This window comes from Schistocerca americana, chromosome 6, assembly GCF_021461395.2.
Source record: "Schistocerca americana isolate TAMUIC-IGC-003095 chromosome 6, iqSchAmer2.1, whole genome shotgun sequence".
NCBI classification, from domain to species: domain Eukaryota; kingdom Metazoa; phylum Arthropoda; class Insecta; order Orthoptera; family Acrididae; genus Schistocerca; species Schistocerca americana.
The window spans coordinates 221,227,784-221,299,872 of NC_060124.1; positions in this window are offsets into that span (position 1 = coordinate 221,227,784).

Below are 72,089 nucleotides of genomic sequence, written 5' to 3' on the forward strand. Positions count from 1 at the left end.
TCTGTAGGCCTGAGTAACTGACGTATTTTACACTACATTTTGTTTTATGCATAATCACAGAACATGATAACTTTCATCATCGGTTTTTGTCACACGTTAGCCGTCTCCACTATCCGTACATCACAAATGGTATTTAGCGAACAAGGAATCCACGGCACACATTTTCATGCGTTGCTGCCTATGACATATGATTTTTCGAGATTGCCGATATACAGAGCGTGTTTCCGTAAGAGCATGCAAAAATGTAACAGGACATAGAGAATGCTCCACCGAGAAGTCTAAGGTAGGGCACCTGGGGTCGGAGAAACCAACTTAAGGAGACATGGAACTAAACTTGTCTACCGCTTTATCTGCCATTACTGTTTTCCAGTTTATTTATAACTAACATGCGTACAACTTTACACGTGCTGTTTATTTAAATGCACATTCTCAGTTGGCTCCAAGGAAACGAGGACGACGAGCCTGATTACTACGAAATATTTCCTGGTCGCTGGACTGGAAAGAGAGGTCCTATTCCACGGCCCGTGAGTCCACCTGACTTGAATTCGCTTGATTACTTCCTATGGGGATACCTAGAGTCACTTGCGTGTGAGACCGCAATGGATAAGGAGTGGAATTAGTCCCAGAATTGTAGCTGCCTGTGATGTGATTCCAAACACCAGGGATATTTGCCAGGTTGCCTCAGAATCTCCGCCGATGACATGACTGCATTGAGGTTGATGGCCGTCAGTTTCAGCACATTTTGTAAGCTACAGGAAAAATGGTACATTCATTGCGTCAATGATGGCATTCACTGTTAACTGAAAATAATCTAAATAAAAAGTACGCTGTACTGTGGTTTTATTCCAATTATCTTCTTAAGCTGGCTCCTCCGACTCCAGTTTAAATTGTTCTGTGGAGCAACCTCTATGTCGTCCTGTTAAATTTTTGCACGCTCTTACGGAAACATCCTGTGTAACGAACCTGCTAATGATGTTAATAATATCCTGCGGTTGTGTCTCATATAAAATGTTTAATCCAATGCTTCATCTCCATCTACATCGTTACTCTGCAACTCACAATTAAGCGCGTGGCTGAGGGTTTATTGAGCCACTTTTAAGCCATTTCTATACCGTTGCACTTTCGAAGAGCGAAGGAAAAACGAACACTTAAATCTTTCAGTGCGAGCTCTAATTATTCTTATTTTATTATGACTATCATTTTTCCCTGTATAGGTGGGCGCCAATAAAATATTTTCACAATGTTAAGAGAAGGTTGGTGATTGATATCTCACGAGAAAGTCCTGCCGCAGCGAAAAAAGTCTTTGTTTTAGTGACTGCCACCCCAGTTCGTGTCATATCCGTGGCACTCTCCCCCTGTTTCGCGATAACACAAAACGAGCAGCTCTTCTTTGAACTTTTTCGATGTCCTCCGTCGATCATGTCTGACTCGGATCCCACACCGCATAGCAATATTACAGAAGATGGCGCACAAGCATAGTGTAAGCAATCTCTTTAGTAAAACTGTTACATTTTCTAAGTGTTCTACCAATAAATCACGGTCTTGGTTTACTTTCCCCACAGCATTATCCATGTGATCGCTTCCATTTAAGTTACTCGTGATTGTAATCCCTAAGTATTTAGTTAAGTTTACAGCCTTTAGATGTGTGTGATTCAACGTGTAACTGAATTTTAATAGATTCTTTTTAATGTTCGTGTGGATGATTTCACACTTTTCGTGATTTATATCAATTTCCACTTTTTGTACCTTACAGATACCTTCTCGAAATCACTTACGATGGTAAATGACGGCATCATCTGCAAACAGTCGAAGAGGACTGCTGAGATCGATCAGGTACAACTGACGATCTATAGTACTTCCTTGCGGACGCCATATTTCTGTTGTATTCGATGGCTTTCCGTTTGTTGTTACGAACTATGACCTTTCTGACAAGAAATCACACATCCAGTCACAAAACTGAGACAACACTCCACTGGCAGGCAATATAAATAGAAATCGCTTGTGAGAAACTGTGTCGAAAGCCTTCCGTAAATCTAAAAATATGGAATCAATTTGACGTCCCTGGTCGATATGACTCATTACTTCGTTACAATAAATAGCTAGTTGTGTTTCACAAGAACGATATTCTCTGAATCCGTGTTGGCTATTTGTCAACAGACCGTTTACCTTCGAGGTGATTCATAATGTTCGAGCACAGAATAAGTTCCAAAATTCTACTGCAAATCCTACGTTAGTGATATGGGTCTGTGATTCAGCGGATTACTTCTATTGCCTGTCTTGAGTATTGGTGTGACTTGTACAACTTCCCGGTCACTGAGTACAGATCATTTGGCGAGCGAGCGGTTGTATATGATTACTAAGTATGGAGCTAATGTATCAGCATACTCTCAAAGGAACATGGCTGGCATACAATCTGGACCGTAGCCTTGCCTTTCTTAAGTGTTTTAAGCTGCTTCGCTACACCAGAGACATCTGCCTCCAAGTTACTCATGTTGACAGTACCTTTTGATTCGAATTCTGTGAAATTTACTGCGTCTTCTTTTGTGAAGGAATTTCGATGAACCGCGTCTAATAACTCTGCTTTAGTGGCACTGTCTTCAACAACAACAATATTATTATCGCGCAGTGAAGGTATTGATTGCGCCTCGCCGCTGGTGTTCTTTACATACGAACGGAATCTCTATGGGTTTTCTGCCAGATTATTTCACAGAGAAAATTATTAAAAACATCTCTCATTGACGTTTGCGTTAAATTTCGAGCTTCTATGAAACTTAGCCGATCTCGGGGATTCTGTGTTCTTTTAAATTTGGCTAGCTTTTCTCGTTGCTTCTGCAATAGTGTTCTGAACTGGGATCAGTACCACCTCTTGATAATTTATTTGGTGTATATCTTTCGATTGTCGTCGATACTATTTCTCTGAACTTAAACCACATCTGGTCTACGCTTACATAGACCGGAAGGAGTGGAAGACTATCTCTTAGCAAGGTGTCAAGTGAAATTTTATCTGCTTTTTTCAATAGTTGTATTTCATTTATACGATTTCGGACGAAGTTTTATGCCTACCACCGACTTAAAAATTAATTTTCGCCAGCATCTAGAGGGTAGATTGAAGTCACCACCTACCATAATTCTTCGGTTACTATTATAGCGACTCTCAATGAACTGTGCTTCCCAGCGAAAGAGCCTCCATTGTTTATACGTGATGTCAGAGAAATAAGTCTTGTTAAATTTTTTGTTTTATGTTTGCTCTTATCGGAGCATACAGAGTAATTAGATATTTCGGGACGATTTCAAGAGGATGTATTTTTAACAACATCGAACGCTGATCACAAAACTTGCCGTTAACTCAAACGGAGAAATGCGGATTTCTTCTCGTACTGGAATGACTGACATGTGAACAGATACGCAAGTGATAGCAATATTCTTACCACGTCTCTAAAAATATATGATTTGTTTTACGGTATCGTTTGAGGATTCCGCTTTTGTCCAAGACAACTTACATGTCTTGACAGTGTTATATGTCTGACTTGTTTTCATTTGTCACCGATGGAGGGAAGAAAACCAAAATGCTCACTTTGTCTTCTTGTTCTGGTAGCGGCGTATCAATTAAGTGCAAGATACGCACGTGCTCGCTTTTGTATTTCATTTTACTCAGTATAGTAGCCTGTTGGTAAAAATTGTGTTGTTGACATCATTTCAAAATGGTTCAGATGGCTCTAAGCACTATCGGACTTAACATCTGAGGTCATCAGTCCCCTAGACTTAGAACTACGTAAACCTAACTAACCTATGGACATCACACACATCCATGCCCAAGGCAGGATTCGAACCTGCGACCGTAGCAGCCACGTGGTTCCGGACTGAAGCGCCTAGAGCCGCTCGACCACTTCATTTCAAGCAGAACCTTTTTAATAATACCTACTTTCAATATTCAGAAAGCAGAAACAAAGTGTTGAGATTACAAATTCGAAAAGACGAATATTTGAAATTTTGAAAGAATAATAGAACAGATGTTTCTGATTATGATAACCTATGACCTATCTAAAAGTCCTCTGCCTCGCTTGGTGCGGCCCGCACCAATTCCTCTTGTCGTACAACCACTTCATCTCTCACCTCAGAGTAGCACTCGGTCCCTAGCCTTCAGTTATTTCTTGGATATATTCTATTCTCTGCCTTTCTCTAAAGTTTCTTTCTCTCCACAGCTCCATCTAGTACCAAGGAAGTTATTCAATGATGTCGTAAAGTATGTCAAATCATCCTGTGCCTTGTCATTGTTCCCCATATATTCTTTTCTTCGCTCATTTTGGGAAGAACCTCCTAATTCCTTATCAGTCCCCCTAATTTTCAACTTTCTTCTGGAACTTCACAACTCCAACGATTAAACTCCACCGAGCCCTGTGGCGCAGTGACTATCACACTAGACTCATATTCGGAAAAGTGATCGTTCAAATTCGCTTCCGACAATCCAGAATCAGGTTTTTTGTGATTTCTGTAAATTTCTCCAGGCAAATGCCGGGATGGTTCCTGTGAAAGGGCGCGGCCGATTTCGTTTCTGTTCCTTGAAATAATCCGACCTTGTGCTCCGTCTCTAAGGCCTCGTTGTCGACGTGACGATGAACCCTTCTTCCTTTTGCTTGGAGTCTATTCTTTTCCGGTTTTCCTACGGTCCATGATACACTAACACACAACCCTGTGCTACAGATGTACATTTTCAGAAATTTCTTCCTCAGTTGAGGTCTGTGTTTGACACTAACAGACGTCTTTTGGCCTGGAACGCTCCCGTTTCCTGTGCCAGCCTGCTTATTATGTCCTCGTTTATTCCATCATGGGTTATTTTGTTTATTAGGCAGCAGAATTTCTTAACTTCGTGTACACTGAGATCACCAATTTTGATGTCAAGTTTCTCGCTATTCTTAGTCTTGGCACTTCTCATTTGTTTCGTCTTTCTTCAGTTTAATCTCAATCCACTTTCTGATTGTTGATTCTATTCTACATGTCCTGTGACTCATTTTCACTGAGAGAAGCAGCTTCGTCAGCGATTCTTATCATTACTATCCCTTCAACTTGCGTTTTACTCTCGCCCTAGAACCTTTCTTTTATTTCCTTCTTTGCACATTCGATGTGTAGAGCGAATAGTGGGGGGCGAAAAGCTGCATCCCTGCCTTGCATCCTTTTTAATCGGAGCACTATGGGCTTGATTTTTCAGTCGCATTGTTCCCTCTTGGTTCTTGTACATACTGTATATTAATTTTATAAGTTCCAACAGAGTTTTATCAGTCCCGTCTGCCTTATTTAATCTCAAAACTGTTTCAGATTCTGACTATAAGACTGGATCCCATAACTCTTCCACATCTATCCACAACTATCTCCACTTACTGGCCCGGATGGGCCATTCAATAACGACCATTCGCCGTGACGTATCCTACCAATGATGTCGTTCGGATGGAGGGGAGTGGGATCAGCACACGCTCTCTTAGCCGTTGTCAGCTTCCCAGACTCTAGACTCGTTACTCCCACTCAATCAGATGCTCTGTTGGCTTCTTGACGCTGAGTGCACTCCGTTCCAGTCCTCCGACCAAGGGAATATCTCTGGCAGTACCGGGAACTGATCCTGGGTCCTCCGCTTAATAGCCATACACGTTAACTACTACACTCCCGAGGCGGACATGCTATCCATCACCATTACTCCGTCAGATCTCGGGTGACATTTCCTTTGGACTGCATATTTTGGTAACGTTGCTGGATGTAGAAAGAAGTAATGTTTGTGCTAAATTAAACCCAGCAGGAAAATTCACACACAGATGTCTGAATTACGGAATAGCCACATGAACATTCAGAAACACTGAAAGTTGCGTATCCATAAGGAAGAACTTTTCAGATAAGCATGGGAACCAACACATAAATGACCAAGTGAGCTTGCCCATAGACCCTGCAGTAGTGCTGCAATCGGGCAAGGGACCCTATTAAAATGGCGTATAGTGGACAAGTCACACATGTGACGATCACATCCCGACTCGAGGAGGACGTGAGGAGGCGCGGAATGCCAGGTAGCCGCGTTAGACGACATTTCTCACAGCTGAGTGGGTTTGAGAGGGGCCTAATCATCGGCATGAAAAGCGCAGTCTGGCCAATATGCAGCGTGGCTCGCCAGGTCGATAGCTCTGAGTGTTCCGTCAGGCAACGTTGGGAGAAGCGAACACGAAACGTCACAGACGTGCGGCGTACAGGGTCTGGAGCGACCAGGAAGACGACGAAGCAAGAGGAAACGATCAATGCTCCTGTGCTGACTCGCTCCACGATTCAAGTGGACGAACGGGTGCCAATTTTTCCACAAACGATTTCTAGATGCCTTGAGGATGCGAATTTGCAATCCATGTGTACGTGTCGTGTATTGCCTTTAACACCGAGATACTGGCGACTCCGCCTACAGTGGTGCCAAGCCAGAACGAGGTGGACAGTCACAGAGTGGCGAAACGTGGAGTTTGGTGCTGAATGCCGGTTCGCTTTGGGGGCAGCCTGGTGAACGGTACAGCTCCACCCACACTGTCACGAGTCACATCGCTCGCACAGCGTGGGTAATGGTTTAGGGGCCATAGCCTACGATAGCCGGCACCCTCTAACCATGGTACGTGGAACCTTAACGTGCCAAAGTTGTTGTTCGGCCCCATGTGGGACCTCTCCTACATGGTCTACCAGGATCATGGTCACGGTCTTCCATAGCCTGCCTGCTCCCCAGACTTGTCCCCTGTAGAATGTATTTGGGACCAGATACACCAGAAGCCGCCGTGTCACCATGTACATGAATTGGAGGTGGCTATTAAGGATTTAGGACAGTCCACCTCAGGACAGCATGAGACGACTCATAAAATCCATGCAGGATCGTGTAGTTGCATTTGTTGCAGCAAAGGGTGGCGTGGAGGGGGGGGGGGGGGGGGTCTAACGGTCCAACGTGTTGGTGATGATGTAATGTTTTTGTCTACTTGTATTCGATGTATTTGTTTACTTGCCTTGATTTTGGTATCAAGTTAATCTCTCATCTGTATCATTGTGTGTAATAAATTTCGTTTCGATCCGATGTTCCCCTCTTTTCTGCTATTTTCAATGTTCATGAGTGTGTACGATGTTTTTAGGCCTAATGCCAGAGTATTCCACCGTAATGGTAGCTATCGGTTTAGGTATTCCTTGCCGTTTGTGTATATTGTTATAAAATTACTCTCACATCTTGCCCTTCACCTTGAATTGAGGCATTTACCACCACCTTGACATCTTCATTGACATGTAGCGTGTCAGTTCTCTCGGCGAAGGAAATCGTGTCAAATAACATTCGTTTTGGAATGGAGAGTGAAAGTATTTGTATGTCCATCCTTTCGACTGGAGGTCTCAACTATTGTGAGAAAATTAAACACCTAAAGCCATCATTATGATCTTATTTATTGTATAGCTGCCAGTTTCGGCGATTCAATGCACCATCTTCATGACTTAGTTGATGTTGAAGGGGTTATCACGATCCATATATACGATGCATCAGTGGCCAACATAAATGTGTGATAACAGTTGTGTGGTTGAAGAGGCGAAATCACAGTTACAGATAGTCTGTGTAAATTAGTTATGTTGGCCAGTGATGCATCGTACATATGAATCTTGATAACCTGTTCAGCATCAACTAAGGCCTGAAGATGCGGCAATTACTCGCCAAAACTGGTAGCTACACAGCAAATAACATCGTAAGGACAGCTGATGGCATTGACCGTATTTTCAATCCCTTTAATCAACTTCATGAGAAAATATCTTTCACCATCGAACTCGAAAATGAGGCTCGCCAAGTAAACTTTCTTGAATTGACGCTTACAGTAGAAGAAAATAAAATCTCATTCAATGTTTTACTTAAAGAAACATTCACTGATCAGATCGTACCTGCGTCTTCCATGCACCCGCAATCTCATAAAAGTTCTTCCTTTCACTCTGCCATTCATAGAGCTACTTCTATTCCACTCTCGAAAGACAAACTCAATGAAGAAATTAATTTACTCAAAACAATAGCAGTTAAAAACGAGTATGAACCTGGCATAGTGGATGACATCCTTCAAAAGAAAACTTTTAAAAGAGTTACTACGTTCGTCACCTCTAACCCAAAAAGTATTTTTCTATTACTTTCTTGGAGCCCATCTCTTATCAGATTCAACTGCTTCTGCGTAATAAATACAACTGTAACGTTGCCTTTTACACCAATAATAATTTTAAAAAAAACTTCATTCATAATTTAAAACGACTCGTTCCCCTTTGGAAAACTCTGGCGTCTGTAAGATTTTCTGCGACACCTGCTTTTCCTACTACATAGGTCAAACAGGATGCGTCTTTACAACCAGATATAAAGAACATATTTTAAGAAAAAATGGCACTAGCTCCCAAAATTCGTCTTATTCCGACCACCTTCTGGTTACAGGTCACGCGCCTAACCCAGTTCACGATATCAACATTTTTACATCGAGAAGAAAGGGCGTAGATTAGGTATTTTCGAAGAATTAGAAATTTTTAAACATCTTTCTCGAAATGATAGCCTCATTCTCAATGAGCAGCTACAATTACCTAATAAAAACTTCCTCAACGGTATGAAATCGTTACTTGATATTTGATTTCGTGTTTCCTCGTGCAGTTATCGAAACGCTTTTTTTTTTTTTTTTCTTCACCTATGCCAACACATAATTTTTCGTTTATTAAATGGTTTATACTGGCTGCATTTGATGTTATATCGTTTTTAGAGAGGCTCCGTCATTCAGGCCTCTTTATATTTTCTCCGATGGTGTTCTCATCCTTTGAACTGTATTTACAAGCTCTGATGTAGACAAAATATTACCTTATCTGCTTCTGTCAAACGTAATACTGCCCTTTACGTCATGTACTGAATAACGTTCATCATAATATTCGTCTGTCTTTATTTAAATGTTAAGTAGCCAGTTTGTACTTGCGGCTACTAGATGGCACTCTTGGTGCAATGTTCCCTGCCCGTAGTCGTTAACGCGGGTACCCTAGGCTGATGCTAGCTGTGGCTCGACTCATGCAAGCAGCCCGTAGTGGCTCGCATTTTGCTTTAAAGCTTTGTCTCTTGATATTTATTTTATACGTAACATGTAAGTACTGTTTCTTTTTGTACTGTTAATCAGTTTTCAGTCTTCAAACTGTACTTCAAAGCTTTTACATAAACAAAAAGTTGGCTTGTCTGCTGCAGTTAAATAAAAACTTTGCCTGTTAGTTCATGTACTAAATACTATTCATGTTAACTTTCATGTGTCTATGTTTTAAATGTTAAGTAGCCTTCTTACATTTGCGGCTACTAGATGCCACTATTGGTGTGATGTTCACCTGTGCGCTGTTGCTAACGCGGGCGCCTCAGTCTGTTGCTACATGTGGCTTTACATGTATGTGCAGACCATAGTGGCTCGCCTTTTTAAATTTTTGTGACTAAAGCTTTATCGCTTGATATTTATCTTATACGTGACATGTAAGTACTGTTTCCTTCTTGTACTGTTATTCAATACTTACACTTTTATATAAACAAATTTCCCATAATTTTGTACTGATGTTATAGGCCAATTTGAATATTTAATTGCTGATGAAGGCACTCATAGAAGTGTCGAAACCTGGTCAAAAGAATTAAATTTTGTGACCGAGGGCTACAATTGCTTTAATTTTAATTTGTAAACGGTCGTTATCTACGCAGACATGTTTAAAAGTTTTTAAAAAGAAAAAAAAAGAGTTAAAGCGTTGCACATCTTGTCCTTCGTTGCTTTTTATGGACTTTCGTTAGGCGGCGAGGTACCCAGGAGTCACGCACCTTTTAGATACAGGCTCCCTGGTAGATGCTATTTTCCTTAACTTCTGGAAGGCGTTTGATACAGTTCCGCACTGTCGCCTGATAAACAAAGTAAGAGCCTACGGAATATCAGACCATCTGTGTGGCTGGATTGAAGAGTTTTTAACAAACAGGACACAGCATGTTGTTCTCAACGGAGAGACGTCTACAGACGTTAAAGTAACCTCTGGCGTGCCACAGGGGAGTGTTATGGGACCATTGCTTTTCACAATATATATATAAATGACCTAGTAGATAGTGTCGGAAGTTCCATGCGGCTTTTCGCGGATGATGCTGTAGTATACAGAGAAGTTGCAGCATTAGAAAATTTCAGCGAAATGCAGGAAGATCTGCAGCGCACAGGCACTTGGTGCAGGGAGTGGCAACTGACCCTTAACATAGACAAATTTAATGTTTTTGCGAATACATAGAAAGAAGGATCTTTTATTGTATGATTATATGATAGCAGAACAAACACTGGTAGATGTTACTTCTGTAAAATATCTGGGAGTATGCATATGGAACGATTTGAAGTGGAATAATCATATAAAATTAATTGTTGGTAAGGCGGGTGCCAGGTTGAGATTCATTGGGAGAGTCCTTAGAAAATGTAGTCCATCAACAAAGGAGGTGGCTTACAAAACACTCGTTCGACCTATACTTCAGTATTACTCATCAGTGTGGCATCCGTACCAGGTCCGGTTGACAGAGGAGATAGAGAAGATCCAAAGAAGAGCGGCGCGTTTCGTCACAGGGTTATTTGGTAAGCGTGATAGCGTTACGGAAATGTTTAGCAAACTCAAGTGGCAGACTCTGCAAGAGAGGCGCTCTGCATCGCGGTGTAGCTTGCTGTCCAGGTTTCGAGAGTGTGCGTTTCTGGATGATTCATCGAATATATTGCTTCCCCCTACTTACACCTCCCGAGGAGATCACGAATGTAAAATTAGAGAGATTCGAGCGCGCACGGAGGCTTTCCGGCAGTCGTTCTTCCCACGAACCATGCGCGACTGGAACATGAAAGGGAGGTAATGACAGTGGCACTTAAAGTGCCTTCCGCCACTCACCGATGGGTGGCTTGCGGAGTATAAATGTAGATGTAGATGTAAGTACCTCACGTGGTGGACAAGTGAGTCAGCACTACCAACAGAGACGTCCAGTTGTGAAGCGAGACGTTTGATTGCGATCACTTCGGATGAGAGTGTCCACACGTTCCAGTACTGCAGGAGCCACAGCTATGTGCGGCTTGCTGGCACGCGGGAGGTCAGACGTGTTTATGCGACGTTGTTTTGATGATAGACGTCTTGCCCAACGAATCATCGTGCTTTTATTCACTTCCAGGTCTCCATAGACGTTCTACGAGCGCCAATGTATATCTGCAATGCTATGGTGTTCCGCTAAAAGAAACGCAATGACAGCTGTCTGCTTGCAACGTATCTCTGTCAAAGACGCCATTTTGACGGCTGTGTATAGAGCCACCACTTATTGGAACTTCATGAAACTTTAGGGACTCAAGCGGGAATATTCCACTATGTCCCACACAAAATTCCGCGTTTTATCAACCGAAACGGTCCTATACAAAAATCTGTCGGATTACATATTGAGGGCCTCTCTTATCACGAGGCTGAATGCCCTCCCCTCACCCTCCCCCCCTCTTCCAGTCCGCCCTACAACCCTACAAGGGAAAATATTCCTGGTAGTACAGGAAATTGAACCCGGGTTCTCTGCGTAAAAGTAAGACGCACTGACAACTTTTTTTCTCCTTCTTTCTGTCCGTTTCTTCCCCGTTTTTCTTCTGCAGTTCTGTGATAATTTCGCGTAATGTCTCAGATTAAAGATGAACAGTCCCCTAACCGAACACGCTGATTTACCACGCTGGCTCCACACCGTTACGGAGACGGATTTTAGTACACATGTAAAGTTGAATAATGGAAAGAAAGGAAACGAAATGCAAATACTCTCTAACCTGAGACAGCAGTTTCTTTATAGGAAAATACTCAGAAAATATCCCTGAACAACCTCCGATATTTTGTCTCTAGAGTTCGGGTTTACATTGTAGTCTATAATATAGACCCTAATGTCTGGGACACCCCACAGAATGACGTACTTTTTAAACAGTCTTCGCTTGACGTTAAGGAAACTCACTGAATAGCTAAATGGCTGGACGAAGGTTTGGATGTAGTCGTTTACAAATACCAGACCAGTACCAGAAACCACTGCGCGACTTCGTTCGCCAGCCGCTGTTTGCGCAGCGAAGAAAAATAGAGCATTACGGCGGTCGAGATAAGCTGCTCGGGAATGGCTGTATGTTTACCTGCAGAAACTTCTGACAGTAAGACGTGATTTACCGGACAGATCGGAAATAGAACGTCTGCTCGTATCAGTGACATCTGAAAAATGACAAGACGTAAATTTAGTCTGTAAGTACAACGAATACTATAAAATGAATTAGGACGCTCTGTCTTGTATGAAAGAATAAGCAAACTGGAGAGACCATAAGGAAGAACTAAGAATATTTACAGTAAATTGTTCCTATCGAGAAATGGGAAAATAACGCATTACAAGATGGCGGTGAAACTGGAATTCCTCTCTGAAAGGCAATGTCTAGCACTGAACTATGTTATAGGTAAACCAGAAGTATGAGAAAAGTATCATGAACGAAATTTCAAGTACCGTAGGAACCATACCCCCCCCATAAACCATGCACCTTGCCGTTGGTGGGGAGGCTTGCGTGCCTCAACGATACAGATAGCCGTACCGTGGGTGGAACCACAACGGAGGGGTATCTGTTGAGAGGCCAGACAATCGTGTGGTTCCTGAAGAGGGGCAGCAGCCTTTTCAGTAGTTGCAGGGGCAACAGTCTGGATGATTGACTGATCTGGCCCTGTAACTAACCAAAACGGCCTTGCTGTTGTGGTATTGCGAACGGTTGAAAGCAAGGGGAAACAACAGCCGTAATTTTTCCCGAGGGCATGCAGCGTTACTTTATGATTAAATGATGCTGGCGTCCTCTTGGGTAAAATATTCCGGACGTAAAATAGTCCTCCATTCGGATCTCCGGGCTGGGACTACTCAAGAGGTCGTCGTTATCGGGAGAAAGAAAACTGGCGTTCTACGTATCGGAGCGTGGAATGTAAGATTCCTTAATCGGCCAGGTAGTTTAGAAAATATAAAAAGGGAAATGGATAGGTCAAAGTTAGATACAGTGAGAATTAGTGAAGTTCAGTGGCAGGAGGAACTAGACTTTTGGTCAGGTGAATACAGGTTTATAAATACAAAATCAAATACGGGTAATGCGAGAGTAGGTTTAATAATGAATAAAAAAATAGGAGTGCGGGTAAGCTACTACAAACAGCATAGTGAACGCATAATTGTGGCCAAGATAGACACGAACCCACGCCTAGTACAGTAGTACAAGTTTATATGCCAACTAGCTCTGCAGATGATGAAGAAATTGATGAAATTTATGATGAGATAAAAGAAATTATTCAGGTAGCGAAGGGAGACGAAAATTTAATAGTCATGGGTGAATGGAATTCGACAGTAGGAAAAGGAAGAGAAGGAAATGTAGTAGGTGAATACGGATTGGGGCTGAGAAATGAAAGAGGAAGACGCCTGGTAGAATTTTGCACAGAGCATAACTTAATCGTAGCTAACACTTGGTTCAAGAATCACGAAAGAAGGTTGTACACATGGAAGAACCCTGGAGATACTATGTGGTTTCTGATAGATTATATAATGGTAAGACAGAGATTTAGGAACCAGATTTTAAATTGTAAGACATTTCCAGGGGCAGATGTGCACTCTGACCACAATCTATTGGTTATGAACTGTAGATATAAAACTAAAGAACCGCAAAAAGGTAGGAATTTAAGGAGATGGGACCAGGATGAACTGAAAGAACCAGAGGTTGTACAGAGTTTCAGAGAGAGCATAATGGAACAATTGACAGGGATGGGGGAAACAAATACAGTAGAACAAGAATGGGTAGCTTTGAGGGATGAAGTAGTGAAGGCAGCAGAGCATCAAGTAGGTAAAAAGACGAGGGATAGTAGAAATCCTTGGGTAACAGAAGAGATACTGAATTTAATTCATGAAAGGAGAAAATACAAAAATGCAGTAAGTGAAGCAGGCAAAAAGGAATACAAACGTCTCAAAAATGAGATCGACAGTAAGTGCAAAATGGCTAAGCAGGGATGGCTAAAGGACAAATGTATGTAGATGCTTATCTCAAGAGGGGTAAGATAGATACTGGCTACAGGAAAATTAAAGAGACCTTTCGAGAAAAGAGAACCATTTGCATGAATATCAAGAGCTCAGATGGAAACCCAGTTCTAAGCATAGAAGCTAAAGCAAAAAGGTGGAAGGAGTACATAGAAGGTCTATACAAGAGCGATGTTCTTGAGGACAATATTACGGAAATGGAAGTGGATGTAGATGACGATGAAGATGAAATGGGAGATATGATACAGCGTGAAGAGTTTGACAGAGCACTGAAAGACCTAAGTCGAAACAAGGCCCCAGGAGTAGACAACATTCCATTAGAACTACTGACAGCCTTAGGAGAGTCAGTCCTCACAAAAATCTACCATCTGGTGAGCAAGATGTATGAGACAGGCGAAATTCCCTCAGACTTCAAGAAGAATATAATAATTCCAATCCCAAAGAAAGCAGGTGTTGACAGATGTGAAAATTACCTAACTATCAGTTTAATACGTCACAGCTGCAAAATACTAACGCTTATTCTTTACAGACGAATGGAGAAACTGGTAGAAGCTGACCTCAGGGAGATCAGTTTGGATTCCGTAGAAATGTTGGAACACGTGAGGCAGTACTGACCCTACGACTTATCTCAGAAGAAAGATTAAGGAAAGGCAAACCTACGTTTCTAGCATTTGTAGACTTATAGAAAGCCTTTGACAATGTTGACTGGAATACTCTTCCAAATTCTGAAGGTGGCAGGGGTAAAATACAGGGAGGGAAAGGCTATTTACAATTTGTACAAAAAGCAGATGGTAGTTATGACAGTGGAGGGCCATGAAAGGGAAGCAGTGGTTGGGAAGGGAGTGAGACAGGGTTGTAGCCTCTCCCCGTCGCTATTCAATCTCTATATTGAGCAAGCAGTAAAGTAAACAAAAGAAAAGTTTGGAGTAGGTATTAAAATCGATGGAGAAGAAATAAAAACTTTGACGTTCGCCGATGACATTGTAATTCTGTCAGAGACAGCAAAGGACTTGGAAGAGTAGTTGAACGGAATGCACAGTGTCTTGAAAGGAGGGTATAAGATGAACATCAAAAAAAGCAAAATGAGGATAATGGAATTTAGTCGAATTAAGTCGGGTGATGCTGAGGGAACTAGATTAGAAAATGAGACACTTAAAGTAGTAAATGAGTTTTGCTATTTTGGGAGCAAAATAACTGACGATGGTTGAGGTAGAGAGGATATAAAATGTAGACTGGCAATGGCAAGGAAAGCGTTCCTGAAGAAGAGAATTTGTTAACATCGAGTATTGATTTAAGTGTCAGGAAGTCGTTTCTGAAAGTATTTGTATGGAGTGTAGCCATGTATGGAAGTGAAACAAGGACGATAAATAGTTTGGACAAGAAGAGAATAGAAGCTTTCGAAATGTGGTGCTACAGAAGAATGCTGAAGATTAGATGGGTAGATCACATAACTAATGAGGAGGTATTGAATAGAATTGGGGAGAAGAGGAGTTTGTGACACAACTTGACTGGAAGAAGGGATTGGTTGGCAGGACATGTTCTGAGGCATCAAGGGAGCACCAATTTAGTACTGGAGGGCAGCGTGGAGGGTGAAAATCGTAGAGGGAGACCAAGAGATGAATACACTAAGCAGATTCAGAAGGATGTATGCTGCAGTAGGTACTGGGAGATGAAGAAGCTTGCACAGGATAAAGTAGCATGGAGAGCTGCATCAAACCAGTCTCAGGACTGAAGACCACAACAACAACAGGAATCATAGAAGACTGAAAAGTAATTAATGATTATGAAGTACGTAATAACAAAGAAAAATGTATGGTGCAGTAAAGCTATATACCTTTGGCATTTTTACAAAATTTGTGAGAATGGACTAACGACAGAGATCTTCGTGTATCTCTTCGACAACAAAAGAACAACAAAGTGGATCAGAATATTTTAAACACAACACAAAAGAAGAAGAACGAGCAGAAAGAAATATTTTGGAAATGAAAGTATTGGCTCTGAAATTCTGGCCACCGAAATCTCCTGATCTTGCGGGCTTTCAAGTTATGATGAAATGAAAGATATGAAATGATGTTGGTGTGGCACCCCACTCCGACTCAGAGTTGAAATATTAAAAGTTTAGGCTGGTTTCGTTTCTAGTGGCTGGGATACGTAGTTGCCGCATTACAGGCCAAATACTGCTGATTCTACAGTATACGATAAGAGTACACACATGAATGGCATGGTCGAGCATTTCTATCACTCGGCAATTGCGAATTATGACTGTAAAATATAAATTTATAAATGAAAGATTGCAATTAAATAAAATCTGCAGGTACTATCTAAACGACTTTAAATGATGAGTACGATAGTAGAAGTACTTTTGAGAATGCGGTATATTTCTGCAAAACACATATTGGTGTCGATTGTGCAGCAATTAAATAAAATATAGGTTGAATAACTGGGAAACAATAGATTCCTACTCCACGTAATTAGTTATGAACAACAACATAGCTCGCGAGATATTCACTTCTAAACGCACACTACGTCTTCACTGTAAAAGCCACGGAAATCTCACAAGTGGATAAGTCAGCACTACGAAATATTTCTACCTGCCGCGACCACGCGTAAACCACTCCACACTTTCCAAGTCTCTCTCGCGCCGTCGCGTCCAGCACCTCCCGCGTCCTGCCCGTACTGTCCAGAACTCCCGCACTTCTCAAAACTACCTCGTGTCCTCCCCCGATCGCTGTGATTGGCTAGAGCGCTCCCACCCTGTCTTCAAGCCAACGCCCACGCACAAACGTAATGAAACATACGAAATACTGGAGTTACATTTAAACAACATGAAATTAAATAAACATTCCAACGGCTAGACCATAAACACGCTCTAACACACATTATTAGATACATAAACGAATTAAATAAACATATGTCAAAGGAATAGAACAAAACGTAGGCCAGTAGCGTAATGTCTCTGTGCTTTCTAAAACATAGTAAATATTTAACCAATTTCTTCATGAATAGTATATATCGGATATAAACAAAGCGTAGACGAAAAAATATATTTACAAGCATGCTGCTACCGTGTTTTTATGTAACTGTGGAGTACTTATGGCCTGACGCGATCAATAGTAATCGGCCACTTTGACCTCCAATAACTCATGTACTATTCAAGTTACATGCTTGTAATTTATACCAATTTAGGTTAACACTAATGTCTGTCTGTAGCAAGTAAGAGGCAGCAGCTGTAGCTTGTTAGTACAAAACTGTTATGCTGAAATTTGAATGGAGAAAAAAGGGCAGTCATCTTTATATTAAAATTGTTTTATAGTATGTTGGAAGATCATTCGTTTGGGCTGGGTATATTCTGTATCAATCAAATTTAGGTATCACACAGCAGGCAGAAATGGCTGTTGAGCTCGTAATAGACTGTATGTGTGAATCAATTCGTGTAGTTTTGTGAGTGATGTGTTAAATTGTTTATTTGTAAGTTGTTTTGAAGATCTGCGTTTTTGGTGTTTTCACCTTATGTTGAACCAAAACAGTATTCTTGTGGTCTTGATGACTGCACGTGATGTATAATATGCCTTTCACTAACAGTACCTTTATGCAATGTTTCGAGTGGGGCTGCACGTTCTTCTGGAGAATGTTTCTTTTTTTTTTAAAAAAAAAGGATTTTTCTATTGCTAAAATTTCCTTTAAACTGTTCATTGTATTAGATTAGATTGGATTAGATTAATACTTGTTCCACAGATCATGAATATGACACTTCGTAATGACGTGGAACGTGTCAGGTTAATAAAAGATGTCTGTACAAGATATTACATTACACAAAATATTGCATGACACTAATGTTTAAGTTGTTGTTTCCCCCCTCCCCCCCTTAATTTATATCTAAAAATTCAGCCAATTAGTAGAAGGAGTTGTCATCTAGAAATTCTTTTAATTTATTTTTAAATATTAGTTCGCTATCTGTCAGGGTTTTGATACTGTTTGGTAGGTGACCAAAGACTTTTGTGGCAGCATAATTTACCCCTTTCTGTGCCAAAGTCAGATTTAACCCTGCATAGTGAAGATCATCCTTTCTCCTGGTGTTATAGCTATGCACACTGCTATTACTTTTGAACTGGGTAGGATTATTAACAACAAATTTCATAAGTGAATATATATAGTGTGAGGTTACTGTGAGGATCCCTAGATCCTTAAATAGATGTCTGCAGGATGACTGTGGGTGGGCTCCAGCAACTATTCTGATTACACGTTTTTGAGCAATGAATACTTTTCTACTCAACGATGAATTACCCCAGAATATGATGCCATACGAAAGAAGTGAATGAAAGTAGGCATAGTAAGCTAATTTATTGAGATTCTTATTACCAAAATTTGCAATAACCCTAATAACATACGTAGCTGAACTCAGGCGTTTCAGCAGACCATCAATGTGTTGCTTCCAGTTTAATCTCTCATCAATGGACACACCTAAAAATTTTGAAAATTCTACCTTAGCTACAGACTTGTGTTCAAAGTCTACATTTAGTACTGGATTTGTGCCATTTACTGTACGGAAATGTATGTACTGTGTTTTATCAAAATTTAAAGAGAGTCCATTTGCTGAGAATCACTTAATAATTTTGTGAAAAACATCATTTACAATTACATCACTTAGTTCTTGGTTTTTCGATGTTATTACTATACTTGTACCATCAGCAAAAAGAACTAACTTTGCATCTTCATCAATGTGGAATGGTAAGTCATTAATGTATATCAAGAACAGTAAAGGACCTAAGACCGAACCCTGTGGGTCCCCGTACTTGATAGACCCCCCCCCTCCCCCCAATTTGAGGGATCAGCTGTTGTTTTAACATCACATGAACCACTTATTTCAACTTTCTGCATTCTTCCAGTTAAGTATGAATTAAACCATTTATGAACTGCCCCCCTCAAACCATAATATTTTAGCTTATCTAAAAGAATTCCGTGATTTACACAGTCAAAGGCCTTTGAGAGATCACAAAAAATACCAACGGGTGAGGTCCGGTTATTCAGAGCATTTAATATTTGATCAGTGAAAGCGTATATAGCATTTTCTGTTGAAAACCCTTTCTGAAAACCAAACTGACATTTTGTTAGTACTTTATTTTTACAAATATGGGAGGCTACTCTTGAATACATTACTTTCTCAAAATTTTTTGATAGGGCTGTCAGAAGAGAGATTGGGCGGTAGTTGTTGACATCCGACGTATCCCCCTTTTTATGCAATGGTTTTACAATGGCATATTTCAGTCTATCGGAGAAAACACCTGCTCCAAAGAGCTATTACATACGTGGCTGAGAATCCTACTTATCTGTGGGGAACAAGCTTTAAGTAACTTGCTGGAAATGCCATCAATTCCGTAAGAGCTTTTACTTTTCAGTGAGTTTGTTATTTTACTGATTTCAGAGGGAGAGGTTGGATGTATAACCAATTATTGTTAAATAATAAATGTGTGTCAACAAGGCTTGGACCAAATAGATGTGCCTACACCTTCCCCATCCTGGCTCTGCTACTGTCTGTACATCGCAGCACTGAAGGTACTTAACATGTGTACCCAGCGAGCGCAGGCCGACAGCACAGCGGTAGCAGGTGGCGCGGCAGAGGCGGCGTCCCGCCTCGCAGGCGGCAGCCGCGTGCAGATGCCTGCAGAGTGCGGTGGAGGTCCCAGCAGCCGCAGGTGGAGGCGCTGACGACGTCCTCCCCAACAGCGCCAGCGCGGTCTGCGGCCCAGCTGCGACCTGGGGACCTGGTCGCATAATCCAATAGCGGTCCCGAATCAAACGTTAGCTCGTTGCGCTAACGGCAATCCAATTACGGCTCGTACAGCGGAGCCTGGCCACCGGAGACCGCCGCTACTACATCGGCGACGACCGCGAAAGCTGACGCCCGCTGGGTACACACCGGCTGCCGCGGTACATTTCTGTTAAGCACCCTGTGTGAATTACGACTCTATTGCTTTGTGCTCCCCGGGGAATGTCAGAAACGGCACTGCGTAGCTGCGGAACGCGAGCAGCCGGTAAATTGGAAAAGAGCTACTGGAAGAAATTTAAATGTGGCGTAACGGAAAAGTGACAGAGCGAAAAATGGACGAGTCACTTGCGTGAATAAGTGCTCCGTGCGACTGCTCATGGATGACGCTGCTGTACTGTGTATAGAGAAGTCACAACCCTAGAAAATTTTAGGCAGTTCACGAAGACCTGCATAGAATTGACGCTCGGTGGGGGACACTGACAGCTGATCCTCAGAATAAACACGTGTAACATATTGCGTATAAAAAAAGGGCGTACGACCCATTATTGTGTAATTACACAGAGACCGAACCATCACTGGAAACAGTCACAGTCAGTTGGGTGCGTGGGATAAAATGGAATGACTCCATAAAAATTATCCTTGGGAAGGCAGATGCCACGCAGATTCATCATAAGAATCCTCAGGAGGTCCACCCACGAAGAAAGTAGCTTACGAAAACCTCGTTCGATCGATACTTGATCCAAAGAAGAGCAACCTGTTTCGTCGCAAATAGCGGTAAAGTGTTCTGGAGATGGGAATCCAACTGCTGTGACGGACGCTACAAAGGGAAGCGTTGTGCATCACGCTGGGGTTCGCTATTAAAATTCCGAGAACGTTAAGTTTGTAGTTGTTTACCAACACAGTGCTTCCTCCCACGTATATTTCACGAAACGTCACGATGATAAGAAGAGAGGTTCGAGCTCACACGGAGGATTAGCAAAATTTTCTTTTTCCCGCTCACCACTCGCGACTGGGACGGGAAAGGGGTGGAAATGACAGTCATACGAAATGAACCCTCTCCCTTGCACCATAAGACAGACTGGAGGGTTTATATTCATGTGTAGATGAGGAAAATAAATTCAGACTAGAATAGCTAGTAGAAACTATAGTTCCACGAATGTAGAGATGAGTTGGACATGCCCTATAGAATCCTGCGTTGGTGAAAATGGCTATTAGAAACACGGGTGTGTCTGTCTGCAGGAATGACGAAGAGGTCAAATTGAGTGAGGAAGACAGAGAGAGAGGGTGAATAGGGTTCAGCACGTATTACGGTACCACCACAGCACACAAAGAAACGGTAAGTGGTCTCAGATAGGTCTAAAGAATGATGAGATTCAACGAGAGATAAGAAATTCTTGAGAAAATTTACAAGTATCTGTCTTGAAATGAGCTTAGGTGACGACCGTTGCTGTGTGATTATCAAACAGTGATAAACAGAATTATGAACCTCTGCAGCGTGCCTCAGTTTGTTCGCTACACTACTCTAGAGTCTCCCATGAATCACAAGAAATAAACAACCGAACAATTAATTGGTTGTTCTTTTGTGAACAATGAGACGGAAATTACATTTGCTGTGAGATGAGAGCAATTTAATTCGTATTAACTGCGTTGGTTTAGGACGTATCCGGTACATAGCGATATTATAACAAAGTGCACACGTTTGACATCTATGAAATAGAAATGGAAAAGCCTCACAAATAATACTGAACTTTGAGTTGAGAGTACAGTCCAGCGAGTATATCTATACGTTCTTGCATTAATTAACAATTTGTGAATTGATTTAAAGTAATAGGTAATAAAACATTTTTTTTCTAAAAGCTGGTTCATTTTATTCTCTGTTCCAATACAATATATTATTCCTCACTCTTTTGGGTACAAAACACTGCTTTACGACGTAAACTCCTTTCAATGTGACGGCCTTACCCCACCTTACTCCGAGGGCCTGCATGCCCGCATGGTATCACTCCACGGGTCGTCCCAAATGAATACAGACTCATTTACAGATATTTTTCTCTTATTACGAGTATACAAAGCATAGCAGAAGGCGACATATAAGCAGATTTACCAAAGTCTTTATTTACAAGTTCTGCCATATGGTAGGTACGATAGGCGATAATGTCTCTATCAACAAAACTTTCAAGTCCGGGTACGTATGGAACTCCAGTACCTCCACGTACAATGGCTACAGTGAGCCAACCATTACTACAACCACAGAAAACACAAGGCCCGTCGACAAGTGCAGTAGCAGCAAAACTCTTAACTGGTATGCGGTTCTTCTTGTCCCCAGCTGTTGTGGCGAACTCGATATTCTCGATCGTTTTATAAACTGTCTGTTTAGAACGGCGACGAATTCCCTTGCTACATCAATAACCTCCCCATCATCCAGGTACTAGGTCCTGCAGAGTGCATCCTTTCTTGGACCAAACAATTGAAAATTGGAAGGTGCGAGATGTGAGATATAAGGTGGATGCGGAAGACGTACCTCGACTGGTGGACGAGTGTGTCAACACTACCAACAGAGACGTCCAGTTAAGCATCAAGGTATTTCATTCTGATTCGTTTGTCACCTCGAGTGAGAGTGTCTGCACGTTCCAACATTGCACGAGTCAAAACTGTGAGCGGCCCGTCGGCATGTGGAAGATCGGACAGGCTTGGGCGATCCCGTTGCGATGATACAGACGCCTCGCTCAACGACTTGCCATGGTTTTGTTCACTGCCAGGTCTCCGTAGACATTCTTCGAGTGCCTATGAATACTTACTATGCTCTGTTTTCCATTAAAGACTCCATTTTGAACGCTTCATGTAGCGCCACCACCTATTGGCACTTCTTGAAACTCTAGGTGTTGAAGCGAGAATACTCCACGATGCCCTGCAACAAAATCCGCCTTTTTTTCCAACCGAAATAGGCTGAAAAAATGCATTACTTATTGAATGCCCCTCGTATTAACGTCTGCAAATCTTGACCGAAGTAGCTTTTGATGTTCACGTTAGTAGCCATACATAAACAAGGTTTAAATATGGTACCGAGCGGTCTAGGGCGCTGCATTCATAGACTGTGCGGCTGGTCCCGGCGAAGGTTCGAGTCCTCCTTCGGGCATGGGTGTGTGTATTCGTCCTTAGGATAATTTAGGTTAAGTAGTGTGTAAGCTTAGGGACTGATGACCTTAGCAGTTAAGTCCTATGAGATTTCACATACATTTGAACACATTAAATACGTTAAAATTTTAATTTGAGGGTTGAGTGGACAGCCATCCGATTGCATTGTGCCGTCTTTCATTTATCACGTACTAGTGTACGAAATATTATAGCAAGATGGTGGTCCTGTATTATATATTGTGAGATGTTAAGAGATTGCCGTAAAAGAGTTCTTATGTGCTTTGAAATATGGTATTGCGCCCAAAACGTTTTATAACTGCGTAGATGAAAGTGAATTTTGAGTGACACACGGCCGACAGAGTTCGTAAATACCTTACAGAAACATTATTCAAATCCGTTGAACGGTCCACTCTCTCAGTTACATCAAAATCATTTCAACTGGAAACACATTTCTATTGTACTATATCCAGTTCCACTGTAAAAAATGTTGAAGTTTTGCTGGGTGAAAAGTAAGTACTTGAAAGTGTGGCTTAGGAACTCCGGTGACTGGAGGGAACCATAACATAATTTGAAGAAGAGTGGTGCTCGTGACACCTAACTTTTCATATACATTACACTTAATCTTTTGCTCCATTTCAAAACTTCAGCTATTATGTTTTTCGAAACAACACTGTCGCCCTCCTACAAGCAATAACTAGTGGTGCAGTGCGTTGATAAATATGAGCATCATCTTCCTGATGACTGATTAAAAATTAAATGCAAATTATTACTTTTTAAGTTATAATTGAAATGATCTTTGGAAAAGTCTCACAGTAATGTAGGTTCGTAAACATAATTAGATGAATAATCTAAAAATGAGTGATCAACTTATCAATGATTTTATCGTCAGATAGGGCATACAAAAAGCACACCACACATGTACGTTCAAAGGATTTCATTTCACAGAATAACAAACTACATTAATATTAATTCAATCAGCTCATTGAAATAATAATAATAACGTTAATTCTCCGTTTGACCTATCAAGTCACGGTCCAGTCACATTAATCTGGCCACCTCCTATGTTCGACGTAAGCGTTCGCAGACAGCAAAAATGGCTCTGAGTACTATGGGATTTAACATCTGAGGTCATCAGTCCCCTAGACTTAGAACTGCTTAAACCTACCTAACCTAAGGACATCACCCACATCCATGCCCGAATCAGGATTCGAACCTGCGACCGTAGCAGCAGCGCGGATCCGGACTGAAGCGTCTAGAACCGCTCGGTCAGAAGGGCTGGTTGATTTGGTTTATCATCAGATGTTGTAGTTGTGGTCTTCAATCCAGAGACCGATGCATCTCTCCGTGTTGCTCTATCCTGTGCAAGCTTCTTCACCTCCCAATAACTTCTGCACCCTGCATCCTTCTGAATCTGCTTAGTGTGAATCTCTTGGTCTACGATTTTTACCATCCGCACTTCCCTCCAGTTCTAAACTGGTGATCCTTTGATGCCTCAGAACTTGTCGTGTCAACTGATCCCTTCTTCTAGTCAAGTTGTGCCACAAATTCCCCTTCTCCCCAGTTCTGATCAGTACCTCCTCATTAGTGACGTGATCTACCCATATAATCTTCAGCATTCTTCTGTAGCACCATATTTCTAAAGCTTCAGTTCTCTTCTTCTCTAAACTATTTATCATCCATGTTTCCCTTCAATACATGCCACACTCCATAAAAATACTTTCAGAAAGGATTTCCTGACACTTAACTCTATAATCGGCGACAACAAATTTCTCTTCTTCAGGAACGCTTTCTTTGCCATAGCCAGTCTACATTTTATATCCTCACTACTTCGACCATCATCAGTTATTTTGCTCTCCAAATAGCAGAACTCATCTACTACTTTAAGTGTCTCATTTGCTAGTCTAATTCTCTCAGCATCACCTGATTTAATTCGACGACATTCCATTATCCTCGTTTTACTCTTGTTGGTGTTCATTTTGTATCCTCCTTTTAAGACACTGTCCATTCCGTTCAACTGCTCTTCCAGATCCTTTGTTGTCTGACAGAATTACAATGACGTCGGCAAATCTCAAAGCTTTTATTTCCTCTCCATGGATTTTTATTTCTACTCCAAATTTTTCTTTCGTTTCGTTCACTGCCTGCTCAATATACAGATTGAACGACATCGGGGATGTGCTGCAACCCTGTCTCACCCGCTTCTCAAACACTGCTTCCCTTTCAAGCCCCTAGACTCTTATAACTGTCATCTGGTTTCTGTACAATTTGTAAATAGCCTTTCGCTCCCTGTATTTGACCCCAGCCGCCTACAGACTTTGAAACAGAATATTTCAATCAACATTGTCAAAAGCTTTCTTTAAGTCTACGAATGCTAGAAACGTAGGTTTGCCTTTCCTTAATGCCATAGGGTCAGTACGGCCTCGCGTATTCCAGAATTTCTACAGAAACCAAACCGATCTTCCCTGAGGTAGGCTTCTACCAGTTTTTTGATTCGTCTGTAAAGAATTCGTGTTAGTATTTTGCATACGTGGTTTATTAAACTGATAGTTCCGTAATTTTCACAATTGTCAACACCTGCTTTCTTTGGGATTGGAATTATTATAGTCTTATTGAAATCTGAGGATATTTCATAACTTTCATACATCTTGCTCACCAGATGGAAGAATTTCGTCATGGCTGGCTCTCCTAAAATGAGTAGTTCTAACGAAATGTTGTCTACTACCGGTGCCTTATTTCCGTCCTCTGTTAAATTCGTAACACAGTATCATACGTCCCCTCTATATACTCCTTCCGCATTTCTGCCTTCCCTTCTTTCCTTAGGACTGATTTTCTGTTTGAGCTCTTGATGTTCATGCATTGGTTTCCTTTTCTCCAAAGGTCTCTTTAATTCTCCTGTAGGCAGTATCCATCCTACCCCTAGTGATATATGCCTCTACACCCCTGCATTTGTCCTCTACTTATCCCCGCCTAGCCGTTTTACACTTTCTGTCAATCTCATTTTTGAGACGTTTGTATTCTTTTTCGTCTGCTTCATTTGCTGATTTTTTATAGTTTCTCCTTTCATCAGTTAAATTCACTACTTTATCCTCAGATAGAGCACACAAATATCACTCCACATATGTACTTTCAAAGTATTCCATGTAATAGAAAAACAAAATATATTAATATTGGTTGAATTAGATCAGTGAAATATAAGAATTTTAGTTAGGTCTGTCTGACCAATCAATACAAACGCTGATTTATGCAACGAACATTACAATATGATGTATTCAGGTTGCAACGTACTGGGGGTTTAAGGTAACTTATAATTATTGTGAGATTAATTGGCGAATGTAATCAACTTGTGGCAACCTAACCACTGGTAGGCAAATACACAACCACAAATCGTTTTAGTGGCTCATCTGCTTGTATCGTGATATGGTTGTGCACTGTTTTACTTACCCTTATGAAATCCCCTAAGTATAATAAGCCCATCCTTATGAACAATTAGTTAATAATATTCAATACAGACGATAAATATGACTTATTAAATAAAGGAGATACAAAAATACTCCCTCAGGACAAAAATCTACTGTGAGCCCTTAAAAGTCACTCTCAGTTATTTATTTAACTCAGAGACGAATTATACCGAATGGTGGCCTTACACAGCCTAATATCATTCACAATGAAACTAATACTAAAAAACTGACCAAACTGAGCAATCAGGCCGTTTTCGGGCAATGACTAATGTAAGCCAAAGGAGTTGTGCAGTGCACAAAAGTCACATAAACTGAATAAATTCCTAATGTTCAACAAGTTCATCGAGGTCTATATAGAATAACCAGTTCACCATAGCAAAATTGCAGTCGCTGACAGCTGTACTGACACACACTGTTCAGATTAGCTATACTGAAAGAATTACTCTCGAACAGGTGCACATCGTAATAAATAATCTGTAGTGACACTAGCTTCTGAGTTAAAGACCACCATTCAAATAATCTCCTAGATTTCTTACATACATTCGTTTTAAAGATATATTGTACACAATTACAATTCATTTACATCCTGATACTGCATCATTTAATGATATTCATACCAGAAATAATTTTTAGGTGAATGCTGCATACTACAAACAGCAACCGTAAGACCCTACGCAAGTTCACCTCTTTTTTTCGTCATGGCCATCTGGAACCACTCCATTCAAAAGACCAACTTACAACTTTGTATTACCATAACTGCTTATGAATGCTCGTAAATATATTAGGATAACAGGACAAACTGTTCATACTCTTTACCTTTTCACAGTGTTTATGATTGTTAAATTCGTTCATAAAAAATTGTATATCTGTTAAACAATGTCATAAACAGAGTCATTTTATGTTTGGCATCACACAGCGTCACCACACCTAAACCGCATGACACAGCGCTCGTGTCCCAGGCGACGTAAATGAGAAGATCCTGCCCCAGTTGTGGGCAAGACAAATATTGACAGTCCGTCGGGTTCTCATATTAAAATTTTACCCAGTATCAGACCGTGGGAGGGCTTGTACAATGACGCTACCCGCAGGAAACCACTTTGTATGGATACTGAGAAAAAGTGGTAAATAAGTAGTAAATAAAAGCTTTAGAAAATATTGCAAATAATAGAACAGAACAAGATATTCTTACATGAGGGTAACTCTCACTGGCATAAAAACATTCACAAAACGACTGAATTTTCTCAATTTGATAATACCGAAGGAGTGATCTGTTTTACTTACTAAAACAATCAACACCCTAGGTCGCATTAATATTTCTTTACTTAAGACAAATGTTTTCGTCAGACTCTGCTGTCACCTTCAGGTCTTAAAAATCATTTGTTGTGAAACGTGTTCATTTTATGTTGGATCTCACACTAAGTTATCATGTGGACACATGTGCTGATTTTTATACACATGACCACTTGGCGTGAGGTTCAACGCAAAACGGACTCGTTTCACAACAAAAGGATCTTCAAGACCTAAAGATTACAGCAAAGTCGAAACCGGTTATCTTAAACAAAGAAATGTTTATACGATCTAGGCTGTTACATGTTTTTAGTTATTCACAAAACGGCTTACAGAAAGATCATTGACCTACAGCTACACACGCTTAACTGAGAACACTTCGGGGAGAGTGTACTGAAGCATGAGAGCTGGGCCTAGGCTAGAAAAGGGGTAGAAGGGTCGGCGGGGAAGTGGGGGGGTGGTATACTTTGATGAAACTTACCGTATAGCTGGCGCTGTTTGCTCTGCCGTTGCTAAGCGAAATACTCGTGGCTGCCAAACGATCGAAACGGCGGCAGATTCCGAGCGCCATTAATAAACTGTGCCCGAAGTGAAGAACAGTTAACCTTTACTGCGGGAATGGCGGAGCGTGCCTACAGCAGAGACGCGGCCGTTGGCAGGGCGGCAGCTGGTGGTTCTTCCAAGAAGATGCTGCAAAATGTCGTGGAGCCAAGGTGCTCAGGAGTTTTTCGGCTGGCTGGCACGTCAAACTTGTGAACCTACGGCTGAAAGAAGTGGTTGTGATGCCAACTTTCTGGCTGCTCAAACGCCCAACTCCCGCTTACTGGGCCATAGAATTGTAGTGGCCTCTTCCATTTGGTCCCAGATATTTTCTAACCTGAGGCAGTCTCAGCCGCCGTAACGACAAGTGTTTCTGTGTATGTGCGCCTCCCAGACCAAAAAGACATTGAGCCGTGCGTGGCTCGTGTTCGTGCCATTTCTTATTTTACATCTTGTTTTTACCGTACTACCATCTCGTTTTGTTAATTTTCAGTTACTGGTGTTACTGAGTTTCTGCCTTGCCTGTCCGTGAGTGGCGCCTATCGATATAGGCCCTGCCGTACTATCTTTGCTAGACTGCTATTACTTCCAAAAAATGGCTCTGAGCACTATGGGACTCAACTGCTGTGGTCATAAGTCCCCTAGAACTTAGAACTACTTAAACCTAACTAACCTAAGGACAGCACACAACACCCAGCCATCACGAGGCAGAGAAAATCCCTGACCCCGCCGGGAATGGAACCCGGGAACCCGGGCGTGGGAAGCGAGAACGCTACCGCACGACCACGAGATGCGGGCCCACGAGATGCGGGCTATTACTTCCAGGTTGTGGCGTGTCGTCCGAGGGTTGGAACGCGCCAACAGTGCAGTTCGGACCGGGCAATGAATTCAGTTGGAACGTGCCAGCAATTGGTTCGGACCTGGCAGTGTTTGAGTTGGCACGCGGCACAAGTTCAGTCGGGGCGCGGCAACAGTGAGGTCCAGACCGTCATGACTCGCCGACGGTTGCTGAGACACATGATTGGAGTGGGAACGACTTTGGTTGGTCATCGGTCGGTCGTATTGCTGGACGACGTGTATTTGGCCGGCGATCGCTTATGGGTTGGCTGTGTGTGCCGACTCGTGATTCGTCCCTGTTATTGTACAGTCACTGCCATTAGTATCATCTAGTTCCTCGAACAAGTGTTCGTGAAACTGTGTGTAGTTTGTGTAATTTTGACTGAGGAGTTATTTTAAATGTTGTCGGCGTACTGGCGCTTAGCAGTCGGTCGGCTGGCGTGGAGCAGCGCGGAAGTCTCCGTGGAGCGTAGTTTGCCCGGGGCTCACTGGCGGTCTCTACGCGGTGTCCGAGAGTGTGACGCTGTTCCCCTTGCTGCGAAGTCCGTGGCTCACCGACCTTGGACGCGAAAGTTGAGTTTTGATTTAACCTACCAGCAAGTCAAGACTGTTCACATTGTGTCGTTTGGAGTTCGTTGTCAGCTGTTGGGATATTCCCGCGAGCAACATCGTGGTTTTCAAGTTGGAAAAATCTAGCCACCCTCTGGTGAAGTTTCACTGTACTTGGTTAATTAAATTGAAGGATACCAGCGGAATCTTCTGCCTTGTGGCCGTTAATGTTCCGTTTACCTGCCCTGGGCGTTGACGTAAATTTCAGGCAGTGTAGTTTCCTCATCGTGTTGTTGCTGTCCAGCACGGTGAGTAGTTTGGTAGCTCCGTATATGATTAGTTGTGGGCGCCAATATTTTCTACGTTGTTCCGTTGAACTCCCTGTTGTGAACTGTTCGGGTGAAGTGGACGTTATCTTGTCGGTGTGTCCGCTGACTGTGTGTCGGTTGGGTTGTCGTCGGATCGTGAATGGTTGGCCCAACTGCCTGTCTCACCTAAGCGAGCGTTAGTGTTCGAATTACAGGCCGACCCTCGAACATCTGAGCGCCTTTGTGTGTACTGCCCTATTTTTCTAAATTTGTTTTTGTTGTTTGTAACTGTATGGCTTCTAGCCGATATATATATATTAATTAGAGTTCTTTTGCTCTTAGGGCCTTCAGCCTAGTTTAAAGTACAGTTTCACGTAAGACCTTGGCGTTTTAAAGGTTTTAATGTTGTTGAAATTTAAGTGTTGAACTTCAGCCGATTATGAGTTTGAGTTGTGTTTTTAATGCCTTCAGCCTAGTCCAAAGAAATGTTTCTCGTAAGGCCTTTGGTATTTAAGAAAATTAATGTTATGGAGTTTTAAATGTCAGACCTTCAGCCGATTTGAATTTAACTTGTTTACTTCAGCCTAAATAACGAACTGTTTTAAGATGAGGCCTGCCTTTCAAATTTCTGATTATGCTTGCGTTTTAAGTTATTGGCCTTAAGCCGTTTTTAATTTAAAGTGGCTTTCAGCCGGTAATTTAGTCCCAAATATTAAATCTGTGTGTTTAAAAAAAAATTTGCGCTTTTGTAACGTTTGATCAATATAATAAAGTTGTATGATCGAGTGCCATTGACAGCCCCTTATTTTGGTCACTTTCCACAATTTCTATTATCTGTCCTGTCCTGTGGGTTAAGCAGAGCATTTCAGACACTGTTTAAACTTGAACCCTTTTAAAGGCCGCCGCCGTATTGAGCAAATTATTACATACTCTCAGAATAACAGCTGCCGAAATCTGTGTAAAGATATCGGGTCTTCTGTATGCAGCAAATTATTAAAGGTTTCTTTCCTTTCTTTAATTACGTTCATGATTTAGTTCGCGGATGAATTTTTGGGTCTTCGAAATAAAATTGATACATAAATTATGAATGCAGTAGGATATTTCTGCCCATGAAAATGCCCCAGAGCTGCCGCTGATTTCATATTCGTTAATTATTTCTCGACTTATCCTTTGTTTCCATCTTTGCGCATCCACCCACGTGCTCATCATGGTACGTGGCGTTCTTGGGAGGGTTCGTAATAACACATTCCATCTAGGAGAGACGTATGCATCTATAGTGTGTAAGTTTTGTTATCGTTGTTATAAACAATTATATATAACTTTCCTAATATCTGTCGTATATAGTCATACATATCATAAACACTTAAGTTTATACGTCTAAGCGTGTTCAACATCTCCTGCTAAACTACTGAACCGATTACAACTGAACTTGGTACACATTTCGCTTACTGTCAGGCAACAGTCGCTATGGGGGTAAGAGCCACCTGCCTATAATAGTTGAAGAGATATGACTTCATAGACAATGAGATGCGTGAAAATCTGCTGTATTATGCACTGGAGGAAGGAAGCTTGGGTTTAACGTCCCGTCGACATCGAGACGGAGTTCAAGCTCGTACTGTATGAAGGAAGGGGGAGGAAATCGGCGAGCTCTAAGGAAGGAACCATCCCCCATTTACCTGGACCAACTTAGAGAAATCACGGGAAGCCTAAATCTGGCTGGCCGGACGCGGGTTTGAACCATCGTCCTCCCGAATGCGAGTCTAGTGTGTTAACCACTGCGTTACCTCGCTCAGTCATCAGTCATTACTTTTGTGCTGCTACCTCTATTCGCAACACATCTTGCACAGAGTATTCTCATATGGAGCTGTATGCACCTACAAAATTAGATCATCGTGTCCCACATAAATCAGGAGATATGACGTCATTAACACTGAATTGCATGACGAACTGCTGTATCATGCATGGCGCTTAGATTTATTACTTCTTTGCTAGTAACTCTATTCACAGCATATCCACATATGCCGCTGAATGTACCTATAGAAGTAACGTACGGCGCGTATTTCAAGAGATATGGTGTCATAAACAGAGAGATACGTGAAAAGTGCGAAATCATGCGTGAAGTGTTGGCACATCTTTTCTTATACCTAAGACATTCCTATAGTCCAGAAAGCCCGTGACACTGGCAGCACATTTGACAGCTTTCAACTGCAAAGCGCAAACATCTATAGGAGAAAGCAATAGCCGTCTACAAAGCTATGAAGATGCGTTGCCATACAGACGTTTACCGAATCGAGATGTAGACAAGCGAAGTAGCTGCTCGCAGCGTACGGAATCTATCCAGGATCATCTCACAGCGAATCTACTGCAGGACTACACATAAGGTTTCGTTTCCAGCAGAAAATTAGAAAATAAATACCCATGCAGCGCCGTGTATGTCTGTTAGTGAGGTAATAAACTTCAACCATCTCATCTGATTTTTTGTAGCTTGCCTGTCAGTGATTCTTGTGTTTGTTGATTATATTTGAAGCTTTAATTCTAACACAGTCAAAATCTGGCTGTACGGCTTGCGCGTCCACAGTTACATGGTTAGCCTCGACGCTGCTTGATTTCCAGGACATTTCCGCTGACTGGCTCGCTGTGTGCCTACTCCATGCCTTTGCTGGTGTCGCTACATCGACTCAGACTTCTGGACAGCGCCCGTTTACAGTCACGGTTCGGTCACTACATCGCAACTTGTTAACCACATATCACTCAGATATACCACCCGTTATTTCTATAATATGCACGTAGTGGGCGGAATGGTCGCAATGTTAGAAGACGCCAAGCACGCGTACATCTAGCCTTCCGAACTCTCCGAGAAAAAAAAGGGGCACACTGGTTCTTTTTCACTAATTAATTATGTTTTCATAATGGCACGAGGAAAGAAGAAAGATGAAAAAATTCTAAACTCGCGTGCAGTGCGTCTATGGATTCTTATGACTGGTACAGCAGAGATTATAGCTACTCCAGATACTAAATCTGAGGACGAGATTAATGTTTCTACGTCAGTCGATAACGAGGTCAATGGAGCTAAAGCTGGGTTAGGGAAGGACGGAGAAGGAAAGCAGCCCTGCCCTTTCGAAGGAACCATCCCCGCATTTACCTGAAGCCATTTAGGGAAAACAAATAAAACCAAAATTAGGATGGCCAGAAGAGGGGTTTGAACCGCCGTTCTCCCGAGTGAGAGTCCAGTGTGCTAACCATTGCGCATGTGAGGTTTAAGGTGGGTTAACGATGTTACATTGGCACGATATCTCACCTTAATTCTGCCCAACGCCATTGCGGGAATGTCACACGGTGGAAAGGATGTAAAATCCCCTCTTAGCCACATTTCATCCTGTCTTTCACCGCCTCTCTAACGCCTGAGTGTTAGGCATTCCCTTCGGCACCCCTTATAGAAGGTGTTCCTGCCTTCAGGCGTTAGACCAGCCGCAAAACTAAACTGGTGTCGAAGTTCCCGAAAGGTACATTTTTAAAGTACTCAGCAAAAGTGTATGGATGGCAGCGAGGGTGTTTCCGAACTTGAGGGGGCGAGGGGTGTCTCAGGGTGACCGTTTGCCGTTTTATCCACGCACAGGATAAGGTATCTCTCCCCACCCTCATGATCACGTCACAAGAGGGCGCGGATCAGAAGAGCTGAAAAAGCGTATGACCACTTTGCTGCTTGGTTCACGTTCAAATTTTGTTGACTGGTTCTGAATGGTTCCTAATAGAAACCCTGTACACCAGAGTAAAAATTGCGGTCTCACTACACTCCAAAGATGTTGCAGCCCCACAGTGTCCTTAGAGTAGGTTTGAAAAGTCCAGGGGGTGGTAGTAGTGTCGAACGTTCTCAAGAACGTTGTCCTGTTGTTTCATTGACTCCCTGAGGCCTTTTCGTGTCGTTTCTCAGTAGTGATACGTCTAAAATGTTTTCCTCCGCCACCCATAAGAAAATGGCGTGATTTCAGCACTGGGTGCCTCTGTTCTAACGTCCATCGCAGAGGCGGCAAAAAAGAAGCGAAAAATGGGTAAGACCTTACCATCGCGTGACACGTCCACTGTGGTGTTGGGCAGAATTCTGGTGAAATATGGTGCCAGTGTGACATCACTAACTCACTTTGAAGTTCACATTAACTTCTGAGCTGTGGCCTTTTTTCACATCGTAGTGCGCCACGCTTTTGCTCCATTACAGAGGAGGAATGTTGTAGGTATCTTTGAACCAAGTATCGGAATGGGGATGAATTACGGGGTTTCGAAAAAGTGATCCATTAGTTTTGTTGCGCATTGTAGATAGTTCATGTATAGGCTTTGATGAATGAGTTTCCGTGTATAAAAACATCTGACATTAATTGACATAGAAGCTTAAATTTTTTGCATTTCCAAGATACCGTAGACTTGATTTTGACATGAATTTCAACGTGATACCTCTGCATTTCCTGAGAAAAAAAAGAAACTGACAGAATGACGAACGGACTTACAGATCGACAACAAAGCGGTCCTATAATGTTTCCGTTTGGAAGCTAGACAATCTGAAAAGGGAAATTCAAAGGCTCAGTCTAAGTATGAAAGGGGTCAGTGAAATGAAATGGAAAGAAGACAAGGATTTCTGATCATATGAGTACAGGGTAATGTCAACAGCAGCAGAAAATGATATACCTGGAATAGGAATGTAGGCAAGAGGGTGTGTTACTGTGAACAGTTCAATGATAGGATTGGTCTCTTCAGAATTGATATCAAACCAACATTGACAACGACAGTGCAGGTAAACATGACGACGTCGCAAGCTGAACATGAAGAGACAGATAAAGTATGTGAGGATACTGAATGGGTAATACAGTACGTAAAGGGTGACGAAAATCTAATAGTCATAGGGGACTGGAATGTAGTGGTAGGGGAAGTAGTAGAAGAAACGGTTATAGGAGAATATGAACTTGGGACGAGGAGAAAGAGAACAGAGAAACTAATTGTGTTCTGGAATAAATTTCAGGTAATAATAGCGAATACTCTTTTCAAGAATTACTAGAAGAGGATATATACTTGGAAATGGCTGGGTGATACGGGAAGATTTCAGTTAGATTACATCATGGTCAGGCAGAGATTCCGCAACCAGGTTGTAAGAGGTCCATGACTAAGGAATTTATTGCTAGCGTACTCGAGCAGTTGTAACTTCGATGGATTGCTCACGCGCTGCCTGCGATATGTAAGCTACAGTAGAATCGCAGACCAGAGAGCAGCGTCGGCAGCAGCAGTAGTAGTAGCTCACAGTCTGGCGGTTGGGTCAGGTCGCTCGTAGAGAGCAGTTGTCCAGTTGTATAGCTCACAGAGAGCACTTGTGTCCTGGAGTTCGGACGGTGCTGTCCAGTAGTGGTGTTTTGTAGCTCGAGAAGAGCAGTAGAGTTATGGAATTACCAAGGCCGGTCGTGGAGACTATGGCGGTGCCTAAGCGATGTAGTATAAGGTAAAAGCAAAATATTATTGTTCTTTATTGCCGCGCGCATATGTTAATTGCTACAACTGATTTTTGAACTAGTGTTATATCAAATTCCCATGTAAATGTTTTCAAAAGTCTTTCAATAATAATCTTTCTTATAAAGATAACTTTTGACAGTCATTCATCTGAATTTAAAGTTTTTTACTAATTTCTCCTATCCATAGTCATGTCGATTATCGTAAAGAAAATCAGATGTTTTTCATACATAACAAAATTTAGTGGCCAGCATTGCACTGCACAGCGCCAGAAAAATTTCTTACAGGAGCAGATATATACGCGTTATCCGGTGACATCATTGCGGTAAGAATTTTCAGTTTATTCAGAATGAATTTTCAGGGCCATGACGCAGCACTGCTGACGTCCAGATTTACCAGTTTAGATTCACAGTCAGTTAATTATTGAAAGGTTACATTACGAGATATCTTTTTAAAGGTTATATGTGAGTCACATTTTATTGGGAGGTTAGTTACTTTTTTATTGGGAGGTTACAGAATTTATCTGTTGGGAGGTTACAAGGTATTCGATTGTAAGGCGTACCCAGGAGCAGATGTAAACTCAGATCACAATGTCGCAGTGAAGAATAGTTCGCTGAACTCTAAGAGATTAGTCAGGAAGAATCAATACGCAAAGATTTGGGAATGACGAGATACGCTTGAAGTTATCTAAGGCTGTAGATTCAGCAATAAGGAATAGTTCAATAGGCAGTACAGTTGAAGAGGAACGGACTTCTCTGTTCCGGCGTAACGTCAAGCGCCGGCCGTCGGCCAGGAACATTACAGCAGAGAGGGCTGTGAGGCGACGTCAGCCAATAGTACCCTGACGGACTCCTCTCACTAGCACAACACGGAGACAGGAGCGGCCTCTACACGAAGAGAATATAAGCGCAGCGCCACCTAGCCGTGGACCCCCCCCCCCCCCCACCCTCCTTTTCGTTTTTTCCTCTCCTTCCTCCTTGTTTTCCCCCTCCTCCAGGTCCCCCCCCCCCCCCATCTGCCCTTGGCTATGGAGTGCCATCATTGTGCCGACATTTTCGTGCAGTGTTTTACAGTGAGTGTTCCGTGTTGTGTGTCTTTTGGGAAGTGCTGCGAAAGGTCATCAGACTGTCACAGGATGTGATTTTTTATCTCTTTTGAACAGAAACCAGACTATCGCCATGTTTTCTTTAATTATGTGTCTACTATGTTACTTGTCTGATTCCTGTGTATTTTATTAACAATGCCAACCCCTTTGCTTTCTGTTTTAACTTTCCGCAATTTCACACTTTAAGTCACTGTTTTGTCACCTGTTTTTCTTCTTTCTTTTCTTCTTCCGTTTTTAAAAAAGTCTGTAGGCTGTAGAGCAGCGTACTAAGCTGCTGCCAGCCCGCTCCCTTCGGGAGGAATTGAAATTCGATAAAGGAAAAAAATTAAAAAAAACAATAGCCGTGGCCCGAGTTGAAATCCAGCCGGTCTACGAACGCTATAGCAGTGACTTAGAAATTATATTGATTCAGTTGTATTACGAATTGTATACACTGAAGAGCTTGCTTATGTTTGTCTGTCGCCTCTTGCTTGTGACACGTCTATAACTCACAAAGGACTGTAATCATTTCCTTTTGCAATAAACTCCATTAATACGATTAGCTTGAATTGTTGTCTAGCGATCCGAAAAGGCAGTTTTCCTAGGCACCCTATATTAGACGAGAGGGCAGAAAACAACAGTCTCTAAAGGGGGCAATCACAGAAGTTGGAAAGAGAACCATAGGTACAAAGAAGGTAACTGCGGAGTAACCATGAGTAACTGAGGAAATACTTCAGTTGATCGAGGAAAGAAGGAGGTACAAAAATGTTCAGGGAAATTCAGGAATACCGAAATAAAAGTCGCTGAGCAATGAAATAAATAGGGAAGCTAATACGAAATGGATACATGAAAAATGTGAAGATATTGAAAAAGAAATGATTTTCGGGACTCAGCATATAGGAAAGTCAAAGCAACCTTCGGTGAAATTAAAAGCAAGGGTGGTAACATTAAGAATGCAACGCGAATTGCGCTGTTAAATGCAAAGGAGAGAGCGGACGGATGAAAAGAGTACATTGAAGGCCTCTATAAGGGGCAGATTAGTCAGATGTAACAGAAGAAGAAACAGGAGTCGATTAACAAGAGATATGGGATCCGGTATTAGAATCAGAATTTAAGAGCTCTTGGAGGACTTAACACCAAATAAGGGAGAAGGGATAGATATTTCACCAGAATTTCCAAAATCGTTCCGGGGAAGTGGTAACAAAACGACTATTCACGTTGGCACCTCGAATTTATGGCGACATACTATGTGACTTTCGGAAAGTTATCATCCAAACAATTCTGAAGACGGCAAGAGCTGACAAGTGCGAGAATTATCACACAGTCACCTTAACAGATCACGCATCCACGTTGATGATATGAGTAATATACAGAAGAATGGAAAAGAAAATTGAAGATGTGGTGGATGACGATCAGTTTGGGTTTAGACAAGGTAAAGGCACCAGATGACAATTTTGACGTTGCAGTTGATAACGGCAGCAAGACTAAAGAAAAAAATCAAGACACGTTCATAGGATTCGTCGATCTGGAAAAAGCGTTCGACTATATAAAATGGTGAAAGATGGTCGAAATCCCGAGAAAATTGGGGGTAAGCTACAGGGAGAGACGGGTAATATATTATATGTACAAGAACCAAAACAGAATAGTAAGAGTGGACGACCAGGAACGAGGTACTCGGATTAATAAGGTTGTAAGACAGGGATGTAGTGTTTCGTCCCTACTGTTCAGTCTCTACATCGAAGAAGTAGAGATGGAAATAAAAGGAAGATTCAGGCGTGGAATGAAAATTCAAGCTGAAAGCGTGTCAATGATAAGATTCGCCGATGACATTGCTTCAAAAAATGTTCAAATGTGTGTGAAATCTTATGGGACTTAACTGCTAAGGTCATCAGTCCCTAGGCTTACACACTACTTAACCTAAATTGTCCTAAGGACAAACACACACACTCATGCCCGAGGGAGGACTCGAACCTCCCCCAGGACCAGCCGCGCAGTCCATGACTGCAGCGCCGCAGACCGCTCGGCTAATCCCGCGCGGCTGATGACATTGCTATCCTGAGTGAAAGCGAAGAAGAATTACATGATCTGCTGAATGGAATGGAGTCTAATGAGTGCAGAATGTAGACTGAGATAAATCAAAGAAAGATGAAGGTAAAGAGAAGAAGCAGAAATGAGAACAGCGAGAAACTTATCATCAGGACCGATGGTCACGAAGTAGGTAAAGTTAAAGAATGTACTACCTAGGCAGGGAAATAACCAATGAGCGTCGGAGCAAAGAGGACATCAAAAGCAGGCTTTCACTGAGAAAATGACATTTCTAGCCAAAGGAAGGCTCCTAGTTTCAAGCATGGGTCTTAATCTGAGTACGAAATATCTGAGAATGTACGTATTGAGCACAGCATTGTATGATAGTGAAACGCGGACTGTGGAAAAACCGAAACAGAAGAGACTGGATGGATTTGAGATGTAGTGCTACAGACGAATGTTGAAAATTGGGTGGACTGATGAGGAAAGGAATGAGGAGGTTCTGCGTAGAATCGGAGAGGAAATGAATATGTGGTAAACATTGATAAGGAGAAGGGACAGGATCATAGGACAACTGTTAAGTCATCAGGGAATGGCTTCCTTAGTGCTAGGGGGAGCTGTAGAGGGCAGAAACAGTAGAGAAAGACAGAGATTGAAATACTTTCAGCAAATAATTGAGGACGTAGGCTGCAAGTGGAAAAAAAGAGTTTCCGTTTATACCAACGGAGGTACGGAACCCTAAAAACAAACAAGTAGCCACATGTGATATGTTTTACGGCTCAGATACTCCGAATCCGATAAGAGAAAATCGCGCAATACGTCGAAATTTCTGACGGCGTTATTTTCGAGCGCGGGGGAGCCTCGGAACGCATCGGACGCGCAAGAGCTCTCTGGCGTTTAATTAACCGGGGGCAGCTGTGTATCCAGTTTCCGGGGCCGGATGGGCGGCTCTGATTTCGAGACTCTTTCCGCAACGCGAGCGCGCCATCATTACGTGCGGCGCGCGGTTCGGCGCGGCACGATTCGCGTTTGTTTATCCCGGGAGGCGCCGGTGGCGCCACGTGCTGTGTTGTGCCGTGCTTGCTCACGCGCTCGGCCACTCGCAGATTCCGCCGTACTGCCGGCCCATTTTGTTCGGTCACGTAATAAACACGAGGCTGCGCGGGATTTTCGTTATATTAACTAATGAGCTGCCAGCGTTTAGGCAGGTCGGCGTTCATCACGTGATGATTGAGAGTCCAATGTACGTCCACTCCCTCCGCGCAAGAATTTAATACGTTTATACATGCAAATGGACGAGGCTTATCGAATTACGTAACAGTGTATACCACGAGCGCAACTAAGGAAGGTATTGGCCTCGCAGTGAAGAATGAATGTGTTAGGTCTGTAACTTACTCATTTTTCGACACCAACGAACTTCGTTTTTCATTGCGTTAATCTGCTTCAACCGCCACAGAAAATCATGAAAAATTCCAAAGAAAATAAAGATAAATTAAGACTGTTTTGAAACTACATATTAGAATTTAAGAGAGGCAAAATTATTGTTTGTTGTTGCGTTTGACTTGGTGTATGTCGTATTTCATGTGTAATTTTCATTATGCATACAGTTTAGTTAACAAAAGCTCAGCCAAATCACTTTCATCTACAACAAGTTCCAACAACTCATCACTTCATTAACACAAACATCAGTTGTTCCTTTTCCCGCAATATCCATGAAATTGTCATTAAAGAGAAACATATATTTCACATACCGTTTAATTTCTCTAATTTACATTTAAAACCAGTTCAACCTAGCGCAAAGAAAAAGAAGGAGTTAATATCAGCTTCTGATGTTTCAAAAATTGTACTCCTGCGCAAAGAAATGAACACTTGTACTGTCACTTAAAAAAGACATCTTGCTTAGTGAAAATAAATTGATAATGCATCAACATTTGTAGAACGTTGTTATTTAGAGTATTTCAGTACGTTGAAAGGTTTTAACTACAAAAAATTTGCCAAGGTGGAGCCTCGTTAAAATCACTGACCCGCCAGCGTTACTGGAATCTTACACTTCCCAAAGATCTTCCACATCATAGAGCAGAGATAAAGCCCACGTCTTGGGCGCCAACGATAATATTGATCACTCTCCTACATGCTATACAGTCATAATTTTGCGACCAGATGATGAAATGTGACATAAACACTACACGAAACGGAAATAACGCCAAGTATGTCAGTACGGCGCCATAATATAGGACCTCTGAAGAATAACAGTCTCCTCCGCGGACCGGTCCTGATTAAGAGTCATATAACGTTCGCGGAGGTCTTTACCATCTATGCAACTAACTGAAAGCAGTTTGTTTATCGCCATACGCGTTTCCCTTCTTTTATTTCGCAAGCATCATCAGTGGCCATTTCCCACACTGTTAACTCATGTCTTCGAGGTATATTCATCAGTTTCCATACTCCAACTGGCCAATTTCTGGCGTTCTGTCACCCACATTTGTCACTTCGCATATATCACTTGTGTCTGAGAAAGGGGGTGAAAGAACGCCACAAATTTAATTTAAAACAACTAACGGGAAAGACGGAAAACAGAAAAATGACGGTCATATAACGTTATTTCCTAGTAGTCTCCATCACCATCGAAAGGATATGCCAGTAGTCGACATTCATGCTCCTCATCACTGATAAACACGAACCGCATTTCTTATAACGCAGTGTTCCACGCTGCGATGTCAGATCTCCTATACTGATTAAGGTGATTCGACAGTACTAGTGCTTTGATTAGCCCCAAAATTACGCTGTCACAGACATCAAGACACGAAATTACAATCGACGTCTTCTCATAAACTACTGTGTGCTACGCTGGTAAACTGTGATCAGTAGACTTGCCTTTCAGTCCGGGTGTACTTCTGCAGAAGATGGGAAGAGAGAAAACGCAAGCTGAAACACTGAGACGGTTAGTAACCCGATAAGATTTTATTGCATCAACTTCTATCGAGTTTCCACTAAAAATGGTTCAAATGGCTCTGAGCACTATGGGAATTAACATCTGAGGTTATCAGTCCCCTAGAGCTTAGAACTACACTACTGGCCATTAAAATTGCTACACCACGAAGATGATGCGATACAGACGCGAAAATTAACCGACAGGAGAAAGATGCTGTGATATGCAAATGATTAGCTTTTCAGAGCATTCACACCAGGTTGGCGCCGGTGGCGACACCTACAACGTCTGACATGAGGAAAGTTTCCAACCGATTTCTTATACACAAACAGCAGTTGACCGGCGTTGCCTGGTGAAACGTTGTTGTGATACCTCGTGTAGGGAGAAGAAATGCGTACCATCACGTTTCCGACTTTGATAAACGTCAGATTGTAGCCTATCGCGCTTGAAGTTTATCGCATCGCGACATTACTGCTCGCGTTGGTCGAGATCCAATTACTGTTAGCAGAATATGGAATCGGTGGGTTCAGGAGGGTAATACGGAACGCCGTGCTGGATTCCAACGGCCTCGTATCACTAGCAGTCTAGTTGACAGGCATCTTATCCGCACCGCTGTAACGGATCGTGCAGACACGTCTCGATCCCTGAGTCAACAGATGGAGACATTTGCAAGACAACAAGCATCTGCACGAACAGTTCGACGACGTTTGCAGCAGCAGGGACTATCAGCTCGGAGACCATGGCTGGGGTTACCGTTCACGAAGCATCACAGACAGGAGCGCCTGCGATAGTGTATTAAACGACGAACCTGGGTGCACGAATGGCAAAACGTCATGTTTTTTTATGAATCCAGGTTCTGTTTACAGCATCCGCGTTTCAAGACATCGCGGTGAACACACATTGGAAGAGTGTATTCGTCATCACCATTCTGGCGTATCACCCGGCGTGATGGTATGGGGTGCCATTGGTTTCACGTCTGGGTCACCTCTTGTTCTCATTGACGGCACTTTGAACAGTAGACGTTACATTTCGGATGTGTTACGACCCGTGGCTCTACCCTTCATTCGATCCCTGCGAAACTCTACATTTCAGCAGGATAAAGCACGACCACATGTTGCAGGTCCTGTATGGACCTTTCTGGATACAGAAAATGTTCGGCTGCTGCCCTGGCCAGCACATTCTCCAGATCTCTCACCAACAAAAACGTCTGGTCAATGGTGGCCGACCAACTGGCTCGTCACGTTACGCCAGTAACTACTCTTGATGAACTGTGGTATCGTGTTGAAACTGCAAGGGCAGCTGTACCTGCACACGCCATCCAAGCTCTATTTGACTAAATTCCCAGGCGTATCAAGGCCGTCATTACGGCCAGAGGTGGTTCTCCTCGGTACTGATGTCTCAGGATCTATGCACCCAAATTGCGTGAAAATGTAATCACATGTCAGTTCTAGTATAATATATTTGTCCAACGAATACCCGTTCATCATCTGCATTTCTTCTTGGTGTAGCAGTTTTAATGGCCAGTAGTGTACTTAAACTAAACTAACCTAATGACATCACACACACCAGGATTCGAACCTGCGATCCAAGCAGTCACGTGGTTTCAGACTGAAGCGCCTAGAACCGCTCGGCCACAACGGCCGGCGGTTTTTACTCGCACATCGTATCTACTAGGAGCGTTCAGTAAGTAATGCAACACTTTTTTTCTGAAAGCAGGTTGGTTTTATTCAGGATTCCAATACAGTATATTATTCTCTAGTCTTATGGGTACAAAACCCTATTTTTCAGTGTGACGGCCTTACGCCACCTTAGTGGGAGGGCCTCCATGTCCACATGGGAACACTCTACTGGTCGACATCGGAGCCTAAGTCTTGCTGCATCAGTAACCTCCCGCCGAGTTCATCCTTCATCGAGCCAAACAGATGGAAGTCGGGATCTACGACAACCGGACTGTAGGGTGGGTGAGGAAGGACACTCCAATGAAGTTTTGTGCGTTCCTCTCGGGTCTTTCTTTATTCATGTCAGAGGTACACTAAAATGAACACATATACAATACATACAAAGAAAACTATACAGTATTCACCCAGAATTGTGCAACTTTGATAACATTGGGTGCTGCAGACGTTAAGTCCTTCATGCTACAGCTAGTTGGGCATGAGTTACGTTTGAAGAGATGCCGGGTTGTCTGCAATTCACCGCATTCACACAATGTTGTGTTGGCATTTGACAGTTAGAAGTTCCATTTAAGGAGATTGTCCCTCGACCTTGCGACTTCAGTCCGTAGTCTGTTCAAGGACTTCCAGATGACGCACTTCTCTGTGTGTTCCGGTGACAGGGATTCTTGTGGTGTCATCCAGTTTGACAGGTGTTGGCATCTTTCTTTCCACTTGGTTAGTCGGGTAGCCGCTGCTGATCCTTCTAAGGGTTGTGAAGTTGTTAGGAAACCCTTCCTCGACTTCAATCTTGTCTCGGCAGGTTGATGTCCAGAGAGTGGATGTGAGGTCACTGTATTTGATTCATGCCTCTCGATGTTAGCGGCGACCTCTCTTCTGATGTCACGTGGAGCAATCCCAGCGAGACATTGAACTTTGTCCATGGGGTTGGCCTTAGGCAGCCTGTAACAATCCTACAGCTGTCATTTAAGGCTAGATCAACCTGCTTTGCATGTACTGAATTGTACCACACTGGGCTAGCATACTCTCCTGCAGAACAGCATAACGCAAGAGCTATTGTTCTCAATGTTTGTGGATGTGTACCCCAGTTCGATCCCGTCAGTTTCCGAAGAAGGCAGTTTCTGGAGGATACTTTCTGCTTCAGCTTCTGACAATGTTCCTTGTAGGTCAGTGTACGGTCGAGAGTGACACCCAAATACCTGGGGTGGGAACAATATTCTAGTGCAACTCCATTCCAGAATATTTCAAGTTTCCTGTCGGCTTGTTTATGTTTCAGATGGAATGAGCACACTTGCGTTTTCTTAGGATTTGGTGCTAGTTGGTTCTTTTCGTAGTAAGTACCAAGCTGTTTTAGACCGTGTGCAAGCATTATCTCTACGTCTTCAAACCGATTGCCCTGGGCTTCAAGAGCAAGGTCATCAGCATATATGAAACTTTTGCATCCTTGAGGCTCTGGTTGATTGTTAGTGTACACATTAAATAAAATAGGTGACAGTACAGTTCCTTGGGGGAGACAGTTCGTTTGAGTTCTCCATGGGCTGCGTTTTCCTTTGAAGTCCATGAAAAAACGTCGATTCTGTAGGAGTGTTGCAATTATCCTCGTCAGCGCGTAGGCGTTAGTCAGGTTGTAGATTTTGTGTCAGAGGCTGCCGAAAGGTCAACAAAAGATATACCTGTTACCTTTCTCTGCTCAAAGCCATCTTCTATGAACAGAGAAAGATAAAGGATTTGTGGGGTGCAATTCTTGCCTGGTCTGAAGCCATCTTGCTGCGAAATAAGAAGTTGATCAATACCGCAGTTAAGCGATGAAGAATCATTCTGTCTAGGATCAAAGAGATGGCAAAGGAGAGATACTGGCCTATAGTTCTTCGGATCCGTAGGTGACTTTCCAGGTTTTAGTATCGCAGTCACGCGTGCCTTGCACCGTAATTTCGGGATCTTGAAAAAACCCACGAAGGAGGACATCAAACAGAATAACTCCTTCAGAATCCCAGAAGGTTGTCACCATGACTTTAGCCGCTGATGGTGCGGTTTTAAACATTTTCTTCGGAGGAGAGACGGTACGGTGCCACTCCATTGATTCTGGTTTTGCTTCCGGTTCGACAATAGAATAATGTCACTATCAGCCTCGTAACGCGAAATCAGTTCCGCACAGCTTGTCCTTCGTTGCTCTTTATGGTCTTCGGTTAGGCGGCGAGAAACCTAGTGGGCACACACCTTTGAGTTCCCCAACTAGTGCACGAGTGTGCTAGCACTACCAGCAAAGAAGTCTAGCTGTGCAGTGAGTCGTGATCCGTCAATCACCTCAAGCGAGAGTGTCCGCACGTTCCAACATTGCAGATGTGGCACCTATGTGTGGGCGGACAGCACGCGCTAGATCGGATAGTTTTGATCGACCTTGTTGCGATGATGACAGACGCTTCACCCAACGACTCCCCATTCTTTTGTTTCCCTGACAGGTCTCCCTAGACATTCTGCAAGTACCTAAGAATATCTACAGTGTTCTTGTTTTCCGCCAGAGGAAAAACCTCAGTGACAACTCTCAGCTTGTACCGTACCTCCGTTAGAGACCTTATTTGGAAGGCTACGTGTAGCATCTCCACCTACCAGAACTTCATAAAATTAAGGCAGCTGAAGCGAGAATATTCCACTATTTCCCAGAAGTTCCGGATTTTCATTAACCGAAACTGGCCGAGAAAAAAAGTGTTGCATTTTTGCATCATTCTTCAGTTGCTTTTAACCGCTATTAATTTTGTAGTATGTTTTTATATAGTATGAAATCAACTTTTTATCTAAGCCGGCCGCTGGTGGCCGAGCGGTTCTGGCGCTACAGTCTGGAACCGCGCGACCGCTACGGTCGCAGGTTCGAATCCCGCCCCGGGCATGGATGTGTGTGTTGTCCTTAGGTTAGTTAAGTTTAAGTAGTTCTAAGTTCTAGGGGACTTATGACCTCAGCAGTTGCGTCCCATAGTGCTCAGAGCCATTTGAACCATTTTATCTAAACTTCCTGATAGGTTAACACTGCGAGCCGGAACGAAACTTGAACCTGGTACCTTTTGCCTTTTGCGGGCAAGTGTTCTGTCAACTGAGCTATCCGAACATGACTCACGGGCCGCCGTCGCAACAGCTCTACTTCCGTCAGTACCTCACCTACCTTTCAAACAAAGCTATAAGGACGAGTAGTGAGTTGTGATCAACTAGCTCAGTTGGTAGAGAAGTCGCCGGCGAAAGTGAAAGGCCACAGTTTCGAATCTCTATCTGACACATAGTTTCGATCTGCCGGGAAGTTTCGTATCAGAGCTCACTCCGCTATAAACTGCAAATTCAGTCTGGGAGCATTCTTGATTACTGGTGCAGATAACACTCCAGTACCCACCTGTGCTCTTATTTATTATCTTTCCATACTGCAGTGATAGGGCATGTTTTGTGTTGTTATAGTGCGCATGTTTTTGACACAGAAAACTCAGCTTCTATTTGCAACATCCATTCAAATAGACCGCCAAATAAAGGCAATAGTAGAAACGTTGTTGCTGTGTCTGGCGAACCGGGATTGTTTCTTTAGCCGCCTAATCACTCTGGATTGCTGCTCTGAATATCACCATGACCACAAAGCCAAGGAGCAAAGCTGGAAGTGGGAACATCTCAGAAGCCTGGATATTTAGAGTGGGGCCAACACCATAAATCAGTTCCGTGGTCGCGGCTTGATTATTTCAAGGTGATATACCTTTATGAGTGTGCGTCGTACATTTTACCAGCATTATTGCAAAAGGAAAATATTTCCAGCGTAAGGGACTGCCTGATTACTGTCCATCACACTACATGGTTCTGCTGTAGCGCTCATCAAACTGTGTGTCGAGGTGGACATGGGGGAAATACCGATAACACGTCTACGATGCGGCTACATGTACGTCAAATCTGCAATGATATGTGAGTGTTTGTGTAAGGACTTTAAAAAAGATAACGGTATAGGATAAACTTGGAAGTTGGGGCCCCCTTTTGTACGAAAGCCGAGGGACGTAAGTGGAGCGCTCGTTATAAATCAGATCTTTGATCGTACAAGACGAGCGAGTGCAATGTTCGTTGTTTTCTATGAACTGTTAATACAACTTAATAAAATGTCTGGAGTTTTGCCACTGTGCACAACTATAACGCCGTCACAGTGAGAACAGTAAGCTTAGGTGTGCACCAGATTATAAGTATTATTACTGGTTCACCTAATCTTCGAAAAATTGTAGAACAATGTAAAGGTTATTGAAATTTAATTGTAGCCTGAGATTAACACATAATTATTTGCTCTAATGACTGACAAAAATCACAATAAAAATTAACATTCGTAATTGACAGCATTCGCTACAGTAATTGTATAAATTTTGCTGTCTAATAAAAGGAGAGCATAACCAAGTTTCACGACAATAGTCCCGTCTTCAGGTGTACAGAACAGCCATAAAAGCTCACAGGCAACTGTAGTGATTCTCTGGTACGTGGCCTGAAAGCAGGAAATCCATCTCTTAGATTCCTAACAAGGGAACCTCCCCATCGCACCCCCCTCAGATTTAGTTATAAGTTGGCACAGTGGATAGGCCTTGAAAAACTGAACACAGATCAATCGAGAAAAAAGGGAGGAAGTTGTGTGGAACTATGAAAAAAATAAGCAAAATATACAAACTGAGTAGTCCACGGTAACATATGCAATATCAAGGATCGTCTGAGCTCAGGAGCGCCGTGGTCACGTGGTTAGCGTGTGCAGCTGCGGAACGAGAGGTCCTTGGCTCAAGTCTTCCCTCGAGCGAAAAGTTTAATTTTTTATTTTCAGACAATTATTATCTGACAAACTCTTATGTTTCCATAACTTTTTTAGGAGTGATTATCACATCCACAAGAAAATCTAAATCGGGCAAGGTAGAAGAATCTTTTAACCCATTCGCCAAGTGTACAAGTTAGATGGGTCGACAACATATTCCTGTCATGTGACGCACATGCCGTCACCAGTGTCGTACAGAACGTATCAGACGTGTTTATCTGTGGAGAAATCGGTTGACCTATGACCTTGCTATCGAATGTTTTCGGTTCCCATTGGAGAGGCACGTCTTTTCGTCTACTAGTCGCACGGTTTTGCGGTGCGCTCGCAAAACACAGACACTGAACTTATTACAGTGAACAGAGACGTCAATGAACGAACGGACAGATCATAACTTTGCGAAAATAAAAAAAATTAAAACTTTTCACTCGTGGGAAGAAATGAACCAGGGACCTCTCTTTCCGGAGTTGCTCACGCTAACCACGGGACCATGGCGCTGCTGAGCACACATTTTCCTTGATGTTGCCTACCTTGCGCTTGGATTAGTCAGTTTGTATATTTTGCTTATTTTTTTCATAGTTCCACACAACTTCTTCCTATTTTCTCGATTGATCTGTGTCCGGTTTTTCAAGGCCTGTCCACTGTGCCAACTTGTAACTAAATCTGAGAGGGGTGCGATGGGGAGGTTCCCTTGTAAGAAGCGCGGAAATCCTCTCGAAGAACAGAGTAATGGTCCAGGCTTAAGGACGATTCCTTCTGCATAAACCGAGATAAGCTATTTGCACAGAGTACCGCGTACACTCCCATGTTGCACGCTGACTTAAAAATTAACAGAGAACAACGTTCTCTAAAACTTAAATCAAATTACAAAGTGACACTATAACTGTGCAGAGAGACCAAAAAGTGTGGAAGACGGGACAGAGAAAGCACAACAAGATCTACTCATCTGGGTATCTCTCGAAATCAAAGTTAATGATACAATATAACCAAATCAAGCAAAATAAGCGAATAGCGAGCTGCTGAGAATATGAACTAGACTACGACAACTGCGACACCCACATTTCCCTCAAATCAGCAAACTGTGCACCCATCTGCAACAAAAGGCGCCCAGGAGACCAACGATCTTCACAGCAGGCGGCGATCGAATGACCACGAATCACAGATCTCCCTCCACAAGTCTCAACTTTCAAGTAAATTCTATATAGAAGGGATGACTTAAAGCTGTTGCCAATGTGACAGATGATTTCTTATTTCGAGAAAAAATAGGGAAACGCTGATCAGCCTTGCCACTCTTGATGTATACAATGCATCTGAACAAATTAGAGGTTGGTACTACGACAGAACAGTGTCTCATCAATTGGCTGACTTCTTCATGCAAGAGGTCCGAACAGAATAGACTAAAATTTCGTTCACTTCTCTGGGGTGGCAGTGGTCGCTCAGCGTCTCCAGACCAGGGCTAAGAAAAAGCGCCGGCTTTGCCGACAAAATCATGAAGCAGGTCGCAGCCTCATTTCTGCGAAAATTGCGCAGCTCCCAGGAGATCTTCGCCCTTCCTCATGAGATTCACTGACCACATCCTCCCAATAATGAGAACCTAAGAGACCGCAACAGGAGAACACATTCCCAGTGAGATACACGCAAAGCTTCCTTCCCAGTGAATGTGCCCATTATATTCCAATTCGGATTGTTGTATTGTGCTTCACGAACCGTTATGTCCTCGTTGCTAATGACTGGTGGAAAATAGTCAAAGTATCTGTCACTGTAGGAATCTGTACAGGCAAGCAAAAGATTAGTTGACACAAATGCATTTTGAATAAATATATTCTACTCAACTTATCCTGAGGAACTGCTTAACTGGTGTGATGTGCGTGGGTGTCTACATGCACTGAATGTTTGCCGGTACAGGTAAATATCAAAAACTTGAAGTAATATTCGGTGCCAACTAGCGACACAGAACTCTTACTAGAAGCACAGAGCTACAAGTAGAAGCAGAAGCAGAAGACTGGTGCCCCGGCGGTCACCTCTTATAACATCGTCCTAGCAGTCCTCATTGGTCGACGGCTTGCAAGGGGGAGGGGGGAGGGGTTCGTTGGCGATGTTGTTCATGGCACCTGCAGAATTCTGGCAGTATCGATAATCTAACATATTACAAAAATTGTGGTACTGTCCAGAGACCACAGTACCACACAAAAATCCGCAATTCAAATCGATACCGCAGACATTAGCGAGGGCTCGCTGCGATCTGCAACAACCAATGTGAGGCACTCCAGAAGACCACACCCCGCATTGCAGCGCTCTTACACTGAGGTCAATATAGTGCCGAGCATGGAAGTGATCTGCTCCAGTTCGTGACCTCTTCTGACGGAGTCATAGTGTAGGACCAACGAGTAGTTAAAGTTTCTGATGTACTTTAGTAAATGTTACCATTGTACCTCAACAGAACAGTAGATAGTGTCGGAAGTTCCATGCGGCTTTTTGCGGATGATGCTATAGCATACAGAGAAGTTGCAGCATTAGAAAATTGCAACGAAATGCAGGAAGATCTGCAGCGGATAGGCACTTGGTGCAGGGAGTGGCAACTGACCCTTATCATAGACAAATGTAATGTATTGCGAATACACAGAATAGCGGAACAAACACTGGTAGCAGCTACTTCTATAAAATATCTGTGAGTATGCCTACGGAACGATCTGAAGTGGAATGATCATATAAAATTAATTGTTGGTAAGGCGGTTGCCAGGTTGAGATACATTGGGAGAGTCCTTAGAAAATATAGTCCATCAACAAAGGAGGTGGCTTACAAAACACTCCTTCGACCTATACTTGAGCATTGCTCATCAATGGGGGATCCGAACCAGGACGGGTTGACAGAGGAGATGGAGAAGATCCAAAGAAGAGCGGTGCGTTTCGTCACAGTGTTATTTGGTAACCGTGATAGCGTTACGGAGATGTTTAGCAAACTGAAGTGGCAGACTCTGCAAGAGAGGCGCTCTGCATCGCGGTCTTGCTTGCTGTCCACGTTTCGAGAGGGTGCGTTTCTGGACGAGGTATCGAAATATTGCTTCCCCCTACTTATACCTCCCGAGGAGATCACGAATGTAAAATTAGAGAGATTCGAGCGCGCACGGAGACTTTCCGGCAGTCGTTCTTCCCTCGAACCCTACGCGACTGGAACAGGAAAGGGAGGTAATGACAGTGGCACGTAAAGTGCCCTCCGCCACAAATCTTTGGGTAGCTTGCGGAGTATAAATGTACATGTAGATGTAGATGTAGAACAGTCTGCTAATTAGTGCATCAGATGATGCTTTGGTAGTCAGTGAATGTGGTGAAGTTTAAAAACTGTAGTTCGGTTATCTGTTTTACTCCACAACTATCGAATATATTGCTTCCCCCTACTTATACCTCCCGAGGAGATCACGAACGTAAAATTAGAGAGATTCGAGCGCGCACGGAGACTTTCCGGCAGTCGTTCTTCCCTCGAACCCTACGCGACTGGAACAGGAAAGGGAGGTAATGACAGTGGCACGTAAAGTGCCCTCCGCCACAAATCTTTGGGTAGCTTGCGGAGTATAAATGTACATGTAGATGTAGATGTAGATGTAGAACAGTCTGCTAATTAGTGCATCAGATGATGCTTTGGTAGTCAGTGAATGTGGTGAAGTTTAAAAACTGTAGTTCGGTTATCTGTTTTACTCCACAACTATCGAATATATTGCTTCCCCCTACTTATACCTCCCGAGGAGATCACGAATGTAAAATTAGAGAGATTCCAGCGCGCACGGAGACTTTCCGGCAGTCGTTCTTCCCTCGAACCCTACGCGACTGGAACAGGAAAGGGAGGTAATGACAGTGGCACGTAAAGTGCCCTCCGCCACAAATCTTTGGGTAGCTTGCGGAGTATAAATGTACATGTAGATGTAGATGTAGAACAGTCTGCTAATTAGTGCATCAGATGATGCTTTGGTAGTCAGTGAATGTGGTGAAGTTTAAAAACTGTAGTTCGGTTATCTGTTTTACTCCACAACTATATCAAGTGTAGTTATACTAATGCAACTAAATTAGCCTATTATACAAATCTTCTCGCATTTACTTTTGGTAAAACTGGTTTGTATAACCGAAGATACATATTTTGACTTGTGTTCCGGTTAATATCAAATATTTCTCATACTTGTTAATACTTGATTATGGTCTAAAGCCGAATTCTAGATTGTGGAATAAAACCTGTTTTGAGTCAAAATTCGGTTGTATTTCCAAATGTTTGATGTGACTGTGACTCCACACCAAAGTGAAACCATGAAAGTAGTTTTGTCTGGTCGCAACAAAAATTAATCGTGAAACGGTGGCAAAAACGAGTCAATATTGCTTAGCGAGCTGTCGCAGTAACGTCACAAACTAAGAGCAAATATTAGCTATCATAGACTTAGGCTGCCAGTTGTCCATCGCTGGTCGCTCCACTCATGAGCCGGCCATCGCGATTCTGCTAATTTCGGTGGCGCTAGATGGTGTACGAGTGTGCGTGCACTTGGCGCTCACACACTGGCCCCACGAGTTGGTCGCAGCGGTCGTCGCTCAACGTAGCTGGCTGCTCCAGAGGACGCACTGGCGTAACGCGCCATCGACGAGCGGTCCGCCATAAATCTGCCAGCAGCCGACAGCTGCTTTCCCGGCCTTATTGGAGCGTTAATAGGGCGGGGGAGCGCCGGGGAACGCGCTAGTGGGTGGTTCCAACAGACGGCGGAACCGTACCATCCGTCTCGTCCATAACAACCATCCAGTTGATAACGCCGTAGCACACTGAAGGAGAGCTGCTCATAGCTTCCAATAAACAGTTTAGCAGTAACAGGCTCCACATCGTGATGTACACAGCTTCGTTAGCTCTGAGGATTCCTTTCAAAATTTCACACCTCCTATAAAATTCGGCAGCTGTATTCAACCTAAAACGAGTCTTTGGCATAGGTGACCTGCCAACTTACTTTACTTTTTCGTGTCCGGAAACTACAATTTGTTCGCCCAATATTGGGCAATGTCCAATGCTTCTTCTTTAGCCAGCCGTAGATCGTCGAGGGTGCATCTGTGCGGGCAGGCAAGGCATTGTAGGAGATGTTCCATGTCCTGTCGAGTGCCGCAGTCGCATTTGTCGTCATTTTCGTCCAACAAACCCCATTTTATCACATTAGATTTCACAGGAGCCACCCCAGTTCTGATGCGGTTAAGCATTCTCCAGGTTTCCCAATCACCAGAAACGCCACTTGATGGGCCCTCTCTTAGTGGATAGTAGATGGGGGGCTCATCTAAGGCGCAAACGGCGTCTGGATTTGAGTCTGCTGGGGCCACACTCTAGGCCAAATATTGAGTGACGAGCATCAAAGGTTTGTTTTAGCTTCTCGATATGTTCATGGGCTTTCCTACGTCAGTCAGGGTTTGTGAAACCTGCGGCCCTGTAAAGATTTTCTATGGGGGTAGGTTTCATGCAGCCTGTCACTATCCTGCATGTTTCATTCAAGCTAATATCTACCTTTTTTGCGTGGGCGGATCTGCACCATACCGGACAGGCATATTCGGCAGTTGAGAAGCACAAAGCTTGGACTGAAGTTCTGACCACGGTAGGTTTGGCACCCCATTTGCTGTTGGACAGCTTTCTTATTAGGGAATTTCGTGCTTCTACTTTTTTGCGTGTTTTTTCGCAATGATATTTGTATGTCAATGTTCTGTCCAGCACAACGCCAAGGTAGGTGGGAGTATCTGTGTGTTGTAGTAATGTCCCATCCCAGGTAACATTGAGCCTGTACTTTGCCTGCCTCGAGTTCAGATGGAATGCACTCACTTGAGTTTTGGAGGGATTGGGTTTTAGAGAATTCTTTTTGTAGTAGGTTGACATTGTAGAAAGGGCGCTTTCTAGTTTCTCCTCGATGGCTTCAAACCTGTTGCCTTGAACTGTTACTGCCGGGTCGTCTGCATATACAAAAGTTTTGGTTTTGTCTGGAGTTGGTTAGTCATTTGTATATATGTTGAATAGGATTGGCGCCAACACGCTCCCTTGGGCGAGCCAATTTTTCTGATTCCGCCATCGACTCTTTTTCCCCTCAAGCATTACGAAACTATTTTGGAGCAGGGATTCGATTATCTTGACTAGGTGGTAGTCTTTCAGGGTCTAGTAGATTTTATGCAGTAGTGTCCGGTGATCTACTGTATCATAGATCGACTAGTCCCAGCCCGGTGATTAGTTTATTCTCAATCCCATCCTCGATATGTTCCGTCAATGCTAGAATTTGACTGGTACAGGACTCTCCAGGTCTAAAACCTGCTTGGTGTGGAATTAGCTTCGAGTCAACGATCTTCTCGCCCCATCACGGCACACGAGCAGTAACGCACGTACTCATGTTCCTGCCATAAATGCAGCAGAAAGGATTGTTTAACGACAGCAATTTCAGCACCGGGTCTGTCCTCTGATCACGTAATTTTTTTAACTTACTCTCTGCGCTATCCTTGCAAGAAGAAATACACCAGGAGAAGATGACTCTGACGAATAGACGGTTGACAAGCACTGATGCAGCAAAAATTTACGTAATGTTCTCAAGAGAAGTTCAGCAATCACTTGTTGTAAAAAAGATTTTTACTATCTGTCTAGATTGCAATTTCTTTAAAAAGCCTATTTCATTCACATGGACTATCCTCAGATATGTAAAATAACTAACCAACATATACTCTATGATATACAATGTTGCTATTATATCGCACCATAAAACATTAGATGTTCCACAACACACCAGACTGTATCAAACACAAGAGTAGCTCTGTCCAGCTTACCATCAAAATTTACGTGCAACCTCACATGCCAGAGTAGTTTGAAAGATCTCTACAAGAGCCATTTCATGGCACAACCCCAAGCTCTCACTTCGATTTAAATTACGTTCTGAATCAAAGATCGGATAGAGGAGACATAAAAGCGATTGAAACAGAGGATGCGGACGTTACCAGGGACATGGAAGGTACGAGGGTAATCCCAAACGTAAGGTATCCTATATTTTTGTAAGTACATAGACCCGTTTATTTCTACAATGGTTTACATCAGTTTACAGCTTGAACATTTAGCTATTTTTCGACATAATCACCATTTCTATCGATGCATTTTTGTAGACGCTGTGGCAGTTTTTGTATGCCCATGTCAAACCAGCTCGCCGCCATGCTGTTCGGAAAGTTAAAAACCTCTTCTTTCACCTCCTTGTCGGAGCTGAATCGCTTTCCGGCCAAATGTTCGTTTAACCTAGGGAACAGGTGATAGTCACTGGGCGCCAAGTCAGGACTATAGGGTGGGTGGGTGATTATGTTCCACTGAAACTGTTGCAAGAGAGCAATGGTTTGCCGAGCGACGTGCGGGCGAGCGTTGTCACGGATAATGTGTACGCCCTTGCTCAACATTCCTCTTCTCCCGTTCTGAATTGCCCGTTTGTGTTTTTTCAGAGTCTCACAGTACTTGTCAGCGTTAATTGTGGTCCCAGCGATTCAGCGCCGATGACGAGGTGAAAGAAGAAGTTCATAACTTTCTGAACAGTGTGGCGGCGAGCTGGTATGACATGACTGGTGCGACATGGGCATACAATAACTGCCATAGCGTCTACACAAATGCATCGACAGAAATGGTGATTATGTCGAAAAATAGCTAAATGTTCAAGCTGTAAACTGATGTAAACCATTGCAGAAACAAACAGGTCTATGTACTTATAAAAAAGTAGGAGACCTTACTTTTGGCATTACCCTCGTATCAGAGAAGGGATGAAGAATTATTTTGAAATCTTACTGAATGGTGTAGGTGCACAAGAAAGTGACACCGAAGTCATTGAATTTGAGGAGGAGCAGGATCCAATCTCTTGGTTAGAAACTGAGAGTTCCCTGAAACAGATGAAAGGTGGGAAGGCGGCTGGAGTACATGAGCTGACAGCGGATATGATTAAAGCCGCAGGAATCTATGGAATACAATGGTTACGCCGGATCCTGGGCGTGATATGGAAAGAAAGCAAAGTGCCAGATGAATGGTAAAAAAGAATTATAATACCATTGTTCAAGAAAGGTAATAGAAATAAATGCACCAACTACCGAGGAATTACACTATTATCACACTGCCTTAAGATAATGGAAGAGATCGTAGAAAAAAGATTGCGGAACATCATGGGTTTAGAAGTAATAGGGGAACAATTACTTCTAAACCCATGATGTTGTTGTGCAATCTTTTTTAGAAGTAATAGGGAAACAGTATGGAGTATAGCCATGTATGGAAGTGAAACGTGGACGATAAATAGCTTAGACAAGAAGAGAATAGAAGCTTTCGAAATGTGGTGCTACAGAAGAATGCTGAAGATTAGATGGGTAGATCATATAACTAATGAGGAGGTATTGAATAGAATTGGGGAGAAGAGGAGTTTGTGGCACAACTTGACAAGACGAAGGGATCGGTTGGTAGGACATGTTCTGAGGCATCAAGGGATCACCAATTTAGCATTGGAGGGCAGCGTGGAGGGTAAAAATCGTAGAGGGAGACCAAGAGATGAATACACTAAGCAGATTCAGAAGGATGTAGTCAGCAGTAGGTACTGGGAGATGAAGAAGCTTGCACAGGATAGAGTAGCATGGAGAGCTGCATCAAACCAGTCTCAGGACTGAAGACCACAACAACAACAACAGGGGAACAATAGATCTCAGTTTCTCTTTCTGTCAATTAATGGAGAAGTACTGGGAAAAAGGAAAGTACTTGATAGTAGTATAGGTGGATTTGGAAAAAGCATATTACAGTGTACCAAGGGATAAAATATGGGAATGCTTGAAAAAACATAATGTTCCTAATTCATTAATTTAAAAAGTCCAGATGCTGTACGATGGTTGTGAGAGCAGTGTACAAACAGAAGGTGAAAGATCAAAATGGCTTAAGACAAAGAGACGTGTTCAGCAAGGCAGTTCGCTCTCCCCTTTACTCTTCGTTACATTTATGGACACAATCATGAATGAAAACAAGGAAGAAGAAAATGAAGATCTCAATGCTTTTGTTTTTGCTGATGGCATCGGGAGACTAGACTACTGGAAAATAACATTTAAAAAGTTCAAGTTAACTGTGAATAGGAACAAGACAGTGGCAATGAAGATGAGAAGGACACCCGCACCTTGTCACATCTTACTGGATGGGGAGAAGGTTGAATGTGTGAAAAGCTTCAACTATCTGTGTAGTACCATATCACGCGTTGGAAGTTCCAAACTCGAAGTCTTGAACAGAATAACAAAAGGATCTAGCTTCTTCCACCAAGTACGAAATCTAATCTAGCACAAGGAAGTTCCTCAAAGAGCCAAACAGACAATGTATAAAACTTATCTCTTGCCAATGATGCTGTATAGTCTATAGGCCTGTGTCATAAGTAAGAGAGAAGAGAGTCAAAAAACAAGCATGTGAAATGAAGTTCCTTAGGTCAGCTCTACATAAAACTAGGAGAGAGAGGAATGATTATGTAAGGAGAGATCTGCAGGTGACATTGACTACAGAGGAGTGGATGGGTGCTTTGAAGTGCTTCGGTCATGTGAAGCGAATGCACCCTACTCGAACTCAGAGCCAGTATTTGGAGACTGACCTACAAGGAAGAAGACCATTTGGCGGCCTAGAAAGAGATGGACAAACCAGGTTAAGGAAGATCTCAAGAGGAGTGGAGTAACATGGGATGTAGTGGAGAGGGAAAAGCTATACCAGGACAGAAACCAATGGAGGCATATCGTTCACCAAGTTCCTACCCTTTTGTATGTCCATCCTTTTAGCAGGAGGTCTCTGGTACGATGGCCGTTTACTATCGTGACAAATAAATAAAAACACCTGCAACCGTCCTTATGATTTTATATTATTTTGTCGCTACCAGTTTCAACGCTTCAGTGCGTCATCTTCAGGCTGTTTTTGATGCGATACAGGTTGATATGATCCCCATGCATAACACATCAGTTGCCAGCATTACTGGATACGCAGTATTGGCAGATGATGGTTGGAGTGCTGACACATTATCTGCGTATCCAGTAATGCTGGAAACTTATGTATTATGCATGGAGATCATATCAACCTATATCTCATCAAAAACAGCCTGAAGATGACGCACTGAAGCGTTGATTGGTTCAAATGGCTCTGAGCACTATGGGACTTAACTGCTACGGTCATCAGTCCCCTAGAACTTAGAACTACTTAAACCTAACTAACCTAAGGACAGTACACAACACCCAGCCACCACGAGGCAGAGAAAATCCCTGACCCCGCCGGGAATCGAACCCGGGAACTCGGGCGTGGGAAGCGAGAACGCTACCGCACGACCACGAGATGCGGGCACTGAAGCGTTGAAACAGGTAGCGACAAAATAATAAAAAATTATAAGGACGGCTGTAGGTGTTCTTATTTATTTGTGACGAAGCTCCTATCCGGCTCCCTGGAAGGAAATCCTGATGATGATGATGATGATGATGATGATGAATCAAACTCCACGCTGCTAAGTTGTTGCTGTTCTCTTTTACCTATGACAACACTGAGTATTGCAACTGTTTCATATGTGACAGATTAATATAATGCAAACAACTTGTGCTCTGCATCTTTATTACGAATTATGTGCAATTACTTGTAAATTTCAACACTCAAACACCCGGTAACTGAGGGTTCGCGAGTGAATGCCACGTGGTTCTCTCTAACCACGAACCAGTGTCGCAGATTATCATTCAGAGAAATTCTAAACCAACTCTCACTCACGGAAATATGAAATACAGGAAAGAGTTTACTCATTCAGTAAATAAGTTCTAAGCTGAGGGCTCGTCAGAAGACACACGTGGAAACAGATCAACTGGTAAACACTTATCCGCAGCGAAAAACGAATTAATGCAAGAAACTTGTGCTCTGCATCTTTATTAGAATTTATTTGACCATCACTTTGTGTTCATATACAGGGTGGTCAGAAAATGTCTGAAACGCTTGCTGTGATGTTGTAGGGAAAGTTGTACTGAGACATAAATTGGATACGTTGCGCCGTTTCCGAGTTATTTAGCATTGAAGTTGGCCAATCAGATCGTCGCGCGCGTAAATTCAAGTTTCAGCTAACGAGCCAAAGCACTCGTTGGGCAACACCGCCCCTGGCAAGCCGCCTGAATGTGAGCGCGCGACGCCCCGATTAGCTAAATTCTACGCTAAATAACTCGGAAACGTCGCAACGTATCGCATTTTTTTCTTAACATTTATGTCTCAGTACAATCTGCCCTACAACATCACGTCAAGCGTTTCAGACATTTTCTGACCACCCTGTATATACCACGTTCATATTATTTTAGCCTGTGTACTCTATATTATCACGATTACTTTCCCATTCCTTGTGGTGCAGTTGTGTGTGTGCGTGTGTGTGTGTGTGTGTGTGTGTGTGCATGTGTGTATTGTGTGTGTGTGTGTGTGTGTGTGTGTGTGTGTGAATGCACATTTTTCTGGATTATAAGAGATAGCGTAGTCCTGTTGCTTTCCGCCTGCTATCGGCGCGGATCTTCTACCTTGGTGCACGGTAACCAACTTTGGGATCCTGTCAGTAAGCAAAGAGGTTTATCCACGCTCTCAGAGGGTAGGCTTTGTGCTAAGTAGGTGGCTGGAGGGACACTCTGATCCCTTCCGTTTACCTGGGAGCTCCTTCACCAGCGGCTGTTCTGAAGGCATTCTATCCCGGGCTTCTGGTGAGTTCACCTCGTGCTCATTACGCACGGGCTTCATCTTGTTAATTCCGCTTGTGAAATGTGTAAGTTTACTTCACGCTAACTAAAATGGTCTAACTTTCTCTTCCAGTTATTGATAGTGAAGCGTTGTGCTTATAAATTTGCGGGAAATGTTAGGAGTGCAAGATTAAATTATTCGAAATCGCATTGTTCCTGCGTGATGGAGAACACCCCAATACGTTATGAGTAGGACGGTCTAAACCCTTTTTAGTTTGTGTAATTTGTGTGAATGTGAGAATAATTGTGTCTTCGTATGCGTCGTTATCTCCGTTCTTTTCCTGATTTTTTTTTTTTTTTTTTTTTTTTTTCGCGATGCGGATAAATGTTGACCCGGTGATCTGTTTCCACGTGCGTCTTGTAACAAGCTCTCAACTTAGATTTCATTTACTGAATGAGTTAACTCTTTTTTGTATCCACTCGATGAATCCTCAGTTACTGGGTGTTGAGTGTTGAAATTTACATGTAAGTGAATATTAGTTCCGTTTGTGGATGCAGTTGGCGTTCGTGCATAATTTTACCGTCTCTTCGTATCAGTTGCGTTTTCTCGCATCCGTTTTACTTTCAGCGGAAAATCGTATGTTGTTTCCCTCTGTACCGAATTATGTTCAAATTATCTTGCTTTCGATTCAGATTTGACATCAACATCGCACTCGATACAAACCTCCTTGCTGTAGTTTCATATATGTACAGTCGATGGAGTTTTGACTCAAACATGTTTCATTCTGTATTTTTATGAATGAATGTGCGATCTGTTGCCCTCCCTTTCCTCACGACTTTTCCGTATAGACTATGAAATTGTGAATTACTACGTCATGACTAAATTGTCGTACCTTTTGTCATTCAGGCCTCAGAGAAATTTTGTATTGTCTTTCCTTGAACACATCATCTCGGTTTCATTAATAGATTATGTTGTTACAGTTTACTCCTCATGTGTTCTGTGTATTCCATCAAAGTTCCTTTACTGATTCATTTTATTTGATATTATTCTCTTCCATTAATTATGTGTGACTCCAGCTTTGTTGAACATTCACATAAAAAACTTGAAATCAATTAATGCAGCTGTGTAGATTTTTTCAGTCCAGCTTTCTTTATATTTAGACGTAGAGTAGGGTCTGGACTGGGTATGGTTGCAACTTCAATCAGTTTTAGAAGTAATTTTCTGAGGGGTAGGAAGCCAATAGTAGCACCTTCTTATAATATTATATGTGACATCCCCAACCATAGTCGGCAACAAGAACCAGTTAGAATGTAATAGCAAACAGTCAGAATCTTACAAGATATCAGGCAGAATCCACGTCGTTCGTATAGCCCAAAAGACAACTGCCAATTTGTGGGTACTGATAAATTTGTAATACATAAATATAAAGCAATATCACCCTGACCTAATGATTTCATATTTATTTCACGACAATATGGAAATACTGTATTAAACTGTGTGGTTTTTCATGGGTAAAAACTTTATAAATAGCCACGAAACAATATATTTTGATCAGCGGACGGCGTCCGTTTCCGTGACCCCAGATTCAAATTGTAAAATAAACTAGCTGACAAACCCAGCCACCCGTTGTGGTTGAGCGGTTCTAGGCGCTTCAGTCTGGAACCGCGTGACCGCTACGGTCGCAGGTTCGAATCCTGCCTCGGACATGGCTGTGTGTGATGTCCTTAGGTTAAATAGGTTTAAGTAGTTCTAAGTTCTAGATGACTGATTGTAACACTACGCTACTGCGTACGATACTTATTAAAGCCTGTACTATGGTAAGTTGACGGGCTTCACCTTATAAGAAAGGATTTTTGTATATATGTTGACCGCGTGTACCAGAATGGAGGCAAAATCAGACTTTCACCCATTCGGTAACAACAATGATACGTCAAGCAAGCCTGAAGTGCAACTACACGTTATGACGGACAAGAAACAACACAGCAGATGCTACCAATTTGTTAATAATACGGTCGCCAGCCTAATTAGGCATTAACTGAGTTTCATCCCTGTACAAGTTGCTGTACTTTCATACAAAACAACACGTAATAACACTGCATAATATGGTAACTTTTAGAACCAGAAAGTTTACTGAACTAATAATTTCACTTTCTGTACTAATATGAACAAGCCATAAATACACAGCAATACACTATAATGTTTACTACAAACTTCGTACTGTCCATTGATCTGATTAAAATCGGACATAGGTTACCCTAGAAATAGCACTTTCGAAACACACATACAATGTCAATTTTGAAAAAGGTAAAACACTAATAAATTTTGGTTTTATATTGACTTTAACTTTGCTGGTCAAATCAGTTCAGTACACTTCAGAATTTAAATGAATAGAAAAGAAAAAGGGGGGGGGGGACCCTGAAACTGTTATGATCACTGTACTGAAATTTTAATTATTGAGATCACGAAGCACTCAAGATTTCCAATATATGATTTACTACTCTTTTTGTCTTATTTCCTGCTCATTTAATTACAGTTTTATCTGCCTCAAATAATTAAACTTCGTTACTAAACCAATTTCAACATTATCTTCCAACTTTGCCAGACCTATATATTCATTAACAGCATAGGCATTTTGTAGAATACGTTGTTACTTGACGCTACTGCATTTGTAGAATACGTTGTTGGTTGGTGTACCCGTGTTAAAGCGCGTGACCTTGATTCGGACATAGATAGGTCTGCAGGTAAGTATTATTAACATAAACTTTAAATCTTCATTTCGGGACACTCGGATTGCACAACATGTGGAAAGGACCCTGTCTAGGTTAGTGATGAGGACAGTTCTGGTAAAAGTTAAGTTGTTATTGAACAGTCAGGAACAAAAGTAACACTGGTCCACACGAATACAGTACTAAAAGTTTCAACCTGTTCGTGTTGATGCGGCGATTGGCGGGCGGCGAGATGGCGAGGCGCAAAGCACACATACAATCACAGCTATGGCTCTTGATGTATCGGCACTTTGCTTCTTCTTAGCGTCGCAATACTTTTCCATTTAGTGCCTATGGAATATAGCCATGCTGTATAGTCGTCGGGAACGGCACATCCGAGGCTCAATGAAATCACGTTTTCCAGGAGAACCTCCTCGACCCAGAGCGTGTTTCTCAGACCGATGCCCAACTCCGACTACTACTGCTGAGCCCGTTATGCCGTGCAGCGCCCGTGTGCATTTTCCCGCGCTCACCTGCCATCCACCTTTTACCGCTCCTCTACAGACAGGGTATTCACCAGAGGTTTTGCATTCTACATATCCTAACACATTGCCTACGTATGGACCAGACGCAAAATTACAATTTTAAACGTGTTACAACAGTTTCAACATTTCTTACATTTCCATTTTGTTATAATATTGCTCGCAATTTGACATAAACATTAATATTCACATCGAAAATTGTTTACGGTTTCTTTAACATAATGACATGAAAAGAAAAACGAAATGAAATCAGAACATCGCTTACACTAATGTATCGAAAATCAGAAGAAAAAATTATTATATGTACAGTTGTTGTTGTTACATGATGACCATAGATGTTAAGTCCCATAATGCTTAGAGCCATTTGAACCATCCATTCTGCCAGTTTTCTGTTAGAATAAAATGGCTCTGAGCACTATGGGACTTAACAGCTGAGGTCATCAGTCCCCTAGAACTTAGAACTACTTAAACCTAACTAACCTAAGGACATCACATACATCCATGCCCGAGGCAGGATTCGAACCTGCGACCGTAGCAGCAGCGCGGTTCCACACTGAAGCGCCTAGAACCACTCGGCTACTCCGGCCGGATTTCTGTTAGAAACGAAAATAAAACAAGCAACTATGTTTCTAGTGGAGCATCGAAAAAGTTCAATTTCATGTATTCATGAAGACACAAGTTTCGAAATTATGAAACAGCCATACAAAGAAATATGCATATTGTAAAAACGTATAAGTATAGTATCCAAATTACGAAACATGATCACGGACACTTCTGTACACTGCACGCAGTTCGTTCGCGAGTCTACAGCAACGCACACCTCTTCATAGTTCTTTAGATGCCTATCGTTTTCGCCTACAGCCGTCAGCACTTCGCAGCTCAAAAGTGTTAAAAGCGCTACTAGGTGTCACGGATTTCCTGAAGATAAGGTGACTCGACTGTAGGAGTGCCTTCCTAGTAAAGGTTAAATGTGTCTAAGCGTCAGGCAGGATGCGGCTTTTTAAAAAAAGATATATCAGTTATAAGTGTTTAGGATGTCATATCTCTTGAACTGTCATACAACGATATATTTGTGTACGTACATTCAGTGGCGAATGCGGATACTGTCAGCTAAATATGTAGCATTTTTTCACGCATCTCACTCTTAATGACATCGTATCTCCTTAACTATGATAGGTAGAAGGTTCTTACCCCAACCACGGTTGTTGTCTGACACTAACGGATATGTGAACCGAGTTTAACTGAAATCGGTCCAATGGTTTAGGACGATATGTCGAACACTCACACACACACACACACACACACACACACACACACACACACACACACACACACACACACATACGCACGCACATTCACATATACACACAAAGATTTTTATGGAAGGTACGAATGAAGACTTGAATAATAAACTGAAGGCAACACATACGTATCGTCGAACTTTTTACATAAAGTTACGAATTTTCTGAGGCAATCAAGCCGTTGCAGCATCCCTGAATACGGAAGTTAATAGGAATATAGAAAAAAGGGAGGAAGGTTTATCTGTTTAGCAAGAGTAATAGAAGGCAGATTTCAGACTACCTAAAAGATCAAAACGAAAATTTCTGTTCCGACACTAACAATGTTGAGTGTTTATGGAAAAAGTTCAAGGCAATCGTAAAATGCGTTTTAGACAAGTACGTGATGAGTAAGACTGTGAGGGACGGGAAAAACCCACCGTGGTTCAACAACAAAGTTAGGAAACTACTGCGAAAGCAAAGAGAGCTTCACTCCAAGTGTAAACGCAGCCAAAACCTCTCATACAAACAGAAGCTAAACGATGTCAAAGTTAGCATAAGGAGGGCTATGCGTGAAGCGTTCAGTGAATTCTAAAGTAAAATTCTATGTACCGACTTCACATAAAATCCTAGGAAGTTCTGGTCTTACGTTAAATCAGTAAATGGCTCGAAACAGCATATCCAGACACTCCGGGATGATGATGGCGTTGAAACAGAGGATGACACATTTTTCCAAAGCTGTTTCACAGAGGAAGAACGCACTGCAGTTCCTTCTCTAAATCCTCGCACGAACGAAAAAATGGCTGACATCGAAATAAGTGTCCAAGGAATAGAAAAGCAACTGGAATCACTCAACAGAGGAAAGCCCACTGTACCCGATGGGATACCAATTCGATTCTACACAGAGTACGCGAAAGAACTTGTCCCCCTTGTAACAGCCGTGTACCGCAAGTCTCTAGAGGAACGGAAGGTTCCAAATGATTGGAAAAGAGCACAGGTAGTCACAGTCTTCAAGAAGGGTCGTCGAGCAGATGCGCAAAACTATAGACCTATATCTCTGACGTCGATCTGTTGTAGAATTTTAGAACATGTTGTTTGCTCCGTATCATGTCGTTTTTGGAAACCCAGAATCTGCTCTGTAGGAATCAACATGGATTCCGGAAACAGCGATCGTGTGAGACCCAACTCGCTTTATTTGTTCATGAGACCCAGAAAATATTAGATACAGGCTCCCAGGTAGATGCTATTTGCCTTGACTTCCAGAGGGCGTTCGATACAGTTCCGCACTGTCGCCTGATAAACAAAGTAAGAGCCCACGAAATATCAGACCAGCTGTGTGGCTGGATTGAAGAGTTTTTAGCAAACAGAACACGGCATGTTGTTATCAATGGGGAAACAACTACAGACGTTAAATTAACCTCTGGCGTGCCACAGGGGAGGGTTATGGGACCATTGCTTTTCACAATATATATATAAATGACCTAGTAGATAGTGTCGGAAGTTCCATGCGGCTTTTCGCGGATGATGCTGTAGTATATAGAGAAGCTGCAACATTAGAAAACTGTAGCGAAATGCAGGAAGATCTGCAGCGGATAGGCACATGGTGCAGGGAGTGGCACCTGACCCTTAACATAGACAAATGTAATGTATTGCGAATACATAGAAAGAAGGATCCTTTATTGTATGATTATATGATAGCGGAACAAACACTGGTAGCAGTTACTTCTGTAAAATATCTGGGAGTATGCGTGCGGAACGATCTGAAGTGGAATGATCATATAAAATTAATTGTTGGTAAGGCGGGTGCCAGGTTGAGATTCATTGGGAGAGTGCTTAGAAAATGTAGTCCATCAACAAAGGAGGTGGCTTACAAAACACTCGTTCGACCTATACTTGAGTATTGCTCATCAGTGTGGGATCCATACCAGATCGGGCTGACAGAGGAGATAGAGAAGATCCGAAGAAGAGCGGCGCATTTCGTCACAGGGTTTTTTGGTAACCGTGATAGCGTTACGGAGATGTTTAGCAAACTCAAGTGGCAGACTCTGCAAGAGAGGCGCTCTGCATCGCGGTGTAGCTTGCTCGCCAGGTTTCGAGAGGGTGCGTTTCTGCATGAGCTATCGAATGTATTGCTTCCCCCTACTTATACCTCCCGAGGAGATCACGAATGTAAAATTAGAGAGATTCGAGCGAGTACGGAGGCTTTCAGACAGTCGTTCTACCCGCGAAACATACGCGAATGGAACAGAAATGGGAGGTAATGACCGTGCACGTAAAGTGCCCTCCGCCACACACCGTTGGGTGGCTTGCGGATTATAAATGTAGATGTAGATGTAGATATAATAATACACAAGGGCACATAACTTGCGTCACAATACTTTAACACTCTGTTTGCATAGATCACTATGGAAGTAATGATAGAAATCATCAAAAACAGATTTCTAATCTACTCGTTGTTGATGTGGTCTTCAGTCCTAAGACTGGTTTGATGCAGCTCTCCATGCAAGCTTCTTCATCTCCCAGTACATACTGCAACCTACATCCTTCTGAATCTGCTTAGTGTCATATAGATTATATAATGGTAAGACAGAGATTTAGGAACCAGGTTTTAAATTGTAAGACATTTCCAGGGGCAGATGTGGATTCTGACCACAATCTATTGGTTATGAACTGCAGATTGAAACTGAAGAAACTGCAAAAAGGTGGGAATTTAAGGAGATGGGACCTGGATAAACTGAAAGAACGAGAGGTTGTAGAGAGTTTCAGGGAGAGCATAAGGGAATGGGGGAAAGAAATACAGTAGAAGAAGAATGGGTAGCTCTGAGGGATGAAGTAGTGAAGGCAGCAGACGATCAAGTACGTAAAAAGACGAGGGCTAATAGAAATCCTTGGATAACAGAAGAAATATTGAATTTAATTGATGAAAGGAGAAAATATAAAAATGCAGTAAATGAAGCAGGCAAAAAGAAATACAAACGTCTCAAAAATAATATCGACAGGAAGTGCAAAATGGCTAAGCAGGGATGGCTAGAAGACAAATGTAAGGATGTAGAGGCTTGTCTCACTAGGGGTAAGATAGATACTGCCTACAGGAAAATTATAGAGACCCTTGGAGAGAAGAGAACCACTTGTATGAATATCAAGAGCTCAGATGGAACCCAGTTCTAAGCAAAGAAGGGAAAGCAGAAAGGTGGAAGGAGTATATAGAGGGTTTATGCATGGGCTATGTACTTGAGGACAATATTATGGAAATGGAAGAGGAGTAGATGTAGACGAAATGGGAGATAAGATATTGCGTGAAGAGTTTGACAGAGCACTGAAAGACCTGAGTCGAAACAAGGCCCCGGGAGTAGACAACATTCCATTAGAACTACTGATGGCCTTGGGACAGCCAGTCATGACAAAACTCTACCATCTGGTGAGCAAGATGTATGAGACAGGCGAAATACCCTCAGACTTCAAGAAGAATATAATAATTCCAATCCCAAAGAAAGTAGGTGTTGACAGATGTGAAAATTACCGAACTATCAGTTTAATAAGTCACAGCTGCAAAATACTAATGCGAATTCTTTACAGACGAATGGAAAAACTGGTAGAAGCAGACGTCGGGGAAGATCAGTTTGGATTCCGTAGAAATGTTGGAACACGTGAGGCAATACTAACCTTACGACTTACCTTAGAAGAAATATTAAGAAAAGGCAAACCTACGTTTCTAGCATTTGTAGACTTAGAGAAAGCTTTTGACAATGTTAACTGGAATACTCTCTGTCAAATTCTGAAGGTAGCAGGGGTAAAATACAGGGAGCGAAAGGCTATTTACAATTTGTACAGAAACCAGATGGCAGTTTAAGAATCGAGGGGCATAAAAGGGAAGCAGTGGTTGGGAAAGGAGTGAGACAGGGTTGTAGCCTCTCCCCGATGTTATTCAATCTGTATATTGAGCAAGCAGCAAAGGAAACAAAAGAAAAATTCGGAGTAGGTATTAAAATTCATGGAGAAGAAGTAAAAACTTTGAGGTTCGCCGATGACATTGTGATTCTGTCAGAGACAGCAAAGGCCTTGGAAGAGCAGTTGAACGGAATGGACAGTGTCTTGAAAGGAGGATATAAGATGAACATCAACAAAAGCAAAACAAGGATAATGGAACGTAGTCAAATTAAGTCGGGTGATGCTGAGGGAATTAGATTAGGAAATGAGACACTTAAAGTAGTAAAGGAGTTTTGCTACACTCCTGGAAATTGAAATAAGAACACCGTGAATTCATTGTCCCAGGAAGGGGAAACTTTATTGACACATTCCTGGGGTCAGATACATCACATGATCACACTGACAGAACCACAGGCACATAGACACAGGCAACAGAGCATGCACAATGTCGGCACTAGTACAGTGTATATCCACCTTTCGCAGCAATGCAGGCTGCTATTCTCCCATGGAGACGATCGTAGAGATGCTGGATGTAGTCCTGTGGAACGGCTTGCCATGCCATTTCCACCTGGCACCTCAGTTGGACCAGCGTTCGTGCTGGACGTGCAGACCGCGTGAGACGACGCTTCATCCAGTCCCAAACATGCTCAATGGGGGACAGATCCGGAGATCTTGCTGGCCAGGGTAGTTGATTTACACCTTCTAGAGCACGTTGGGTGGCACGGGATACATGCGGACGTGCATTGTCCTGTTGGAACAGCAAGTTACCTTGCCGGTCTAGGAATGGTAGAACGATGGGTTCGATGACGGTTTGGATGTACCGTGCACTATTCAGTGTCCCCTCGACGATCACCAGTGGTGTACGGCCAGTGTAGGAGATCGCTCCCCACACCATGATGCCGGGTGTTGGCCCTGTGTGCCTCGGTCGTATGCAGTCCTGATTGTGGCGCTCACCTGCACGGCGCCAAACACGCATACGACCATCATTGGCACCAAGGCAGAAGCGACTCTCATCGCTGAAGACGACACGTCTCCATTCGTCCCTCCATTCACGCCTGTCGCGACACCACTGGAGGCGGGCTGCACGATGTTGGGGCGTGAGCGGAAGACGGCCTAACGGTGTGCGGGACCGTAGCCCAGCTTCATGGAGACGGTTGCGAATGGTCCACGCCGATACCCCAGGAGCAACAGTGTCCCTAATTTGCTGGGAAGTGGCGGTGCGGTCCCCTACGGCACTGCGTAGGATCTTACGGTCTTGGCGTGCATCCGTGCGTCGCTGCGGTCCGGTCCCAGGTCGACGGGCACGTGCACCTTCCGCCGACCACTGGCGACAACATCGATGTACTGTGGAGACCTCACGCCCCACGTGTTGTGCAATTCGGCGGTACGTCCACCCGGCCTCCCGCATGCCCACTATACGCCCTCGCTCAAAGTCCGTCAACTGCACATACGGTTCACGTCCACGCTGTCGCGGCATGCTACCAGTGTTAAAGACCGCGATGGAGCTCCGTATGCCACGGCAAACTGGCTGACACTGACGGCGGCGGTGCACAAATGCTGCGCAGCTAGCGCCATTCGACGGCCAACACCGCGGTTCCTGGTGTGTCCGCTGTGCCGTGCGTGTGATCATTGCTTGTACAGCCCTCTCGCAGTGTCCGGAGCAAGTATGGTGGGTCTGACACACCGGTGTCAATGTGTTCTTTTTTCCATTTCCAGGAGTGTATTTAGGGAGTAAAATAACTGATGATGGTCGAAGTAGAGAGGATATAAAATGTAGACTGGCAATGGCAAGGAAAGCGTTTCTCAAGAAGAGAAATTTGTTAACATCGAGTATAGATTTAAGTGTGAGGAAGTCGTTTCTGAAAGTATTTGTATGGAGTGTAGCCATGTATGGAAGTGAAACATGGACCATAACTAGTTTGGACAAGAAGAGAATAGAAGCTTTCGAAATGTGGTGCTACAGAAGAATGCTGAAGATAAGGTGGGTAGATCACGTAACTAATGAGGAGGTATTGAATAGGATTGGGGAGAAGAGAAGTTTGGGGCACAACTTGACTAGAAGAAGGGATCGGTTGATAGGACATGTTTTGAGACATCAAGGGATCACAAATTTAGCATTGGAGGGCAGCGTGGAGGGTAAAAATCGTAGAGGGAGACCAAGAGATGAATACGCTAAGCAGATTCAGAAGGATGTAGTTTGCAGTAGGTACTGGGAGATGAAGAAGCTCGCACAGGATAGAGTAGCATGGAGAGCTGCATCAAACCAGTCTCAGGACTGAAGACCACAACAACAAACTACTTGTAACGTAAACTGAACTTCTGATTGCGTTTCGACTTCACGAATTCATTAATTCACCCTTTTTGCTGTAATTATCGATTTCCGCCACTTGTATTCGCCTCCATGTTGAAATTCTTAGGTATTTTCACTGGCTGCGGGTTTCTTGTACTTGTGTTGAATTTACCAAGGTTTACATTGCCCATGCATTTTACATCTGCATGATACTCTGCAAGCCACCTAACGGTGTGTGGTGGAGGATAGTTTTTGTACCATTAACTGAGTCCTGCAACCCTATACCGCTCACGAATAACGCGTGGGAGGAATGATTGTCGGCAAGCCTCTGTATTGGTTCTAATTTCTCGGATTTTCTCCTCACGGTCATTAAGCGAGGCGTACGTGGGGAACGTAATATGTTTTCTTACCACTCCCGGAAAGTGCTGTCTCTCCGTGATGCACAACGCCTCTCATGTAACGTCTGTCAAAGAAGTTCGTTGAGCATCTCCGTAACGTCCTCGTGATGACGAACCATCCCGTGACTAAACGTGCCGCTCATCGTTGGATCTTCTCCATCTCCTCTATCAGTCCTATCTGCTAGAGGTCCCAGATAGATAAACAATACTCAAAAATCAGTCGAACAAGCGCCTTGTAAGCCACATCCTTCGTGGATGAGTTACATTTCCTTAAGATTCCGTACTAGATATTCTTGTTATATAAAAGATTTTCAGCAAACCATGCAAGTTGGCCTCACCGTTCATTCTGAAACGTTCACAGGTTATTAGATTACATAGTCAACAGAAAACATTTGTGCTTACACAGATCGGACCTGTAAGATGTGTTTCTGGTTGTATGAGGTTACACGTACAAAAACAGCGTTTTCTATGAGTAACTATCCCCTGTTTTGCTGCACATTGCACGATCTTGTCATACATCGTTAGTCAAAAAGTCAAACCGCGTAATCATTCGGCACATTCTCAATCTGTTGGTATGTTTCAGGGCATCACTTTTCTTACATAGTCGTATATAGCTGTGAAAGGAGTGGCAGTTTACAACATTTAAAGGCAAACATTAACGACAATAGAATGGATTAGCAATGGGTAACAGTCCAGCTGGGACCTTGGCCGATATTTTAATATCAGGAAAACAAATTATCTGATGAAAATTCTGATATTTAAGAGAAACTTACATGTTATAGGAGATATGTAGATGATTCCTTTTTAAATCAGAAAAAGGAGACAAAAAAAGGTATTGAAAACTTGGCATAAAAACTGAATACTCAACAGCCGAAGATTACATTCAAAATGGAATTGGAGGAGGACAACTAAATAAACATCATAGATTTAACAGTATCAAAGAAACACGGGAAACATGGTTTTTGCATATTTAGCAAACCTGCATAGGAGAATTTCAGTATCAAAAAATGGTTCAAATGGTTCTGAGCACTATGGGACTTAACATCTTAGGTCATCAGTCCCCTAGAACTTAGAACTAATTAAACCTAACTAACCTAAGGACATCACACACATCCATGCCCGAGGCAGGATTCGAACCTGCGACCGTAGCAGTCGCGCAGTTCCGGACTGAGCGCCTAGAACCGCGAGACCACCGCGGCCGGCTCAGTATCAAAGAAAGCTCGAGTTTCCTTCGACAATACTAGTAGGCCCATTTTAATGCAGTGGTGAAAAGTGTAAACGTAGGCTTCCGTGGCCGTTGTCACAGTAAGCAA